Source organism: Mauremys reevesii, linkage group 5, assembly GCF_016161935.1.
Source record: "Mauremys reevesii isolate NIE-2019 linkage group 5, ASM1616193v1, whole genome shotgun sequence".
NCBI classification, from domain to species: Eukaryota; Metazoa; Chordata; order Testudines; family Geoemydidae; genus Mauremys; species Mauremys reevesii.
Window position 1 is genome coordinate 9,451,197 of NC_052627.1, and position 72,089 is coordinate 9,523,285.

The 72,089-nt window shown below is 46.0% G+C and overlaps 1 protein-coding gene across 1 annotated transcript; it reads right to left on the bottom strand.

Annotated features, from left to right (window-relative positions):
* Positions 1-16,556: 16,556 nt before the first annotated feature.
* LOC120405531 (transmembrane protease serine 11E-like) lies at positions 16,557-43,402 on the bottom strand. Its single transcript, XM_039539168.1, has 9 exons — positions 43,281-43,402; positions 42,044-42,162; positions 40,288-40,355; positions 38,350-38,513; positions 34,935-34,973; positions 23,014-23,191; positions 22,323-22,588; positions 21,041-21,183; positions 16,557-18,235 (listed from the first exon to the last, which is right to left on the bottom strand). Exons 1-9 carry the CDS (start codon positions 43,378-43,380, stop codon positions 18,074-18,076), a joined length of 1,239 nt encoding a protein of 412 aa, XP_039395102.1. The 5' UTR covers positions 43,381-43,402; the 3' UTR covers positions 16,557-18,073.
* Positions 43,403-72,089: the final 28,687 nt, after the last annotated feature.

A 72,089-nucleotide genomic window follows, 5' to 3' on the forward strand; every position in this document is an offset into this window, starting at 1 on the left:
CTGAGTCTAACCCGCTGCCAAGATGCAGGATTTGTTGGGTCTAAACCATCTGACACAAATGGCTGCCCAGCCTTCTTCTGAAACCTCCAGTGAAGGGGCTTCCATGACTTCCCTAGGCAGTTCGTTCCATTGTCCTCCTGTTCTTACAGTTAAGAAATTTTTGCTGAGATATAATCTAAATCTGCTACACTATAGTTTGAACCCATTGCCTCTTGTCCTGCCCTTTGTGGCAGGAGAGAGCAACTTTTCAAGTATTTGAAGACTGCTGTCATGTCCCCCCTTTATCTCCTCTTTTCCAAACTAAACATACCCAGTTCCGTCAGCTTTTGCTCATGTGGCTGCATTCCATCTCTGTGATCATCTTTGCCGCTCGCCTCTGAATCCTTTCCAGTTTCTCCACATCTTTTCTATACATTGGTGACCAGAACTGGACACAGTACTCCAGCTGAGGCCTAACCAGCGCCGCGTGCAGTGACTTGCATGCTGTCACCGCCCGTGACTTGCATGTTGTGCCTCTGTTAATACAGCCCAAAATTGCATTTGCTTTTTTTGCAGTAGCATGTTCATTTTCATCATCTGCCAGATGCCAACCAACAGAAGGCTGAATTTGTTTCAGGAACTTTTCAATTTAGAAATTTCATTTCAGCATTTATTTTATTTTATCGATTTTCTTCATTTTTATGTATTTTTTTTATTTTATTATGTTATTGTTATGAGCTGGGTAAAACTTTGTTATGAGTTGGGTTAAAACCCCATTGAGATTTATAGGTGTGACCTCCTGCTTCAGTTAATACAACTATAAACATAAGAACCACCTAAGACAAAAAATGGGTGTGAGCCCACCCAGGAGTTTTTGGGCTGAGTATTGTTTTGGGTGAAAGTGAGAGAAAACCAACAGATACTGAGTTCACAGATAAGAAGAGAGAGGAAGAGGCAGAGAGAAGGAGCTGGCTGTGAGCAGTGTATGACCCTAGAGCAAGCTAGCAAGAGCTTTTGGGTCTGATCTTGGCGAAAGGCACTTGGGGGGTAGGTAAGCTAAGCAAATGCTCCTTTTTGTTCTTGGTCCCTTCTGCATTCAGAATAGGGTGGCCGCTGACACATCCCCAGAATACTGGACATTGCAGTACTTCCAGAGCAGCATGGGTCCATCCCCACCAGTGACACCCCAAGGCGAGGTCATGCTGGCAGGGACAGAGCAACGCACTTTGCAAAACAGTGATCTGCATGATAATACCGGACAAAACCTTGTCCAGTACCAGCCAGGGACAACCTTTCCAAAAACAGGACTGTCTGGCTTATCCCTGGAGGAATGGCCTGCCTAGTTCAATGAACTAGGACATTGTATATTCCTTGTAAATAAACAAGATTGCATCAGAGAAATACCTGGCTACCACCAATGTCTACTCCATCTGGAACATCCACAGAACAGAGCCCTAAACTTTGACTAGCCACTCGGGTCAAAAGCGGAAACATGATTAACTATTTATTATAAGTATTATTTCCATTATTTTATAATATGTGCTAACATCATGCCATAATATAATAGCTGAAATATTCTTTTATTATATATAATTTTAAGTAATTAAGGGCAGCTGCTACTTCGATAAGATTTTCAATCCGTACTTCTTATCTAGATCAAAGAGTTTCCTGTTTGCGTTGTAATCAAAGGGCTGTGTCAGACTCTGTCGTATTAGTCACTCCTATTGACATGTCATGAAATAAGGTCAAAATAATACAAATACTCCGATGTGAAATAAAATTCTAAATGAAATTTAAAATTTTTCCAAAAACTGAAAATTTCCAGAAATTCCATTTCATGGGGAACTTCAAAAATATTTGGTTTTGTTCCGAATCAGAGCTAAATGAAATTTCAAAATGAGGAGATTTCACACAAACTGGACATGCCAAGTTTGGAGCAGCTCCTACCCATCTTATCTGTTCCAAGTCGACGGTCAAGATGTACAAAACCTGATCAAAGGGGCTGGCTCCCCTTCTGCAGAAGAACACTGTGTGTCAAAGGGAATCTTTACAAACTGGTGTGTGTACACACACACACACACACACACACACACACACACACACACACACACACACAGTGCCAGTCCCCAGCAGTCAAAAATCATGAATCTGGTCCCAAAAAAACATGATTACCGGTATTTTATTTTTAAAATTCAGTAAAATTCTGGATTTTTAAAATGTATTACATTCAGGTCACATTTTAAAGCTTTTCTCTGAAAAGATGAGGGCTAGTGAAAGATGAGCTTCTCACATCACAACACGATAACACCACCACATAATATCACAATCCCATCAGTGGGCGCTTTAAGAAAAACTCCAAATCTCTTGACCACAAGAAATGGCAACACTCCACAAGTGCACACTCACTTGGGCTATATGTACATTTAAAATGCTCCAGTGGCACACCTGTAGAATTCTTCCATCAACACACACATTTAGGTCATCTGACCTGTCACTTAGGGGTGAGGATTTTTCACACCCACAAGTGATGTAGCTGGTTTGATCTAATTTTCTAGTGTAATCCAGCTCTTAACTTTAAATGTAAAAAGGGCTAATTAAACTAGGCGTGTCAAGGATCATCTTACTATGACTGTCTACACCTAGGCTATGTCTACACTACAGCACTTACAGTGGCACAGCTGCACCAATGCAGCTGTAGCACTTCTGATGAAGATGCTCTAAACCAGGGGTAGGCAACCTATGGCACGTGTGCCGAAGGTGGCATGCGAGCTGATTTTCAGTGGCACTCACACTGCCTGGGTCCTGGCCACCAGTCCGGGGGGCTCTGCATTTTAATTTATTTTTAAATGAAGCTTCTTAAACATTTTTAAAACCTTATTTACTTTACATACAACAATAGTTTAGTTATATATTATAGACTTATAGAAAGAGACCTTCTAAAAATGTATTACTGGCATGCAAAACCTTAAATTAGAGTGAATAAATGAAGACTTGGCACAGCACTTCTGAAAGGTTGCCGACCCCTGCTCTAAACCGACTGGGGAGAGCTCTCCCATCAACTTAACTCCTGCCTCCATGAGAGGCGGTAGCTATATTAGTGGGAGAAACTCTGTCTACACCAGCACTGAGGTTGGTATAATTCACGTTGCTTATGGATGTGGATTATTCACACCCCAGAGCAAGATAAGTTATGAGTAATTTGTAGTGTAGACGTAGACTTGAAACGCTCCAGTGGCACAGCTGCAGCGCATCACATTTAGGGCTTGGCTACACTTACAAGTTAGAGCGCATTAAAGCAGCCCAGGTGCCCTAACTCATGACCCATCCACACTGTCAAGGCACTTAGAGAACCTGGATTCTGCAGCTGGAGGGCTCCTGGTAATCCACATCCTCGAGAAGCATAACGTGTGCAACACTTCGGCTGAAACACCCCAGCGTCAGTGTGAATGAGGTGTTGCATTACTGCGCTCTGATCAGCCTCCGGAAATGTCCCATAATCCTCTTAAGTCAAGTGGCCACTCTTGTCATTGTTTTGAACTCAGCTGCAGGAGTGCGGTTATGCCCTTTCAAAGCTCCGTTTCTGACAGCCGGCATGCTTATCTGCTCTGGGACAAAGCAAACCATTACTGTGGAATGCTGCTTGCTGTGAGTGTGTGTGAGAGAGAGATGTGGGGGGGGGTCTGCTGCTGTCTGAACTTACAAGACAGCATGCTGACATGCTCTCAGCCCCCCAAAAAACCATTCTCTCTCCCCCCACATAGACACAACACACTCCCTGTCACACCCCACCCCCATTTGAAAAGCACATTGCAGCCACTTGCATGCTGGGATAGCTTCCACAATGCACTGCTCTCTGTGGCATTGCAAAAGCTGCTAATGTGGCCACGCCAGTGCGCTTGAATCTGACAGTGTGGACACACTGCGGCGCTTTCCCTACTGTGCTCTCCGAGAGCTTGTTTAACTCACAGTGCTCTACATCTGCAAGTGTAGCCATGCCCTTAATACAGCAATGGGAGCGGTTCTCAGATACTGTGGTGCTAAGTACCTAAAAGAGAGAGATTATTGCCAATCCATTTTACATGGAAGGTGCCCAAATCCTGTGATAAGCACTAGCACAAACCTCTTAGGCATTTCTGAAAATAGTATCTCTGTCTCTCTACCTCAGTGACTGAGGCACTTTTGCAAATTGTATCTTATATTCACACCTAATTACAGTTTACAATCAGAAAAACCTCTCCTAATGTACCCAAATCAATCCTGTGGCCTGGCGCTTTACGTCTGTAGACCTTTAAATACCTAGATTGCATCAGTGAAGACACTGAGCAAATAGAATAACAGAGAAAATTGTCCTTGACATTTGCATTTGGTGGAGCAAGACCTTTTTGCTGCCCCCTCCCACCATCACCCCCTCCCCCTGTATGTTAGTGCAAACCTGGCCAATTTCCAAACACTTCATCTTTCCAAGATGTGGAATAATCTCTCTAAACAGCAACCGCTCTTCAACCAGCACTATGGTGCAGCCACCATGGCCCCCCTATAATATTAACAAAGCCCAAAGTCCGAGAAATCTTTTAAGTGAGAATCTTTGCCAGGAAATTCCAAGTCCAGGCATGGAAACAGATGGCCACAGCACACATCTCTGCACTATGCACCAGTGCTCCCTGTCCTGAGCTACCAACTGGTCCAGCGAAACAGGCCACGCAGCACTTACTTCTGGGTGCCGGCTGGCGAGGAGACGGAGGAGCCCTTCTGTCCAGCCTACACTCTGCTCTGACCTCTCAACCTGACGGGTGACATCTTCAGCATAGATGTAAAGCTTTGATGGGCTGGATTAGGATAACGAAGGTGTAACCCTTGTGTCCAGCGAGGTTGGCAGCAACAAGGGCTGGGTTCAGTGTCTAGGGGGGTTTCTCCAGTCAGCTGTACCTTTAAAAGATGCAGAGGGGCAGGTCAGATGGTATCTAGGGCTCTTTAGGCAGCGTCTATACCACCACGTACAAACACCTGGCCTCACCCAATCTCTTCTTTGCTGGGATTTGCCATCCCTTCCCCCTGCTTAGCAAATAAGCTTCAGTTTAGGGGGAGCCCCTCAATCAGGGCAGGCAAAGCACAGTTCTGCTCCCCATTACTCGTACACTAAGGATAACAACATTTCATTATCCCTTGTCACACTGTCTGGAGTGGCTCACAACCATGAGTGCCTATGGTCAAAAACAGGGCAGATGCCCCAAGCTGGCATAGGCGCCAACTTTCTCTGGTGCCGGTGGGTGCCCGCACCCCCACCCCCGCCCCTGGCCCTGCCCTGACTTCATCCCATCCCCGCTCCCGCTCCAATTCCAACCCCGTCCCCAAAGTCCCGGCCCTAACTCTGCCCCCTCCCTGCCCCTATTGGACCCCTTCGCCAAATCCCCACCCCGGCTCCACCTCTTCCCCCAGTGCACCGCGTTCCCCGTCCCTCCCTGCCCCGCGAATCAGCTGTGTCGTGGCGCAAGCACTGGGAGGGAGGGGGGAGAAGCAGGATGCAGCAGTGCGCTCACGGAGGAGGCAGAGGCGGAGGCGAGCTGGAGCAGGGAGCGGGGCCACAGGGGCCACCAATTTTTTTCCATGAGTGCTCCACCCCAGAACATCCATGGAGTCGGCACCTATGCAAGCTGGTGGTGTGATCTATAATTAGCTTTCACCAAGCCAGTAACAAATGTGAACTCCTGGATCACTAAACCAGTCTTACCATGGAGTCACAGACAGTCCCCTCAGACTTTCTACTCTATCTTGCCACCCAGACAAACTGGACTTCGTGATAAGTGGTCACTTGCACCAAAGATCACACCACATTCAGGTTGCTTCCAGTCCCAAGAGACCAGTCACTGACTCCAGATCAATTGGTACCCTAGATCTTACACCAAAGACAACACCTGTGGCCAATCCTGCAATAAACTGTAAAGATTTATTAACTAGGAAAAAGAAATGAGTTATTTACCGATTAAAGCAAGCGAACATATACACCCATGAGTTACCATCTGCATCCGAAGAGTGACAGAATTGTAGTGATTTGTCAGTTCAAAGGGACTTTCAGGGTGGACCCAGGAAACAGCCCCTGGGGATCTCTGGCTTCAGTTTAGAATCTCTGACCCTTCAGCGTTCAAAGCCAAAAAGATGGAAAGTTTTCCTGTGACTGTTTTATGTCCTTCATTCAGCTTCCAAGCCCACAGGACAAGCTTCCTTGCATGTAATATTTCCCAGGTGCGGATAGGCCATTAACCATTCCTGTGTATTGCCATGATCCTTGATGGCCCATCTGATTGTGATAGTCCTTCTGGATGGGCGGGGATGAATCCTGTGCCTGAATTCATAAATTCAGGGCAAACATTTTCGAAGTTATAATGCAAAACTTACATATTTTCTTATAGCACGGAATACAGACATTGCAAGTGCAATTAATGCAGGCAGCAACTTACAAGCATTTCATAGAGGCTAAACACTGAATACATTCTTACAAGACTAATATCTATTGTGAACAAAACTAACATACAGGTGACCTGCTCTCCAGCAACGAGGGTGTCAGTTCTTAGCTAATGCCTGCAGCCTGGGAATGAGCTGACATCTGGCCTGCCAGCACCATCTCCTGCTTTCAAACTCCAAAACAGCCAAAATCAATCACTTTGGCAAAGCAGCTCCATTTAGGGTGACCAGACGTCCCGATGTTAAAGGGACTGTCCCAATATTCATGGCTAAGGCTACGTTTTAGTCACAGGTATTTTTAGTAAAAGTCATGGACAGGTCATGGGCAGTAAACAAAAATTCACGGCTCCATGAACTTTGATCCCAGGCCCCACTGCAGGCCCTCATACTGACACTTTGGAATCAGACTTGAGACCATGTGGCAACATTAAAGGGTCCATGGCTTTTTCTTTTTTTTTGCCAGGGTAAAGAACATAAGAACATAACATAAGAACATAAGAAAGGCCGTACCGGGTCAGACCAAAGGTCCATCTAGCCCAGTATCTGTCTACCGACAGTGGCCAATGCCAGGTGCCCCTGAGGGAGTGAACCTAACAGGCAATGATCAAGTGATCTCTCTCCTGCCATCCATCTCCATCCTCTGACGAACAGAGGCTAGGGACACCATTCTTACCCATCCTGGCTAATAGCCATTTATGTACTTAGCCTCCATGAATTTATCCAGTCCCTTTTTTAAACATTGTTATAGTCCTAGCCTTCACAACCTCCTCAGGTAAGGAGTTCCACAAGTTGACTGTGCGCTGCGTGAAGAAGAACTTCCTTTTATTTGTTTTAAACCTGCTGCCTATTAATTTCATTTGGTGACCCCTAGTTCTTGTATTATGGGAATAAGTAAATAACTTTTCCTTATCCACTTTCTCAACATCACTCATGATTTTATATACCTCTATCATGTCCCCCCTTAGTCTTCTCTTTTCCAAGCTGAAGAGTCCTAGCCTCTTTAATCTTTCCTCCTATGGCACCCTCTCCAAACCCCTAATCATTTTAGTTGCCCTTTTCTGAACCTTTTCTAGTGCTAGAATATCTTTTTTGAGGTGAGGAGACCACATCTGTACACAGTATTCGAGATGTGGGTGTACCATGGATTTATATAAGGGCAATAATATATTCTCAGTCTTATTCTCTATCCCCTTTTTAATGATTCCTAACATCCTGTTTGCTTTTTTGACCGCCTCTGCACACTGTGTGGACATCTTTAGAGAACTATCCACGATGACGCCAAGATCTTTTTCCTGACTCGTTGTAGCTAAATTAGCCCCTATCATGTTGTATGTATAGTTTGGGGTTATTTTTTCCAATGTGCATTACTTTACATTTATCCACATTAAATTTCATTTGCCATTTTGTTGCCCAATCACTTAGTTTTGTGAGATCTTTTTGAAGTTCTTCACAATCTGCTTTGGTCTTAACTATCTTGAGTAGTTTAGTATCATCTGCAAACTTTGCCACTTCACTGTTTACCCCTTTCTCCAGATCATTTATGAATAAATTGAATAGGATTGGTCCTAGGACTGACCCTTGGGGAACACCACTAGTTGCCCCTCTCCATTCTGAGAATTTACCATTAATTCCTACCCTTTGTTCCCTGTCCTTTAACCAGTTCTCAATCCATGAAAGGACCTTCTCTTTTATCCCATGACAGCTTAATTTACGTAAGAGCCTTTGGTGAGGGACCTTGTCAAAGGCTTTCTGGAAATCTAAGTACACTATGTCCACCGATTCCCCCTTGTCCACATGTTTGTTGACCCCTTCAAAGAACTCTAATAGATTAGTAAGACACGATTTCCCTTTACAGAAACCATGTTGACTATTGCTCAAGAGTTTATGTTTTTCTATGTGTCTGACAATTTTATTCTTTAATATTGTTTCAACTAATTTGCCCGGTACCGACGTTAGACTTACCGGTCTGTAATTGCCGGGATCACCCCTAGAGCCCTTTTTAAATATTGGCGTTACATTAGCTAACTTCCAGTCATTGGGTACTGAAGCCGATTTCAAGGACAGGTTACAAACCTTAGTTAATAATTCCGCAACTTCACATTTGAGTTCTTTCAGAACTCTTGGGTGAATGCCATCTGGTCCCGGTGACTTGTTAATGTTGAATTTATCAATTAATTCCAAAACCTCCTCTAGTGACACTTCAATCTGTGACAGTTCCTCAGATTTGTCACCTACAAAAGCCAGCTCTGGTTTGGGAATCTCCCTAACATCCTCAGCTGTGAAGATGGAAGCAAAGAATCCATTTAGTTTCTCCGCAATGACTTTATCATCTTTAAGCGCTCCTTTTGTATTTTGATCATCAAGGGGCCCCACAGGTTGTTTAGCAGGCTTCCTGATTCTGATGTACTTAAAAAACATTTTGTTATTACCTTTGGAGTTTTTGGCTAGCCGTTCTTCAAACTCCTCTTTGGCTTTTCTTATTACACTCTTGCACTTAAGTTGGCAGTGTTTGTGCTCCTTTCTATTTGCCTCACTAGGATTTGACTTCCACTTTTTAAAGGAAGTCTTTTTATCTCTCACTGCTTCTTTTACATGGTTGTTAAGCCACGGTGGCTCTTTTTTAGTTCTTTTACTGTTTTTCTTAATTTGGGGTATACATTGAAGTTGGGCCTCTATTATGGTGTCTTTAAAAAGGACCCACGCAACTTGCAGAGATTTCACTTTAGTCACTGTACCTTTTAACTTTTGTCTAACTAACCCCCTCATTTTTGTATAGTTCCCCCTTTTGAAATTAAATGCCACAGTGTTGAGCAGTTGAGGTGTTCTTCCCACCACAGGGATGTTGAATGCTATTGTATTATGGTCACTATTTCCAAGCGGTCCTGCTATAGTTACCTCTTGGACCAGCTCCTGCGCTCCACTCAGGATTAAATCTAGAGTTGCCTCTCCCCTTGTGGGTTCCCGTACCAGCTGCTCCATGAAGCAGTCATTTAAAGTATCGAGAAATTTTATCTCTGCATTTCGTCCCGAAGTGAAATGTTCCAGTCGATATGGGGATAATTGAAATCCCCCACTATTATCGGGTTCTTAATTTTGATAGCCTCTCTAATTTCCCTTAGCATTTCATCATCACCATTACTGTCCTGGTCAGGTGGGTCGATAATAGATCCCTAATGTTATATTTTTACTAGAGCATGAAATTTCTATCCATAGAGACTCTATGGAACATGTGGATTCGCTTAAGATTTTTACTTCATTTGAATCTACACTTTCTTTCACATATAGTGCCACTCCTCCCCCCTCACGGCCTGTTCTGTCCTTCCGATATATTTTGTACCCCGGAATGATTGTGTCCCATTGATTGCTCTCAATCCACCAGGTTTCTGTGATGCCTATTATATCTATATCCTCCTTTATCACAAGGCACTCTAGTTCACCCATCTTATTATTTAAGATTATTAACAGATTTAACTCTCATGTCCTGTTGTTATTTATTTGTATGCTGGCAGCACATCCAAGATCAGGATCCCATTGTGCCAGGTGCTGTACATACAAAGAGCAAAGGCAGTCTTTGCTCTCTTCTACATTGTTGTGGGCCTTTAACCTGTGTTTCACCCCAGAAGTGGCGGCACAATCTCTGTGTATGGGAGCTTGTCAGAAACCAGAATCTCCATTCCAAGGCAAATTCCAACATTTTTTTAAAAATTGTTCTGAATTGGAATGAAAAGGTCGAGGTTTCTAAATTTCCCATGAGATGGAAAATCCCAAAACTTTAATTCAGGACCATCAAAACATTTTGTTTCAGTAAGATAAAACTGTCACTTTACTAAGGTAAGAAAGTGTCACATCAACGTTATGATGATTCATTTTGTTTTGATGGTCATATAAATATTATATTTTAATGTTTATATCCAAAGATATTAACATTAATATTTGGAGTCTAAAGGGAATTAATCAAAATGATAACATTGAAAAGAAATACTTTTACCTTATCGAATTGACAGATGTTGATGTTATTTAAATGAACCAAATTGGAATAACTCGTTTAGCCTTTTCCCACTGAAAATGGCCAAATTGATGCCTTCCTGCAAAACATTTCAATTTTGCCAAACTGTTCTGGTCCCATTTTTCCAACCAGCTCTCTGGTGCAGACCAGGCCAGATGCAGAAGTTGGCGCAAGATGATGCAAATTATACTGCTCCGTAACGCCAGGCCTCTGCCTCTCTGGTGAGGCAGGTGTTGTAATCATCACCCTCCGTTGGGGTTTCTGTCATTGAGGGGGCACAGAGGAGGAGTTAGGCTGCAGTCAGCGCTCCTGACCAGTCCAAGCAGCTGAGAAGGTGAGCTGAATCATATTGCCATGCACTTTGGGGAGGGTATTTTGCCCCTACAGGGCTGCCTGGGGAAGGGGAAGCTGAAGCTGTTTTCTGGTACTATCTACTGGCAGATCTGGTGCATTGCAAGCCTCATGCCTGGGTACTAGCCTGGATCTGGGTGTTGGTGTAAGTGTAGACACGCCACTAGCTTCAGCCCTTGTGAGAACCCAAACAGCAAAGAGATGAAAAATCTTCCAGTCAGCGATTTTTATTGCCCTCCTCCAGCATTCCAACCAATGGGACGAAGCCTCCTGCATGCACTTCTCCATGGGTGGATGGGGCAATCAACAAAGGTTTAGTCCTGCAATGGCCCACTTAATTTTAATAATCCTTCTGGATGGGCGGGGGAAGCTACTCTTCCTGTCTGAGTTCACAAGTCAGGGCAGGCATCCTTACCATTATAAAACAAACCTAAGTTTTACCTTGTCGCTTGGAATACAGAAATTCTATGAGAGATTAATTCAGGCAGCACCTCATACAAGCTAACTGCTAAAGACATTCTTATAAGACTAATACCTATTTTGAGCAAAGCTAACATGCAGGTTAGCTGGTCTGGTTTCCAGCTATGCATTTTTCAGTTCTTGGCTAACGCCTATGGCCTTGGCCAGCACTGGCCGTTGGGTTACCAAGGACGAGTCCCCAGAATGCTGAGAGCACAGATGTAGCCGGAATATATTACATACTAGGACAAGGTCGAACTTCTTGAAAGTCAGAGCCAGGCCTGTCAGTCTGGGTTACTGCACGAGGAGAGCAGATGCAGCCCATTTTTGAAATAACCAGCTCCTGAGAGGCCGATTTTCTTTGTCTGTATAGAAACAGCTTCTGAATTGATTAATAACACTTTGAAATCTTTACTCAGTGAGTTGCCCGACTGTATTTTTCAGATGGTTGTGTCTGGGGCAGTAATATTTAAGTCTGCTGGCAAGTTGAGGGGAGCCATCAACATTTCGGAAAAGCTACATTCAACTACCCAAGAGAGCAAGAGAATCTTTCCTGAGCTCAAGCATTCCAATTCAAACCAGTCAAAAGAAACTCCACCCTCAGAGCTGCCCCAGCAAGGTATAAAATTACAAGCACAAGAAAAGGAGAGCACTCTCGGTGGCTGATCATACCTTTAGATCATGACATAGTTACCTAACTACTGAGCCATAACAAGACATGAATTAAAACAATCAAACCAAGTGTTTCTGAAGCCGCCATGTCTCCGACTTATGGCTCTTCATTGCATGTGGTCAATGTGTAGGTACTGAGCTTTGGGAAAAGTGCTCTGTGCACTTTGCCTTTCCATACAGGAATTGGGGGCATTCCTAGAAAAAAATGCAAGATGGGGAATCGGGTGCTGCCTGCACTGTTTTTGCTGGATCTTGTCTTTGGTCTCTGCTGATGCTCTGGGACCTTCTCAAGTGGACATTGGCACTTCAAACTCAGACACCTCCTGTGCTTCCAAACGACTAGTTAGCATGTGATCCATTGGAGTCTTCATACATCCCACCTTTACTTCTAGTGAGAATACGGCCGGACCAGGCATGCTGTATTGTTCTTGCTCATGCTCTTTGAATAGGCCAGTTTTTCTCCACTACCGTTAGGTGCTACGGAGCAGATCTGATGAGCTCTAGAACTTTTCATTCACAAAGGGCCCTGTCTTCCCTGTGTGAGACTGGCTTGCGCAAGGGACTGGACACCCAGTAGTAATTTTTCCTTCTGCAGAAGTGAGCAGCAGGGTTTGCTCCCCTGCACAAGTGGCAACGGGTTCAGCCCTCCAAAATCAACAGATCTGAGAGGGATCTGCCAAAGGTGTAAACAACAAACTCTGCCCAGAGACGGTATGTCACTGCACTGCCTCCCAGCTGCTCCTCCAATGCTATCATGGTGCCTGCGGCTCCCCAAAGTGCTGCTTGCATTTGGACCCCACATCGTGGGGAAAGTGGGCCCAGAACACCGACACATGCTGGGCTGCCCCGCGGACCTGGGGGAAGAGAGAATCAAGCAGAGCACAAGCCTCATGGGTGTTGGCGCAAAGCGGTACCGATAGATGATGCATAGGCATAAGTGAACCTGCAGGCCTGTATCCTGTAAGACAGTGGTCCCCTACCTTTTCATCTGGCAGGCGCCAGACGAAGGACCGTGGCAGTGGTGGAGCATCTTCCGAAATGCCGCTGAATTTCTGCATTTCGGCGGCGACGCCTCTCGATGACGTTGCTTGTCAGCGGCAAGTGGCGTCATCGAGAGGCATCGCCGCTGAAATGCTGCATAAATTCGGCGGCATTTCAGCGGATGCTCCACCGCCGGCCAGGACGCGGGCGCATTTAGATGCCCCCGCGGGCGCCGCACCGCGTTGGGGACCCATGCTGTAAGATATTGGCTTAAGCAGTTAGCATAAGGCTTCGAGGCCTGTGAATTTTGGCACAGTTAAATGGCCTGCCGCTTCTGGGGAACTGGGAAACGTGTGTTGAAGGGGGAAGTGTATATCAGGTACCACAAGAATACTGAACTGATACCAGGTTTTGGCTATTCTAGGACAGGAACATGGACAGCTTTCTGACCACAAGAGTGCCATGGCAACGAATTAACATATATGGTAAACTGAGCTCATTAATATACTACCCTATGGGATAAGCGCACCCGAGCATTAGTAGGGTGAGGCAACACAAGTAAGGAAAGGGGATGAAACCCCTACTAAATAGGCATTAGACCTAATGGTGTCGTCAGCATAACACATCATAAAAGTTGTACCTCAGCCTGTGTGTTTGGGGGAAAGGCAGAGACGGAGATACTTGTCAGCCACGGGCGACGATGATGGCTAACATTCCAGGTTTTTCTGCCAAGGATGGTGAGAGTATATGGCTGTTCAAAGGTACCCGCTGCATTAGCTCCGTCTACCTTGCAGGGTTAGAGTGTTGGTGCAGGGTTTTCCTATGTGCGAGTGTTGCATCCGTGCATCTTGGGGTTCCCACCTGAACAGTAATTTTAATACTACTGGGCCTGATCTTGGGCCAAGACTTATTTTAGGTGGGGGGAGGATACACACACAAAAATGCAGATTTGGAGACACCAAAATGTTTCACAACTTTGTGTCAGTTTCACGGGGTCAGTTTAACCCTCCCCCCCACACACACACACCCCAAAATATTCCCCCCAAAAAACAATCTAAATGTTTCATTTTTCAAAAAGAAATATTTGGGGGGGTTTGGTCTGAAAGGACTTTGCTTCAAAATTTCTTTTAATTTTATTGTTAAAAAACATTTTAAAATGTAAAAAAGTTCAAAACCAAAGCAAACAATTTGGTTTGTCCCCAAACCACTTTTTCCAACTTGTTGCAGTTGCCAGAGAATGTACGGCCCTTGGCCAACCTTTCCAAACCTGGGTGCCTAAAGTGAGTCCCTGCATCCATATTTTGGCATCAGACCTTTGCAGGTCAGGTCATGTCCAAGTAGCTGGCTAGACCTAGGGTGACCAGATGTCCCGATTTTATAGGGACAGTCCCGATTTTTGGGTCTTTTTCTTATCTAGGATCCTATTACTCCCCATCCCCATCCCAATTGTTCACACTTGCTGTCTGGTCACCCTAGCTAGACCAGAGTTTAGGAGCCTTGCTCTGAACAGCCTCCTAAACAGCCAGGTTTGAGAAATTTGTGCATCGAAGTGAGGGAGTGATGTCGCCCTCTAGTGGCCATCAGGGTAGCTGCATAAGTTGTCTTTTACTCCTGCTGGTTTTGGAGCTGCTGTTTGTGCACAAAGCTATCAGCTACAGCCTGTCCCGAACAGCTGACTCTAACTAGGGTCTAGGGGCACTGTAGAGCTGGCTTTGGCTGGAATTATCAAAGGAGCCTAAGGAAGCTAGCCGCCCATCCTAATTTCCACTGGTGTCAGGGGGGTTGCCCACGTGAGTAAGGCTATCACAGCCTGTCCCCCTGCGAGTTAGACACTTTTGCAGTCAGAGAAAATTGAAAGACCTGATTGTCATTTAAATGAGCCTTAAAAGAGAGAGTAGCTGCAACTTACATCCACTCTAAGGCCTCCGTACGCTGCCAGAGCAGTGCAGAACAGCCTTTGCAGGACATTTATAAAGCACATAATGGACTTAGGAGCCTAATTTCCATTTTTGAAAGCGACTTAGGCACCCGGGAGCCCATGTCAATGGGAATGAGGCTCCTAGCTCACTTAGGTTCTTTTGAAAATGACATGTTACCTTTTGTGTCAGTGAGAGTCAGGCCCAAAGAGCGCAGGCCACAAGACTGGGGAAATAATGATACACAATTAGTATAAACTGTTCTGAAACGTATGACAGTCCCAGAATTCAGTTTCCTCTTATAAAACAGGAAAGACAATCGCGCTATGGCCATTTTAAAAAATCCATTTTAATAACATTACATATGAAATTTACATTGATTTTGACACCACTCCTCTTTTCCACCATGGATCATATCAAAAGATATTTGCCGTTCCATCTTTAGTTCTGACATGGATTCCCTTTTTCTGACAATCTGTTCTAGGACAGACACTGACCCTGGCTTCAAAAAACAGGCAAGAACTTATCAGCCAGAGAGACACAGGAGGCAAACAATCCAACTGTTAACCCAGCTAGTCAGTAAGTCCCTGAATTTTATGGACATGTTCCCTCCTTGGGCTACTTTGGTTTTCTGCACTTTCTCACAGGGCAAATTTCTGAAAAAAAATAAAATGCTTCCTTTCCTCCAAAAACCAGATTGCATACAAGGGCCCTGATCCTGGAAAGACTTACTCAGAGTTATGCTCTGTGACTAGTCCCATTGACGTCAATAGGGCTACTCACTGTGCACAGCGTTAAGCATGCACTTACGTTAGTCTTTCCAGGGTTGAGCTGATAGAATCCAATCCCGGTAACATTGCATCCGTGGGAGCAGGCTTAAACCCACCGCTCTCACTGTATGATAGGGACTGGTCATTAAGACTACCGATTTTGGGTACTTCAGTCTTTTGGTACCCATCTCGAGAGGACTTGACTTTCGCAGGCCCTACTGACTTCAACTGGAGTTGTGGGTGCTCAGCCCTAATGAAAATTAGGACCTAGTGGGTCTCAGCTTGAACACCCTAAGTTAGTGTCACCTTTTGCAAATGTTGGCTGTAACCTTTTCAGCCTCGTATCTGACCGTCTAGAATGGTTTCCAATTCAACCTTTTATTAAATATGAAATATAAAGGCCTGGTTTTTAAAGGGTCTCAACCCAGCCTCTGGTTTTGCACCAACAATCAACAGCAGGTGCAAAATTATGGAGGTAAATTAGCCCATTTAGCTAGCTGGTTACCTGATTTCTGGGCACAATCGGCACTAAGGCCTAAGAGAGACTAAGGTGTGTCATCGAAATTCAGTGGGATTTGGGTGCCCAACTCCTTTAGACCCCTTGAAAATCTCAGCCCAAAGTACTTTGCCAACTAGTTCACAATGACTTGCCTAGGGGGCCCTCTATACGTAGATTCACAAAGTAGATTGCCTTCCTAGAAAGATGACTGTTACCACCCGAAGAATCAGATTTGCCCTTTGTATCTCACAGTCAAGTACCCTGTATTCTGCAGTACGTTTGTGGAGCTAAGTTAAGCTAGTGGTGACTATTATGATCGCTGGGCTGAACATAATAAGTAGATGCTGGTTTTCATCTACTACATAAAACAGAGCCCTGAAAAACAGCAGAGCCTCTTATTGGGGCTCAAGGGCCCTGTGCTGCATGAGGGACACCAACCTAGAAATGCATTAAAGTGCCAATGGTAAGAGCAGGTAGGAGGTTTATTGGTGATGATTGTGCGCGGTGATGGGTTCATTGACCCCAGATCTTCTAAGGATTGGCATGAGGCTGAAGGTTGTGGTTTTTGTCTGGTGTATGAGGTAGCTGTGGCTCGTAGCAAGGGACTGGATGCAGCTGTCTGCAACCCGGCATTTCCTCTGTTGATTTCTCTCTTCTTTGGTGTGTATTGGTGACTGCTGGATGTGGGACCTCATTGATCTAGCAACTTGTTGGCAATCTAGCAAGTGACAGGGCTGCTCAGCTCCCCAGGAGGAAGAGTTAAGGTGAGGCACTGGGGAAGATATAGGGATTCACGGGATGCCCAGTGCAGAGCACGTGTGCTTGGTATAGGCTCTGCTCCATAGTAGTGAGAAGCAGAGTGCTGGGTTTTTTTTAAAAGGCACAGGAGAAATGGCTATTTGGAATGAGGTGTGGAAGGATTTTTCTGTATCCCGATTGGTGCCCAGCAAAGGGATACAGACTCTACTTTGCTTCCTGATGGGAGGGAGGGAGGAGAGACTAAGGGGTTATTTAGACTGTGACCGCTTTGGGGCACAGACTGTCTTCTATTCTTGGTTGGGTCTTAGGCACTACTATAATGTACATGATCAGTAAGTGCGGTCTCCTGGGTCAAAGCTCCTCCCCCAGGAAGTTCATCCACGTTGGAGGTGGGTGTTCCTCTCTTTTGGGGTTTCTCATTGCTGGAGGGTAGTTCTAAATGTTAATTACACACTGGCCAAGGATTTCTGTGTGTGGTGTAACCCAGTTCACAAGTGGCCTCCCTGGGACGTCGGTTGAGTACCACCATCGGTTGAGTTCCTCCAGTAGAAAGTGCTCAGTGACACGGCCCCATGTAGTGCTGCAGGAGAAGACAGCGCTACCTGCCTTTGGTTCTAACATGGTTCGGATGCCAGTAGTGATGGTACAGTTTCAAGTCAAGTGCTGTGGCCTACTGCTAATGCCCTGTGTTGCCATGGAGCAAACTTTGGTTGATTTCCACCACTGTGGTGGGGTAATGCAGGAGGCCAGGCACTCGGCAACTGGAGGGAAATGCTGTGGCTCAATCGCAGGTGATTGACGATTTGCGTGGATGGGTTCCAGCCAGGGGGACGTTCTGCCCAGCCTGGAAAACGGTGGCCAAGACATCTGATCCCAGCAGGAGGTGAGTAGCACAGAGGGTGGAAAGCAGAGTTATTCTCAGTCCTGGGCTGAGGATGCAGAATAACCTGCTTTTCCTGGAAGCAGTAGATGCACTTTCGTAAGTGGTAAATCAGTCAGTAATTTGTGCTCCTTGTGCAAGTTAGAATGAGTCTGTTCCTCTCCTCTGACAGGCCAGAGCAATTCAGTTCAGAGATGAGTCACTGAGCAGTAGGAATATCACCACAAGCTAAGCCGGCACTTGCTTTGGATAGTAAACAGAGTGGTAAAGACTGGTAAAGAGTGTTTTGAAGTTCCTGGCTTGTAGACCCAGCCTGTGCAGTTTAACCCACTTGTGACTCCTTCAGATGCCAGTTTTTGCGGTGATCCAATCTCGATAGTAAGTCACTCGAGTGTAGACACCTGGTTTATTTTTTTTAGCACATTCATCTCCCCAGCTCACTATTCCAACAAGGTACCAGATTCCTCTAGGATCTTCAGTGACCAGGGGGCCACCAGAGTCACCCTACAGGGGAGAGAAAGATGGAACTCAGCAGGAAGGAATTGAGAGCAAAGCAGGGGGATTTATTTAAATATTAAGGCAAATATTAAAGCTAATTGTTCAAATTCGTTTACTACATAAGTAACATCACACTTGAGAATAAGATCACAGGCTATTGGTTGGTGGTTAAGTTATTTCTGGTATTCCAGAAGGACTTTTTCTACCAACTTCGCTGATAGAAGCTGCATCTTGCCCTCTCAGTATATGCAAGATGGGCAGAGGGGCTATATATTCTTCCGTCCTCTGGCGGGAGACTTACTCTAATAGTGTTGTCTCATTTTATCTTTACACAACAATAAATGAAGAAACTACACAGGCATGCTGGGGCCCGAATAATTATGTATATTGAATTAGCGTGACCAGACGTCCCGATTTTATAGGGACAGTCACGATTTTTGGGTCTTTTTCTTATATAGGCTCCTATTACCCCCCACCCCCATCCTGATTTTTCACACTTGCTGTCTGGTCACCCTAATATTGAATACACACAACGTGCAAGCCTTGGCTACCTAGACATACGGCTGCTCTGGTCGGGCTCTGTGGCTTCTAAATCATGTAGTACAGTGAGCACCACTAGGGGGCTCTCAAACTATTTTAAGGGATATTACCCTATTTCTAGCCACTAACATGTGCCTTTCAGGAGTCAGTTAAAATCCCAGCTTTGAAATAGACTCCTTCATTCAATTAGACCAACATTTTCAAATCTAGAAACACAGAGTTAGTCTCCTACATTAGGCACCGAAATGGAAGGGACCCGTGTTTCAGAAGTGTTAAGCTCCCAGAGCTCCTTAGTGTAGCAAACTGGATGGTCTCATGCCCTCTGTGAATCCATCGACTTTTACTTAGATGCCTAAATAGAGATTTAGGGCCAATATTTTCAAAAATAGCAGCCTCATTTCAAGCTCCTGTATCCTTACTGAAGTAGTTAAATAGGTGACGTGATTTTCAGACGTTCCTAGCACGCAGCAGCTCCTCTTGAATTCAGTAGGGGCTGTTAGGTACTCAGCACTTTTGAACATCAAACCAATTACTTAGGTGTCTAAATAAGGCTTTAGGAACCTAAACACAGGCACAGAGGTTTGAAAATCCTGATCTTATGGCCCAGTCACTCCTCATTAGTTTCCCCGTCTGTAAAACGGGTGCAATAATTCATACAAACCTCACCTACAGGAGCACTGTGACGATTCAATGAATGTTTACAAGCCCTTTGATGATTAAACAGGGTAAATGTTTTTGTAATTATCATAATTATCCAAAGTGAATCCATTTAGGATAAATGAAATAAGTCATCTCAAACCAGTCAGCTAGCCTGAGGAAATTCACTGCTGCAGAAGACCTTAGAAGGTCAAACACTGTAGCTGGAATTATCAAAGGACTGGGGAATTCTATGCCCAGCAATAACATCTGTTGCCATGCATGCTTTAATAAAGGTAAACTACTCCCACACTCCAAATTGATCACCGGCGGGGGTGGGGGGGTGGAGGGGGGCAGGGAACAGGAATTAATTAATTGGTTCCCACTATAATAGTGGTCAGATTAGCCAATCTTATATCATGGGCTTGCCCCAGGGCCAGTATTTATTCATGTAATTACAAACGTAAAATACGTGTTTGAGATCACAAGCGCTTTATGGTTTGGCGCATATTGTTAAATGTGTTTCTCTAGCGCCTGGCAAAACGGGCCCCCGATCTTAACTGGGACCACTGCCAGCCCAGTACTAAAAATGGAGGGTGGGATTTTCAAATACACTCAGGCATGGCCTAGCTCTGCTCCTGCTGGAGCCAGTGATAATAGTCTCATTGACTACAGGGGCGCAGAACTAGGCCAGCACTAAATGCTTTTGAAAATCCCACTCTAAGCTGCATGCCAGGGCAGCCGGTGCTAACAGCTGCAGCCGGCACAGAGTGCACCGCACTGCAAACTGGAACGTGCAGGCAACGATGATCCGCAATGTTCCTGAGACTCCGTTGTCGATTGTGAGAAAGGCATTAAACAGCCTCAGTAGAAATCAACCTTCACTGCGTTTATTGAGAAGATGGTCAATGTCATTGTGTGCCCACCTCAAACATACGTTGGTGAAACCTTTATACCATACCACACCCTCATGTATATACTCTCTCTCCTACACACACACACACACACACACACACACACACACACACACACACAAAGCCTCACCTGCTGTAAATCAGCCTAGGTCTGCTGAAGTCAATGGAACTATGCTAATTTACACCATCCGAAAATCAGGTCCCTACAGTTCTGTCATTGCAGTTGTTCAGGGTACATGCCCCATGTTCACTATTGCAAACCTCCACCCAGGGGCGTGCACAGGAATTTAAATATGACCCCTTTTGGGGGGGTCACAGAAGCTCGCTGTCCCCCCAGCCCGATCTCCCTCCACTCTGCCCTAAGCCCTGGCCGGAGCTCAGTCTTCCCTGCCTCCACAGCCCCAGGGCTGGAGAAGTTCTATGCCCCCAATGATTACTGGAGGGGCAAGGGGCATTCCCCTTCTTGTCCCCTCTTGAGCCATCTGCAATCATGGGTGTCTTTGGCGCAGACATAACTAATCTGCTCTGAAGTTATGGATCGTAATAGACTACCCCTTCCCTCCCCGGCTCCCACTGGAGCTCAAGGCTCTGTAAATCAGAACCCTGAGCCGGGTGCAGGTGTAGCCTGTTAAATGTGTATGTTCAGAGACCACCAGGCGCGAGGAAGTATCCGTCAGCAGTTCTCATGCTGATCAGTTCTTGGCATTGCGATTAGGCCTACCTGGCAGGCATCTATTTTCCCCTCCAAGTATCCAGCACACACCATCCCAGGCGTGATGGCCCCGTTGTACACTTCTGCTCTGTTGCAAATGTTCGTGCCTATGATTTTCACTTCCGCTCGCCGAAGGTTATTAATGCTTGGACCTAAAAGAGAAAGAAAGGATTTAGAATTTACAAGGCCTGGGAGGAGCAGGAGGAACCAGACCATCACAGCTTCCATTTCAGCACCTAAAGGAAGTGGCCAGGTTGACGCTTTGGGAAGAGAACAGTTTATCCTCCTTCAGCCTCTCACTTGCTCCAAACCCCTTACCCAGCTGCCTTTCAGCCTCCGTCCCTCCCAAAGGGTGCCTTAATCCAAGTCCCCCACCCCATTCATTTTTCCACCTCACTCCTCTAACATAATGAGCACAGGGATTTCTGGTGCCGAGGTCCCAGCTGTGCACTGTGGGGAGTTAATACATGTCTGTGAGATCAGAAAGCCCCAATTGGAATATGGCTTTGGACAATCCACGATCACAGTGAGAGCCTAATATAGATCCAGGCTCCAATTCAACAATGCTCTTAAGCTTTAAGTCTCATTGATGTCAATGTGTCTTAAAGTTAAGCATGTGCTCATGTGCTTTGCTAAATTAGGACCAAATAGCGCTTAGGTGAAGAGAACTTCTAGAGCAAGTTTAAAGGTTCTGGAAGCTAGATTACACCAGGCTGATGCCTGTTGTAAAAACAAAGGCAATGGCACAGAAAGGAAGCTGGTGACTGAATGCATGAATGAAATCTGCTTAGCCTTGGTAATGGCAGAAACAGCAACGAGTGACTCTTTTCTCGTCCTGCCACTAGTGGCTTGCAGCTCTGCCATGTCCCAGACCACCACTGGAAAGCCAGAAAATGCCGAATACAATGAACTGAGCCAACTTGTATATAACACGCAGATGCTCAGCCTGGTAATAGGTTTGAAGATCGGAAGGGACCGTTCTGATCACCTGGCCTGACCTCCTGTAAAACTTCACGCAGTGACTCGTGCAGTGGAAGGAATTATTCTTCGCCGCTACATAAGCAAACCCAACAGCTGCTGTCTCGAGCTGGGACGTCTCATTTAGAAAAATAGCCAATCCCGATTTAGAACCTTTGTGTCAGAATCAATGTCCCGCTTCCTTTGGTAAGATGTGCCAATGACTCATTAGCCCCCAGATTAATCAGATAAGAAACCACGTTCAACAGCATAATGAACTGAAAATGAACTAAATATGTAACGTCATGGGAGGGCTCTTTGAGGAGACACTCACCTTCATTCTGTAAAGCGCCCCATCCCGTGACGAAGCAGGTAGTGTTATGTGGGAAGACGTAAAATTCTTCGGGGAGACAGACCATGCGTATGTCATTTGTAAATTCCACGGGGGAGGAGAGCTGCACAACAGCAATGTCATAATCGTGGTTTAGAATGGTATTAGTGTATTTTTCATGAATGATTATGTTGCGGACAGATCTTCTGCTTTTCGGAGGCCTTATGACAGTCCCAAAACTAGCCGTCCACCTAAGGGGACTCGGTTGTCTGAAAGAGATACAAGGTTAGATCACAGGCATACACAGACAATTTTTCAAAGAGCTCAGCTCCCAGTTAGGCACCCAAATGCAGGGTTACATGTGTTGGGAAGCACAGAGCATGGCCAGAACATTGCTGTGCTCCAGCAATCCCCAGCTGGTATAAGTTAGAACAGCCCCAAGGTTGCTCTAACTTTCACTGGTGGCTGAACTGACACCCAGCAGCCCGAGGGTTGGGCGGAATTGAAAGGTAGAGTACAGCCATCTTTGACTTCCACCACCTCTCAGGTCTCTCCCCAAGTACAGCTCAGCCAAACTGGAGGATCAGAACCTGGGTATATTTAGGGGTTCTGTTTTGCTTCCAAATGTCACAGAATTCCAGGGTGCTGTCTGTACGGTCTTTTACAGCATCCTCTCCCCAAGCTAGAATCTTACCCTCTAAAGCAGTGAGCTGCAGTTACAAGCCACGTGTCACTGATCAGCGTTGCGCCGCAGCGATGGATACCGCTCAGCTGAAGACTAGCCTGCCATGGCCACTCGCCATCCTGGGCAGACACGCCTCCGGTTATTCTGTCCGTGTAGGAAGGTGATTTACTTGTTCGTATCCCACAACCTATCAAAGAAAGGACCGACTTAGCTGGACTGCTCCCCAGGAAAGAAAGACAGGCTTTTGTTTGGTGTATGTTCCCAGCATGCTGAACACAAATGGCTGCTTGCATTTTGCTATAACATGGCTGTCATCAAATGAACAGCATTCAGATAAACAGATGTGATACCACAGCTGCATTGATATTCAACCACAGTCACACAAGGTGAGACTTCACACACACACACACACACACACACACACACACACACACACACACAGAGTACACAGAAGACATACATAGCCAAGTATAATGATAACAAAAACCAGACGGTCTTAAAATAAGAATGAACCAAAATATATTATATTTATAATTATGCCATTTAAATAACGACCCCTTGTATTTAAACATATTCATCCTTCCATCTAGCTGCATAAAGAAAAACACAGTTATTATTATAAATAATGAGACGATCTCTTAAAGAATAGTAAAAACATTTAAAAACTAAATACATATCTAAATCATAACCCAGAAGTAAAACACAATTGCAGGTAGGACTAAGCTAAACTCCATCTATTATTGCCCATTACCTGTAAGGTCAACATTTGTCTGGAGGATGTCATAAATATGGATTTTTCTAGAGATCTATTAAAGTATATTTTATACAACAGATTGTGTTGGGTCTAGAACTGAGCAAATAATCAATTTTTAGGTTTAAAGAAAACCAAATTTTGTTCAAAATTTTTCATCAACTCAAAAGACGTGTTTGAATTGATAACAGACCTGAACTGTTTTGGCCGATTCAAATTTTTTTTATTATTATTTTTTGTTTCAATTTAAGCAGGTTGGGTTTTTATTTTTGTTGGTGGTGGTTTTGGGTTTTTTTGTGGGGGGTTGGGGAGGAAGGGGTCTGACAAAAGTGGGAATTTTCTGAAATATTTTTATGATTCCTATGCATGCCTGTTTCTCTCTGTACTTTTTACTGCTACCGAATGGCTACACAAGAGTGCTCTTGGGGCAAAGCAGGAGACAAAGTGTTGTGTCATGTAACAATCTGGGGTGGAATGAGTGGGTTGGTAAAAGATTGGCTGAAACCGATCCATATCAATGGCGGGTTCACAAAGATAACAGAAGCCCCAAGAACTGAGCAATTAACACTTATCCAAGGGCAGATACCTGACAAGCGGAATGTGTGAACTCAGCATAGGCCTGCAGGAACTGGACAGAAAAGCGTCAGGGGGCTGAGATAAGGGTTGGCAGCTCTCACTCGGGACTGACAGAGAGATGACAAGCCAGAAGGACTCCTTGGCAGCTTTGCTGGGTGGAAAGCTGGCTTGGTCAAAATGGACTATGTCTATTTCTCCGTGCTAACTTAAGGACTTCCCACTGCTGTGTTCCAGGTGACTAATAAATCCTACTCTGTTTTGAAAAGGTGGCGTGGGGTCACTGCAAATGTTTGCTGAAGTGCACTGGTCCCTGAAGAGTGTGAAAGTCTCAGACCAGGCATCTATCTCAGCTGGTCTTGCTAGGCAGAGATCTCGGTGTGAGGCACGAGGGGTGGAGCCCAGAGGTTCAGTCTCTGAGGTGTTGAAGCCATGTGGCCAACCCATGTGGGTCTGGCACACTGACAGGTTTCCTCCAAAGGGCTATTTAAAAGCTAGGCCGCAGCACAGACAGGGGCGGTTCTAGACATTTCACCGCCCCAAGCATGGCGGCATGCCACGGGGGGGGCGCTCTGCCGGTCGCCAGTCCCGCGGCTCCCGTGGACCTCCCGCAGGCGTGCCTGCGGAGGGTCCACTGGTCCCATGGCTCCACCGAAGCCACGGGACCAGTGGACCCTCCGCAGGCATGCCGCCGAAGGCAACCTGCCTGCCACCCTCCCGGCGACTGGCAGAGCGCCCCCAGGGGCATGCCGCCCCAAGCACGTGCTTGGTGTGCTGGGGCCTGGAGCCGCCCCGAGCACAGATCCTATGGACCGGAGTTCACTCTTTTTGAATATTTTCTTAATTGCCCAAATTTGAAATGCCATTTCAAGATGAAAAGTCAGAACAAAACAACATTCTGAAATGAAACATTTCTTTGAATTTTTTCCATTGTTTTCTCAGCCACAACTATTTGTTGACCCAAATTCACAAATAATTTGGGAGCACAGGAAAAAAATAAAAAAGACTTTTTTTTATCAAAAAGATCTATCAGTCAAAAAACTTTTGCCCAGCTCTAGTCAGGTCACGTTATCTTAAAATTCAGGTGTTATAAGAGCACGCCTTTGTAAAATGAACAGGAATGTTTCCATTATGGTTTTTTAAACAGAAATAGTTTAATAGGAGTTCTTTTGCAGTGTCTGCAACCTCAATACTGCAGCATTGTGCTAGTGCAGGATAGCCAGATGGTGGAATTGACTAGAACCCAATTCTAAAAAAGAGTGAAACTGACTAGTCTATCTTCATTGCCTAAGCTTAGCAAAATGCAAAACACAACGTAAATTAGATGCTTATTATTCTTTGGGTTTAAAACCTACCAGGAGTCCTGAATAACTGATGTAAAGATTACGTCTAAGTGCCTGACTCAGCCTTCTGTACTCCTGAAGTACTAGCCAACTCTGCAAGTGTTTCACTAGTGAGCTCTATGCCAACTGCAGAGTCACATAGTGCTCAGCGGGAATGAAGTCAGGCCCCAGAATAAACCACTGCTGACAGGTACTGTCCCTTTAAACTTATGCCTGTAGAAACTCCTGCCTGAGGCAACAGAAGGCTCTTACACCATATTGTGCAGCCCGAGGCAACGCTAGGCAGAGATGCCTTCAACCACCTCAGCAACAGTCTCAGTACAGTATGAGGATGGTGGAACAGCTCCAAAGGCCAGTGGTTCAGACCTGAACCCCCCATCGCTAAGTACCACAATAGGTCTGCCTTGCCGAGAGGCACCGGGGTCCAAAGAAGGGGGCACTGAACTAGACAAGCATTCAGGTAACCTGGGTTCTAGTCCCATCTCTGTCACTTACCTATTGTGTGACCTAAGTCACTTTACCTGTTTCCTCTCTCTCCTTGTGTCGATGGTAAGCTCTTTGGGACAAAGACCTGTCTCTTACTCTGTGCTTGTACAGCACCCCACACAATGGGGCCCTGATCTCAGCTAGAGCCGTTAGCCACTGCTGCAATACACACAACAACAGGGGTCTGGGTGATCCCCAAATAAAAGCTATGACCTCAGCCTTGTCTCTGTGACCTGTGTAAAGGCCTGGGAGATGGTCATTGGCTTTCTCTTCCTCCCCAGTGAAGCTATATTTGGTCTCAATGTCGAAGTATCCCCCCTGAACATCATCTTCCACATGGTCCCCCAGACTGCAGTCAGGTACGGTATGCTGCGGGTCAATGCCCGGGGTGGAGCACTGACATAGCCAGAGCACGCATCAGCACCGGTTATGGAAAAGCTGCCAGCTCAGGCTGAACTGGGACAGCTGGTCACTCCGTCCTCAGAGTCACAGCACAAGGCTTGACTGCGCGTACACGCGGCACTAGCAGCAGGACGGTGCATTGTCAGTCCAGGGTGAGCACAAAACCCTTCACGAGACCAGAGAGCTCTGACTGAAAGACGACATTGAGGCCTATCGCTGTCCCCGGCTGTCGCTGGGGGTCCCCGTCTATCACTGTGAGCAGGAATGGGTCTGGAGCAATCGGAGGCTTCCGTCAGTTGCTTCTGGACGCTGGCTGCATATCAGGTGAGAAGTGGGATGCTCAGCGCTTTGCTGGCAGTAATTACACAACCAGGGAGGAGCTGTGTCAAGCACCAACAGGGTATGCACTGCGGCAAGCAAGACTTTAAAGCCTTGGGCCCAATGCATAAGGTCTAGCTGATACCTTGGGATGTGCCAGCGCGAGCAGTGTAGATCCAGCAAGCAGCCTATATACAGACACCCATGGCTGGATCTGTAGAAGTGCTCAGTACCCAGCAGCTCTCACTGGGAGCAGAGCTCTTCCCAGCATCCACCTGGGACTCAGAACTGTGGGCAACTCCTCCTACAGGGTGGAGACCAGCAGGGACTCTAGGCTCTCACTCCATCCATGATGACATTTGTGAACAAATCTCAGAGCTGCCTGGTCCTTTTGGAGGCAGCCGTATCCACCAGGAGAGGTGCAGTCCAGTCTGCATTTGGAACTAGAGCAGGCCGGGGATTTTTCAGTGAAACTTCTTTTCCTTTGGAAAATCAGGATTTGTCAAAACCAGAACGTTCATCAGGATGTCGTCTCAGGTCCAGGATGGAATTTCTATGGGTGAGTGTGAGACATGAACCCCATCACCATCCCAGAATAGCCAAGGGTGTGGTGTTTAGAGCCAGGAATGGCGGCAGCTCCCTAAAAGTGTGTGTGTGTGTGTGGGGGGGGGCACTGGCATCCAAACTGCGGCCCTGCCCTGCCCCTCCCCTGAGGCCCCGCCCCCATGCTGCGGCTTCCCCCAAGGCTCTGCCCCCATGCTGCCCCACCCCCCACTCACTCCTCTCTGCCTCCTCCCACCCATTGCTCTCCCTTACGACTGGTGAAAGGTGGGAGCACTATGTCCTCTCACTTTTAAAAGTGATGAGGCCATGGCCCCCTGGCTGCCCCAGTTCCAGCGCCTCAGGCTGTGGGGTTGTTGTGTATTTGGTTGTCATAGTTTTTGTTGTTATGGCAACTGAGTTAGATTATTAGGGGATAGCCCAGCCTGTTTCGGCTGGTTGGGTGAGCTCTGTGTTTGTAAATAAAATGGTAGTTTTGTTAGCTGTCTGCTGTCTGGCCTCAAGTGATTTCTTCCTAAACCGGCTGCCCCCAAGGGTATAACAAGTGGCGACGAGGGTGGGATTCCGGTGCTGCTCCAGTAACAGAAGGAAGTAGAAGTCAAGGTAAAGAACAAACAAACAAAAAAACCTGCTTGTTTGCACTGACTGTGAAAGTGAAACTAAAAATCATGGCTACTCTGACCAGGCCACTGGAACCTTTTGATGAGAATATAGAGCAATGGCATGTGTATACTGAGCGTTTTGAGCTTTTTGTTATTGCTAATGACATTACAGAAGCGAAGAAGATGCCAATATTCTTAAGTGTTGTAGGGGCTAAAACCTACTCCCTGCTACGCAGCTTACTGCACCCTGTTAAGCCTGAGACTAAATCTTATAGTGACATTGTGGAAATCCTGGGGTCCCATTTTTCCCCAAAACCACTGGTAATTGCTGAAAGATATAGGTTCCACAAAAGAGACCAAAAGGAAGATGAAACAGTTGTACAATTTGTAGCAATTTTAAAAAAGCTAGCAGAACACTGTGAATTTAAGGAGATGTTAAATGATGCCCTGCGTGACAGGTTAGTGTGTGGCCTCTACAGTGAAGCTATACGGAAGCGCCTACTGACAGAGGCTCAGCTTACCTTACAGAAGGCTGTTGATATTGCTGTCTCCATGGAACTGGCTACAAGGGAGGTGCAATACATCGGCGCATTCCCTAGGGTGCAAAAAGTGTCACAAGAACTGACCCACAAAACTATGCAGAGTCCAGAATGTTACCGCTGTGGTAAGCCGGGTCACCAGGCATCAGAATGCTGGTGTAAGGACCTGGTGTGTCGACACTGTGGCAAAAAGGGACACATTGAGTGTGCCTGTAAACAAAAGAAAAAGAGGCTTGTGGTCTGGCCGACAAAAAGAGGAACCCTGCATACCCTAGAGCAGACCCAGGATGATCAAGGTGACACCTCATCGCAAGAGGAAGTGCCACTGCATGTTTTGTCTTTGGCAGCGGGCTCACATGAATACTGGGTAACCCCGTTGTTGGATGGCAAACCTATATGCATGGAACTGGACACCGGTGCAGCCATCTCGCTGGTCTCCGAGACTGTGTATAAAGAAAAGCTACAGCATCTTCCGCTTAAGGCAACAAAAACTGTTCTGAAGACGTATACGGGAGAAGCTGTGCCCATGTTGACACTATTGATGTTAAGGTGGAGCTCAATGGACAGGCTGATAAATTGCCACTGTTTGTGGTGAGAGGTAACTACCCAGCCTTAATGAGTAGGTCTTGGCTTGGGAAGATTCAACTGAACTGGGCAGAAGTGCACCGGATGACTAAAGAAGAAACCAGTCTAACCCCTATACTAAGGAAACATGCTGCTGTTTTTGGAGATGATTTGGGAAGTATGAAGGGAATCACTGTGACATTGAACATTAAACCTGACAGTCCACCAAAATATCTGAAAGCTCGAACTGTGCCATATGCCATCAGGCCAAAAGTCGAAGCAGACCTGGAGCGCCTGGTCACCAATGGAGTCCTAATACCAGTTACCCATAGCTCATGGGCCACTTCTATCGTTCCAATAGTGAAGAAAGATGGCTCTCTCCGGATTTGTGGTGATTTTAAAGTCACTGTCAACCCAGTCTTGTGTGCAGAGCAATACCCGCTTCCCCGCATCGATGACCTCTTCGCAGGCCTGGCTGGGGGACAAAAGTTCAGTAAGATTGATCTGAGTCAAGCATATTTACAGATGCACGTCGATGAAAAGTCCCAAGAGATGTTGACTATTGTGACTCATAAGGGGCTTTATCAATACTGTCGCCTACCCTTCGGAATAACGTCTGCTCCCGCCCTGTTCCAGAGGGCTATGAACCAGATCTTGTGTGGCTTGTCAGGAGTTCAGTGCTATCTGGATGATATCCTGGTCACTGGAAGAAATGAAGAGGATCACTTAAAGAATTTAGAGGCTACCCTACAAAGACTGGAAGAGTATGGCCTACGAGTTCACAAAGACAAGTGTGAATTCTTCAAGCCCTCGGTTGAATATTTGGGACACATCATTGATTCTGCAAGTCTTCATAAGGCCCCTGCAAAAGTTAAAGCTATTGTGGAGGCTCCCCCACCTCGAAATGTAAGCTAGCTGCGCTCATTTCTAGGACTACTGAACTATTATGGAAAGTTCATCTCACAGTTAGCCACGCTGCTAAAACCACTTCATGAGCTCCTTGGGCAGAACAAGGCCTGGAAGTGGACTGAAGCCTGTGATGTTGCATTTAACAAAGCTAAGGATGCATTGTTAAATTCTGAAGTTCTAACGCACTTTGATCCATCCTTACCCCTACAATTGGCCTGCGATGCCTCCCCTTATGGAGTGGGAACAGTCGTGTCACACATTATGCCTTCAGGAGAAGAGAGACCTATTTCTTTTGCTTCACGCACTCTAAGCAAAGCAGAAACTAACTACGCCCAAATCGAACATGAGGCATTAGGAATTGTTTTTGGAATTCGGAAGTTTCATCAGTACCTGTTTGGGTGAAAGTTTACTCTTCTCACAGACCATCAACCTCTGACGTCAATTTTTGGACCCTACACAGGCATTCCCCCATTAGCTGCTAGTCGTATGCAACGTTGGGCATTGTTACTTTCAGCACACACATATGAAATCAAATATCGGAAATCCACTCTGCACGGCAATGCAGATGGCCTCTCAAGGTTGCCTTTGCCCATCAAACATCAAGATAGTGCCCAAAAGGAAATCTTCTACTTTGAACAGATAGAGAATACACCCATCACTGCTACTCAGATAAAGAAGGCAACTCGCATTGACCCAGTATTGTCCCAAGTTATGGACCTGGTGATGCATGGAAAATCTTGACAAACCTCTCTGGTCTCACCCGACCTTGTTACCTACATGTCCAGGAGGACGGAGTTATCGGTCCAATCTGGTTGTTTGTTGTGGGGGAGATGTGTCATTATTCCACCACCATTGAGATCACAGATGTTAGAACAGCTACATTCTGGTCACTGTGGAATAGTGCGCATGAAGGAAATTGCACGAAGCTATTTTTGGTGGCCTGGATTGGACAGTGCTATTGAAGAGAAGGCAAAAGCTTGTATGTCATGTCAGGGTGTGAGGAATGCACCCCAGTGGGCACCCCTACACCCATGGGACTGGCCTGAAAACCCATGGCAATGTATACATGTTGACTTCGCTGGTCCCCTTGGAGGAAGCATGTTCTTGGTGGCAGTAGATGCCCATTCTAAATGGCCAGAAGTCTCTATAATGCAGTCCACTACTGCAAAGAGTACTATCCAAAAACTACAAGGACTCTTTAGTCGTTTTGGTCTGCCAGAACAACTTGTGAGTGACAACGGACCGCAGTTCGTCTCTCAGGAGTTTCAAAATTTTATGAAGGCAAATGGGATACACCACATCTGCAGTTGAGGGGTCTGACTTCACCTCTTCTGGTGAGACACCGAATCACGAATCACCTGTTCCTGACTGTTCTCCTCCATTACTGCCGGCAGCTGAGATACCCCTTTGCCCAGCACAAGCTGATACCACCTCCTCACCTGTTCGTGCTGCGGACCCTGAGCCCATGGTACTTTCGGGTGCAACAACACCAGAAGTTCGCTGTAATCCACTAGAGACAGAAGGCCTCCTCATCGGCTGGATCTTTAGCTAGGGCGAACCCATGGTTATGGGGCAAAATAATCCCCAGGGTTTAGCCGGGAATGGAGGCAGTCTACCCTCCTTCTCTAGTCTAGTGTGTGTTTTATTTAGGGGATGCTCTTATTGGGGGGGAGGAATATGTTGTGTATTTGGTGGTCATGGTTTTTGTTGCCATGGCAACTGAGTTAGATTATTAGGGGATAGCCCAGCCTGTTTCGGCCGGTTGGGTGAGCTCTGTGTCTGTAAATAAAATGGTAGTTTTGTTAGCTGTCTGGCCTCAAGTGATTTCTTCCTAAACCGGCTGCCCCCAAGGATATAACATGGGGGACTCATTTTCTAGCCTGTGCTCTGCCAGCTATAGATCAGGGTCTTGAACCCACATCACAAGTGAGTGCCTGGACCCCCAGGCTGTTGGCTCTCCTTGGGGGCTGCCCCTCTCATTTGTTTCTGAAAAGGTTCAAGGGGCCTTGGCTTCATCCCAGTGCAAAACAGGAAGTCCCACACCATTTTCATGGGATGGGAAAACCGTTTCTCACTCAGCTCTACATGGGACAGCTCTCGAAGTCAGAATATACAACCTGTCCATGCAGCACAGAGCCACACACAGCCGGGCGGACGCCAAGACGCAGCGAGGAGCTGAACATTCTCAGCATATCTGTGGCGCTGCTGTCATCAGTCTCAGTCAGCGCTAACATGCAAGTCCCAAGGGCTGGGAATGCCCATTTGGTGGACTGACACAGCTGGCACCTATTGTCAAACCACTAAACAAGGCAGAGTTGTTGTGGGGAGCAAGGTGGACATACATCTACTGCAGCCAGTTGTAGCTACTCAGTGGAGCTCCTTCACGACCAGAGTTGGAGAGAAACCAGCAGCTGGAGAAATAGGGGACTCCTTCATTCCACTTCAGGGATGGTGATGGATCCAGCAGTGGTAGGATTGCCACCTTGAAAGCGCTCACCTTGGTCACACACAGCAGCACAGTATGGCAGCTAGATAGCCGGACAGAGGCATGTTCTCCAAAGGCTAACCTCTGCAAAAGATAGATCCCGATGGGGACAGATAGCTCCAGGCAGGTAGGTCCATGCCTCTCAGGTATGACTGTGGGTGTCATTTCTGCAACTCAGTGTTCATGGTGGCACCTCACCAGCAGGTGGCCTATGCCTCCACATATTTGTATGAGCTAAATGAAAATACCTTCCCCCCCACCCCCAACAAAGTTTTAGGAACAAACAAGTTGAGTGGCAGGCTTCCAGCACAAAGGAACGTTTCCCCAGGCAGCAGCAGGGAGGAGGGATGAATCAAGCAATCAAAGCAGCAGAACAAGGGACTCTCCCACCTGTCAGCGGGATGGGTGGGGAGATACGAGCCATCACAGCTCGTACATACCATATCTGTTAGGTAGCTTAACAGCTCAGGGCCAGGACCTGCATCCCAGCACGTACATGAGACACGGTGCTGCGAATGGGATCTGTCTGCAGACACTGTGTCCTGAAAACCTGTAGGACAGGTACGTCCATTCCTTTCCATTACTGCAGAGTCCCTGAGCTAGTAACAATGCACAATGGTGAATAAAAACTGGTATAAAACTGCAAAAAAGTGACACTGTCAAGTCCATGAATCATGAACAGCTGGGAACTACTTCAACCATCGTTACTGAAATTGCAACACCCCACCTAACTACCCTGTTCCAAAGAGATGCACCAATAGCCTAACTACAATGCTGAATAATAATATGGCAAAAAGCCCAAAGACTATGGGCTTGATGCAAAGTCAGTGGAAGTCTTTCTGTTGACTTCAGTGAGTTTTAGACCAGCCTCTACTGATGCAATGTACATTGCCTACTAGGGATTCCTGAAAATAAATCTTTCACTTCTTGAGTCACCAGGTACAAATAATATCAGTTACATCTGTTGCCAGAAGAAAATCAATCTCTCTGTCCCTCACGTGATCATTAATGGCTAGAATGTGCGTGGATCCTGTTTTTAAACACTACAGATTTAGGGCTGGGAGGCACTGAAAATATATGCTAGGGAATAATTTTGGCTTCTGTTTAGAGGGGCCAGCAGAGATCAGGGCCCCATTGTGCTAGGCCAGGGGTAGGCGACCTGCGGCACGCGAGCTGATTTTCAGTGGCACTCACACTGCCTGGGTCCTGGCCACTGGTCCAGGGGGCTCTACATTTTAATTTAATTTTAAATGAAGCTTCTTAAACATTTTAATAACCTTATTCACTTTACATACAACAATAGTTTAGTTATATATTATAGACTCATAGAAAGAGACCGTCTAAAAACGTTAAAATGTATGACTGGCATGCGAGACCTTGAATTAGAGTGAATAAATGAAGCCTCGGCACACCGCTTCTGAAAGGTTGCCGACCCCTGCGCTAGGCCCTGTACAAACACAGATAGAGTTCCTGCGCCACAGACCTTAGGGTCTAACTAGACAAGGCAGACACAGACTGGGAGACAAGGGGTATTATTATAATACACTTTTTGTAGGGAACCGAGGTCCAGCTAGATTAAGGGATAGACTTACAGACTTACTCTCACACGTAACGTTAAGCATGGGGTTGGCCCGTTGAGCGGATGCTGTGGAAGCCCTACAATCAGAGGTTGGGAGGAGCAAAGGGGCATCTCTCCAGCACCCTCTTTAAGGCCCACGGGAAGGGGAAAGGAGCTAGCCAGTACTCTGGCATGAAGGCCACCCCCTAACACTTCTAAACGACCAGGAGAAAGAGCAGCAGCGGCAGCCGGGAGGAGCAGCAAGGACCGAAAAAGCCTCCTCACTCTTCCATGTGTCCAAGAGGCAAGAAGCAGGACACTTGCTCTCTTTCATCAGCACAAAAGTCACCTCCTCCCCTCTTAGAGAGACCTCTCTGGAGCCCACGGCCACCAGGAGATGCAAGCTAGTCACCAGCGGAGCGCGGGGGGTGGGGGAAGCTTGTCCCTACTTCTTCCTAAACATCACACATCACCTCCGTTTCAGCCACAGGGGATAAGTCCCCATGTAGACAATGCCTAGGTACGTATATGGCCCCCACATCACCCCACTGTCCAAACACCTAGTCTTATGAGCCCTGCAGCGCCAACCCAGCTACAAGAAAGTGAGCAGATTTCTCTTCTGCCTCATGCATCCTCAACAGAATTGTTACCTGCATTTCAGCTGGGTAATCCCCTTTCTGGGTGCCAGGCTGACCTGCAGATTTTATAGCACGGTCAGTCAGAAGAATCACCTTTCTGCATATAGACTGAGCGCACCTCATGTAGAAGTCACTGACACCCGGAAAGCATGGAACCCCACAATGGCATGTCCCTAAGGCCCAACAACTGCTTGTACTTACAGTTGTTGAAAAGGTGTTCTCCATTTTCCTTCTTCATCCCTGAAATGAACACACAGCAGACAGTCAGAACAGCTCACACTTCCTGTCTCAGTTGGTCAGGGTGGATTTCCTTAAAGTCCTTGTGGGATGATTGTTTTGGGGTGGTGCCAGGGGTATTGTAATAGGAGACAGATGAACATGCCTTACTATTTGAGGGGGGATTTCACAGTTAGTAAGTCTATTTGGGACTTGATTAGGCTACTGTGGGGTCCCCCAAGTACGAGCCCTCAGATAGTCACTTGGCTTCAAGACTGGTCTTGGATGGAGTGTCTGTAAGCTCTGGTCTAAAGTAACCCTGTAAATGCAACCAACTGCTAACATGCTGTGCGGATGAGCATGGTATAAAACCCTAAATAGATTAGTTCAGATAAGATAAGGCTGGAAGTCACGGACATCACCATTTCTGGATCCAAGTTGTAATCAACCACTGCTCTTTCTTATAGAAAGTTTACATGACAATCTAATGAATGGACATCCCTATTTGCTCTCCCTCATAATACTAGAGAGCAACAGGGCAATCAATTACATTACAGGTGGCAAATTTAAAACTGATACAAGGATTCCCCCACCACACACACACAAAAATAATGCACAATTAATCTATGGAACTCATTGCCACGTGATACCACTGAATCCAGGAGTTTAGCAGGATTCCAAAGAGGGCTAGAGCCATTGATATGGATAATGAGATCATGCACAGGGTTTATTAGATAGGAAAGATACATAATGGACATAATCTCCTCTGATTCAAGGGATTAACTAACCACTAACTGCCTGGCATAAGAGGAAATTTCCCATAAAGGCAGATTATTCCATAATGCTCTGTTACAGTAATTCTTCCTCTGGAGCACCTGGTATTAGACACTGTTGGAAACACGATACTGGGCAAGATGGACCCCTGACCTGATCCAGTGCAGCAATTCCTGTGTTCCTACAAGTTACACAATATGGCTAGCATAATTATCCTGACATCGTTGCTTATGTTGAGGCCATGATAACCAAGAAAAGCAACTGAAAGATAGCCACTGTACTTCACAGCTAGAAAGCTGATCAGATTATGTCTCGGTGTTGCAATTTAAAAAGTAACCATTGCCTGTAATTGGATCATTAAAAAACTATCTGGTTGCATGCAACATAGCAGCACAATTAGTTATTTAAGCACCTTTGCCAACGCCTCGCCAGCTCAGCATAATTCTCACTGTAAGCAATCAGACACCCACATGGGAGAGTTACTGTCCAGGGAGATGGAGAACTACACTCCAACTCATTGCGGGGCAAATCTCACATGCTGGTGAGAGGCACCAGCTTCTCTGCTCCACACACAAAAGTTTCTTCTCTTCCAAGGAGGGCCATGAGGAAACCATGTTAACTGGGTCAGACTCTATTCCTTGGAGGCATTCCATCCATTACAACGGAACGGCGGCTGGCTATTAGCTCAGCCTGGGAAGACCCCAAGATCCAGCAAGCATGGAGTCTGACCCAGTGCTCCTGCACTGTCATGGTTACTCCTGATGCTTCCACATACCCATATGGCCTGTACCTAGCTGCAAGTGATAGTCTAAAATAGTATGGTGATGAAGTGGGGTCGGTGTCTCCAGCCCATTAGAGATTCAAATGGTCTTCTACAACCCTGGATTCCTGTTACCAGGAGACATGCTTAGATGTGTATTGCATTATCACAGGATGGAGGGATTGGGTGGCTCCATGCATGGGGCTGGGAGTACATAGAAAGGCGGCACTTCATGATGGCGCAGGTGTTTACCTCTTCTTTCCGCCCAGGTACTCACCCTGAACAGGGGGCGGTTCCTTCCCCAAAGGAAGAGAGACTAAATAAAGCTCAGCCCTATTCACACGCCAAGACAAGAGCCTAATGTATTGCATGGAAGTGCCTCAGTCTACAGCAACACAAGAGAGGGAGCAAGACAAGTGGGAAACGGAGATCCTTAAAGTGACAGATCTGTAACATTTGAGCTGTCAAAATTATAACACTGTTACTTCTAAAACCAATGGAAAAGCTTGCTTTACAATATGTATTTGCCTTAAGAATATACCCTGCAAAGTATTTAAAAAAACACTTCTCCGATTAATTCTATTTTACAGCTTTTGCCCAAAATAACGGAATCTCCTTAGAGTGTATAAAATGACTGCAACAGGCTGATGAGCAGAATGGGTCAATTGCATCATTTGCTGCATTCTGATGCTAAGTGATCAATCCGACGTCCATTGGGGAATATTACAGTCCCTTGAGATCAAGAGCTAGGCTACAAAACTCACTGAGTAGGGGACTGTCAATGAAGCAGGCGGGGAATTTTTTGATGAAATATTTATAGATGAAAAATGCCACTTCGTCAAAAACAAAACTTTGTGGAACAGGGTCGGTTCTGACGACTCTCTCAATGTGAACATTTTTTTAAAAAAAGTTTCAAAATTGTCAAAAGGTTTGTTTCAACATTTTCTAAAATGAAAAAATTCTGGTTTTGGGGTTCAAAATAAGTGTTTCAAAAAGTAAACTAATTAGACAAAAAAAGGGGGGAGGGCGGGAGCTCAAAACTGAAACCAAATATTTCAATAGACCCAAGTCCAACCCTTTTTGTTTGTTTGCAAAAATCTGAGATGGACTCTTCATCCTGATTCAAGATAGGAAAATGTTTTGAACTCTCAAAATTATCAATGAGATAAGAAAAGTGTCCTGCCCAGTTCTGTCGTATGATAACAGCGAGGACAGAAAACCAGGGACCCTTTTGTGGAATGCTGCCAATTTTGCATATTTTTAATAGTGTGACGGCTTTATATTTGGGCACCTGATCATAGAGTGGAGAAGTGACCTTTTATTCATTTGCATCCACACCAAAATCCATTTTTCTCTGTGGCAGGCTGGGAAGGGAGATGACGGAAGGACACAAAAGCAATCTTCATTCAATATGGATTCTGGGGCTAACTGTGGGAAGAAACAAGTCCAGAAGGGAGGCTGCAAAACAGGAGACATAAGGTGAACCAACAGGAAGGCTCTTTGCGCCATTGGTTTAGAAAATTTGAAAGCAGAAGCAAAATGCTGTGAAAACAAAGGAACTTGGAGACAGAGCTTTTGCTGGTGTAAATCAGTGTAGACGGGGTCACACTGATTTATGTCTGCTTAGAATCTGGCCCACTGACTTCAGTGGCACTAGGTAAAGTTGCATCAGCTGTATCCTTGTCATAGTTGTATAGTACCCTCCCAGGCTCTCAGCTGATGAGGGTGGCAGGGCTGTTTGGGAAGAGGGAAGAAGGAAACAGCAGGGACTCATATCAGGGCTATAAAACAAAATCACATTGCACAGAGGAAAGGGAGGCCTGAGCAGCAATATCAAGGAGAAAAGGGAAAGCTCAAGAAACTTGCCTGAAAATTTAAAAGTTGAGGGGTCAATTTCCAAGTGCCCTGTGTTTGTCTGCAGCCGCCTAAGCAAAATGCTCTTGATTCTTTCCGAGAGAGCCTCTCTGTTATCGTTTGAGGCAAATTCAAACATCAGCACAAGCTTTACCAACACTCCGCTGGCATCTGGGCTGCAAACCAACATGACATTAAAGACAGGTGAGTGAGCGTGTTTGCTACTTGTCCTCTCTTTCTACATGGCTTGAGTTTTCATTAGGTCCTCTGGGCCTTACCTGGGACTGACACACAATAGAAGAAGACAGGGGGATGGGAAGCATCTAAGCAGCTAGCAGGGGATTTTGACTGAGCTCATCCTGTCAGAGTGATTGGGAATGTCAGTGGGAATCTCGCCGAGAGCAAAGAAAAGGACGGGGGCAAAGGATGATGTTAAGGAGAGCAACATCCCAACTCCAGCCTGACGATAGTGGTGAGGGTGAGCTCAGTGCACAACCATGTGCGTCATGGTCACAAGATGAGATATGGCCATTGGAACCATGTCGCAGTAACCAGAAGAGCTTCATCCCCAACAGCTCTCATTTAGGCACCTGAATTAAGTGTGTTGAAGGATGGAGCATCCACCACTTCCCTTGCAGCCTAAATTCACCCTTTCCTAATTTCACCCGCTGCTCCACAGCACTCAGTGGTTCCTCTCCTTCTTTAGTGATCATGCCCTGGATATGGTCCCCAGCCTTTAGTCGTCACTGAGTGAAGCCCCATGTATTTAATGATTTCTTTCTCGCCTTGAAAGCCAATCCCCCTCCAGCAACTTCACGACTTCTCTAGCTCAGCACTGAACCCCCTCTCAATTGTCAGTATCTTTCTGGTAACAAAGCACCTGGACCTGAACACGCTATTCCCCCGGCATTCACACCAGCACCATATAGTGTAGTCCGTGCCATACAGCAGCCGTAGTCTGCAGCCTGCCTATCCCATGATGCTGCCTCTGGGTAGGTTATTCAAAACTGCATGGGCCTTTCTTATTTTTGCACTGCTCTATCACATTGCGTGCACCACTCCACTTATGAGCATCTGATACAAGGTTCACTGAATCCACTCCGGGGACATCGAGACGAGAAAGATCCTGTTACACTGAGCCACTTTGCAGAGCAATCTGGAGACCTTGAACTGGGTCAGGTCCCGCTAGAGTTCTCTGCTCCTCTTGGGTCAAGCGGATACCTTAAGTCAGTGGTCCCCAACCTTTTTCGTCTGACAGGCGCCAGATGACAAGCCACAGAGGACCCTGGCGGCAGATGAGCATCCACCAAAATTCCACCAACAAGCGGCAACGTCAATAGGTGTCGCCGCTGGAATGCTGCCAACAAGTAGCGTCATCCAGAGGCGTTGCCACTGAAATGCCACCGAAAATCGGCAGCATTTCGGTGGCGACGCCTCTGGATGATGCAGCTTGTCGGCGGCATTTCGGCAGATGCTCATCCACCGGACAGTACACGGACGCACTTAGATGCCACGGCGCCCGCGGGCACCGCATTGGGGACCCCTGCCTTAAGTGCTCAATCTTGGCTTCTTGGGGGTCAATGACCATAAAGACACTGTTGTGGGAAGACAGAGGCACTGGGCCTTCCTCTGACTCCCCCTGCCCTGCATCCTGTGCAGACACTTATACCAGCTCAGCACGGCAGCCTTTTATACCCATTTTGCACAGGTGTAAGTGACTGCAGAACGGGCAAGGGGCAGCCATACTCCCCGCAACTGCAAGCCGTGCAGGTGGAATAGCCTCCAGGCCAGCATCTTGATACTGAAAAGATCTGGTTGATGGCGACAGTGTGTGTTCCCCCTGCCCTCACGCTGCCTGGCTGCCCCAGACTGGGAGAAAGGTTCACCCGAGCTAACCTCCAGCAGGAAACAGACCTGCTGAGGAAGAAAGTGGCATTTCATTTTACATACCTCAGATTGACAACGTGGGACCTCATGTACTTCTTATTTAAAATGGAGGCTCGAAATGTATTGGTCACCTGTTAAAAGGATAGAAAATGTTTGTGAAACAACACAATCGGGTGTAAGAGCAGTGCACTCTCAGCTAAGGCATTCTGTTCGGAGAGCATCCAGAATGCAAGACTACAGTGCTCAGGCTCCTAACCCTGTCAAAGCCCATAGATTAATGTCCTTCATCCAACCCACGTCTTGCCTTCAAAGAGCCATCCAACTGGCATGGCGCAGTCACGGCCCATTTGTAAGGTTGAAGCTGTTCACTGTACTCAGTTTGACCTTGTACTAACACATCACAGAGTACAAGGGAGAGCGAATGCATTTTCCCCATTAATCAGGGTCCCCCACCCAAGCGTGTTAGTGAGTCAGGGGACAGCTGCCCTGAGCTATGAATTATGTGCTTTGTGCTCAACAGGAGAGCTTCCACTTGTTGCTTCTGTTCCCATATTCTCAACCGTGTGCCCACCTCAGCAGCTGCGGAGAACTGCAGCCTGTGCCGTGTTTGGCTAATTGGCTAGCATTGCATGCCGCCCTGGCTTCTGGCTCTGCGACTCAATAGTGAGACACTGACTGGGACTGCACTGTCTAAGTATTCACACAGCACCAACGTCGGGCTTGAGCCAAAACTCAGTGAAGCCAGTGGAAAGAGTCACATTGATTTCAATGGGCTTTGGATCAGGCCCTCGGTTCCCAAAGTGCTATTCCAGCATGGCCCTAGGGTGACCAGGTGTCCCGATTTTATAGGGACAGTCCCGATTTTTGGGTCTTTTTCTTATATAGGCTCCTATTACCCCCCACCCCATCCCGATTTTTCACACTTGCTGTCTGGTCATCCTACATGGCCCAGACTTGCTGTAAATGAAGTGGTAGTAGCTGTTGTGAGAATACACACATTAAATACTACTGAGATGGGGTCAGAGAAAGGCCACAGACGGAGTGCAGTCCTTTCTATTGGATTATCTCAGCCTGCTTTCAGAGTCGTAGCCGTGTTAGTCTGTATCAGCAAAAACAACGAGGAGTCGTTGTGGCGCCTTAGTGATTAAATTTATTTGGGCATAAACTTTTGTGGGCTAAAACCCACTTCATCAGATGCATGGAGTGAAAAATACAGTAACCGGTATATATATGAAAAGATGGGAGTTGCCTTACCAAGTGTGTGTGGGGGGGGGTCAGTGCTAACGAGGCCAATTAAATTAAGGTGGTAGTGGCCTATTCTCAACAGTTGGTTACTTTTGTAGTGCTAACCAGGCCAATGACCCCCCCCCACTTGGTAAGGCAACTCCCCTCTTTTCATATATATACCGCTTACTGTATTTTTCACTCCATGCATCTGATGAAGTGGATTATAGCCCACGAAAACTTATGCTCAAATAAATGTGTTAGTCTCGAAGGTGCCACAAGACTCCTCGTTGTTTTAGCCTGCTTTATAAGCCTTACGAGGGAGGAATTATCATTCTCATTTCTTCCACTGGGAAACTAAGGCATGGAGGGATTGGGTGACTCAGGTCACACACCAGGTGAATGGCAGAGCTGGGAACTAAATGCAAATTTCCTGACTCTTAGCCCTCTTCTTTACCCCAAGACTATCCTTCCCTTTGGGTGGAGCCCGAACACTACGGCCTGGAGTAGAACAGCATCTCATTCTGGTTTCCAGTCATGTAGCCCAGGACGTTCAGGGACACCCTTGGAGGGGGAAAGAAAAGTTCTGATTTACCAGCATCTCGATGCTTGTGCTCAGGTCTCTGAACTCTTTTGAGGTGTGCTTGTCAAACTCACGGCTGTACTGGACATTAGTGATTTTAAAGGTCGCATTGTAAAAGTACATATCCTGATCTATAGAGGGAGAGAGAAGGAAAGGTCAATGCCTAGGTTACCATTTGGAGATGGGTAGCATGGCAGAACTAGGTAGCAGATGTCATGGCTCCCAGAACAGGAATCTGGGTTCCTGGTTCCACATCAGTGGAGTTACATGGACTAGATCTGCAGCTGAGCTCTGCTCAGTGCTGTGGGCAAAGATGGCTTCCTCTGATCCTTGGGCAGCCAGAGGCTCACTTTTGTCTTCAGTGTTAACCTGAAGGAGCCTTTAAGATGCTCTAAGGGAGGCCAGCTGCAATAGAGAGCTCAGGGGACCACTCTGTTAGCCAGGGATGGCAGCATACAAGGCACACCAGCCACATGCCCATTCCGTCCCGGCACAAGCCTTCCCCTCTGCTCCATGCCTTGCCCTGGCATGTCCCCATCCCCAAGAGGGAGCAGTAGAGGCAGCACAGTGGACATGGACTTCCCTGTGCAAGGATTGGTCCACACAGGGGTAAAGTGGAGGATTAAACCCAGGATATTGCATCCAAGCCTACATTTTTTTACAACTCTGAAGCAGAGACAGCAGAAGGCACCGTGCATCACAGAACCAGAGCTACAGAACGACTTGAGGCTTTCCGAGCCCGCTCTATCCGCCACCCCTCTACAGGATGGACCATGTACGAAGTTTATGAATTTGCAATCTCCTTACAACTAAGAGTGGCTTCTTCAGCTGAAGCAGTAGGGGCTTGTGCTTTTGGATCCAGACATCCTAGGTTCAGTCCCTGAAGACAACCCAGCCAGGGATATCATTACATAGAGCACTAAAACGGGAACATAATCCTCCAGTGGCTGGATGTTAGTAGACCTCGGACTTACTGTGATAACTGTCCATCAACTGCTCTACCTGGACCCCAGCACAGGAGACAGAAATAGAATGGACAGAAACTTTAAATCCCTGCCTTAGACAAATGGCTGGTTTTTAAAAGGTGTTTTTAGGAAACTGTTAATTACACCCTTAACACGAGACTAAAAGGTCCTAAATGGGTTCACGCCCTGGGGTGAATTCCATCCGTTGTACATCACATAAAGATCACAATAGTAAACTCCCAGCACGTACAATTCACCCATGATAGCAAGACTGTCGCACTTACCAAAGAGCAAAAAATATACAAGCAGACCAATGACTAGTGCCATAAAGAGCACAACGGCCAGAATAATAAGGGCTAACTTCCATGGTTCCAGAAGCTTCATTCTTGTGTCCAGCTGGGTCAGCCTAAGAAGGGGGGGGAAAAATCAGACTTTGTAATAACGATAATAATGATCCCCTGAGCCAGACTGTCTGCACAGGTAAATTGACTTCAATGGAGTTATGCTGCTTTACCTGAGCCGGAGATCTGGACAGTTACCTTCATAAACACCCCCTGCTGATGGAACAGCAACGACATTATGCTTAGCTAGGAGGACGGCTACATGGGTGCATTGAGCATTTCTGCACTCAGAGGAGGAATAAAGGAGGCTCCAGGTACACATACTGCACCTCAACTTTCAGGAGCTTTCTAGCTGACACGCACTCTGTAAGGCATTTACTCTGAACCCAAAGGGCAGGCAGGAAATGCTCATTTCCTAAATCGCGTCTCTAGTTTAGTAAAAAAAATTTAAAAATAAACATGTTTTTGGATGGTTTCCCAGCATTTGTCACATTCACCATGTTTTTCAATCAATCACTCTCTGTTTATGTCCAATCCAGTGCTGTGGACACACCATCATCCACGCTGAAATGAATATCGGGAAGTCCTGGATGCAGCAGAATATTTTCAGCTAAACTCAGCTAAAGCAGAGAGCTCATTCCCATCGCGGGAACTTGCTGGTCTCGCTGTTAGACATTGCAGGAGGTGCACAGAGAGCAAAATAATTCCCTTCTATACCCTAGGGCTTGGGGAGAATCCAGGCTCTGGAGGTGTGATCCATGGAGAATGCTGAACGCTCAGTCTGTCTGCACCCAACTCATTCTGTCTCTACAGAGACGCCAGCCACGGACACTGCTAAAGTACGGGCCAGATTGTAACTGGTACACAAGAGATAAGGAAGGTCACTTCCCTTGCTCAGGGGCCAAACCAAACTGCCTTCCCTTCTAGTTCCCTCAGGGGCGCAAATCAGTCTAAAAGGGGGCACGGAGCCTATAGGGCCACCCGTCAATCAGCAGACATGGCCTGCTGCAGCGCAAGGAGCACCCTGGAAGGAGTGTAGCCATGGACATGCACTCCCTCTCTGAGTACAGCACACGTCGTCACACTCTGAACCGCTCCGCAAGCTGCTGTGAATGGCATCTCACTCGGGTATCTCAAGTGCGTGGACCTTGAGCTGCGGGGAGAGCTGATAAAAGTGCCACCAATACTATTTTATTTCCCACTTTATCCCTCTTTTCCCTTGTGGGGGAAGAGTCAAAATGCTTGGGAGGAGGGGGGGGGGGGAAATTCTAGAAAAACCCAGAGAAAGAACTAAAATATCCAATAAAATCAGTCACCCCAGAGATGTTTGGTTAAACAACAAAATATGTCTGCATATATTATTATTGAATATTTGGACTGCAGTAGTGCCTATGATCCCCAATCATAGATGAGGATCCCATTGTGCTAGGCACAAACACTGAAGAAATATGATCCTCACCCCCAAAGAACTTACAATCTAAGTAAAAGGCAACTTTCCTCACACATCCCCCATCTCTAGAGACAGAAGTCGACTGTCATTCAGCGAGAGGTTCGACAGCTGCAGATTCCCACTCCACACTGTCAAAGGCTTTCTCTGCATCCAAAGACTTCCATAGACAAAGAGACCATTGCACAGAGCAATCATCTATTATTTATTACTTAGCGCCTGCCCATGTCAAACTCAGTTTGATCAGGTGACAAAAGAGGTTTCAAGAGTGAAGCTCTGACCGTGGAAAATATTTGGACATCTAGATTAAGAAATAAAATCTGGGATAATAGGACCCACACACTGTATTTGAAATTCTTATCAGGTTTTAAAATGAGGGTGATATTGGCCAGATTGGAAAATAATAGGAGGGTCCCAGTGTCAAAATATTGCAAATATACAATGAACCCATCCCTCAATCCTGCAATTATGTGGGTGAATTGCTGTGCGCATATGGAACCCCATTGACTTCAATGGTGCAGCAGGTGACAGTCTGCCTGCATGCTGTCAGTTGCAGGGTTAAATTCACTAAGGCCTGTGAAATTTCATCCCCCTGCAAGCTCATCAAGTCCAGGAGGATAACTCATCCTACCTTAAGGGGAAAATAGTAGAAATCTTACACTGAACTGGCCATCTATCTGGTCCCCATCACTGTAATATCTGAGCCCCTCACAATGTTTAATATATTTATCCTCAGTACCCTGTGAAGTAGGGCAGTGCTTTTATCTCTGTTGTACAGATGGGGAACTGAGGGACAGAGAGTCTAAGAGACTGGCCAACGTTACATGGAAGTTTGTGGCAGAGCAGACAACTGAACCTGTCTTCTAAGTCCCAACCACCATTCTAACTCCTGGGCCTTCCTTGCTCCCCACTCCCTTCCTCTACTTTGCCATTCTTCAGGAACCTGACTTGCAATTCCTTCAAAAAGCTTTACACCTGACTCCCTTTACTGGCTCAGGAATCTGACTGGCTACCTCTGTGGCTGTTTTCTTCTAAGAGAACTACATTACTATCCTTTATGGGATTCATTTTCTCAGAGAATCTAAACGGATGCTCTGGGTACGCTGAATGCTGAAACAGAGAATAACCCGCTATTGGCTTCTCTCTCATCCCCTGCCGAGTGACTTGGTCCATCATTACTTTAATAACAGTCTGGCCTAAGATCAGAGTATTACTGATGGTAGCTGAGGAGACATATTCTACTAAGGAGCTAGTTTGGAAAGTGAACCAGGGAAACTGAACCAAGAAAATGAAGTGAAGTTGGATTCCTCAGTGTGTAATAACCTCCACATATCAATCAGCAAAAGGTCTGCAACCAAACCTCTCAGCAAACTCTAGCATAGCCTTTTGTGTGGGGGTATTTGCAGTAGATGAGATTCTGGGCTACAATTAAAATCGCCACCCACCAGAACGTGTTTTCTTACATGAACAAAGGAAGGGAGAGGACTCTGCTAAAAATAAAACCTGAGATCAGGATTGCTGGGTGCATACATATTATAGAAGATTAATTCTTCTCCTTATATCATTGTCCAGATTATTATTATTCTACCTCCCTTATCATTGAAAGTTGGCTTATCTGTTAAGATATAGGTCCAGATCCTGTACTGCAAAGAGATGTGCTTGGTGTGGTGCGGGGATGAAGAAAATAACCTGGTCTCTATAGGACCATATGCCAGGTATGAACTGGTATAATGCAGGCACATTCCACTCCCTTCTCACAATGTGCAAGAGCCAGCTATACCATCTTACATCAGCTCAGAGCACTCCTACGCTACGGGAATTCACAGCTAGCCAGTTAAGACCAAATTCCAGCTATTTTGCACCATCTGAGTAAGGAGAGAATCTGGACAACCTGCTCCTCTGCTCTTTGTGCTGAAGGTGGACGCCTAGACCAGCTCCACTCAGTCCCTGCCCAAGAGTGTTCAGATAGCTGAGGGATAGCTACAGGCACATCTTGCCTCTTAAGCATGACTAGGATGTGCTTTCTTTTACATTCTGTGACAGTGAGTTTAATCCCAAGACACTCATTTAATTACAGGAGCAAGTACTCATTTAACAATCTGAAGTAATGAACCTGTCCCAAAGCCAAATAACAAGGCTGAAGAGGAGTCAGTTGTGTAAAAGGGCAAGGTAAGGAATTAGGCAAACTTCCTAGGGTAACAGGAATTGTTCCTTGAAATACCACAGCCCAAGCTATTGAAACGTATGCTGCAATACAAATCAATCAGTAAAGCAAAGTCTGGGGTCCGTCAGATGCCCTATACAATATGCTGGGCATACATTTAAATTTACCACCAAATCAGAAACCAGGCCAGAATTAGCCATGGACACCAGGCAGCGGGAGGGGGACATTGGAGTAGGATAAACCTGACCTGAAAAATCTCTCTGTGGCCCCCGTCATAGTAGTACCTGACCTCTTCGCAACCTTTAATGCATTTATTCTCACAACACGGTTGTGAGGCATGGCAGTGCTATTACCTCATTGTACAGATGGGGAACTGAGGCACAAAGAGACTAAGTGACTTGACTAAGGTCATACAGAAAAATTTGTGGCGGAACTAGGAATCAAACCCGGTTCCCATGCTAGTCCCCAAACCACTGGAGGTGCTCAGCACTTGTGAAAATAAGGTCACTTGCTTAGAAGTCTAGAGATGGGTGAAGGAACATAACTGTAGGCCCCTGCTTTTGAAAGTTGTAGTCCATGTCCTCATCACCTCAATGCTGGTCTTCTCCATACTGCTCTGCCACACAACACTTCATGATAGCTCAACCCATGACTGACTGCCTGTTGGGTAGGGTAGATGACAGAGAACATAATGCTTGCATTGCCAATTTCACAGCCTGCCAGCTCACTCCCAGATACAAAGCCCTCGTTGGGGTAGGACCTAGATATTTCAGAGACTACTTCTTGGCCTATTCCCCTGCCACCTTCAGCAGGAATCCTTCTGTCCCCAGGGACAAACTTGCAGGAGATGCCAACGGTAGCAGGCCCTCATCCAGGACCTTTCCTCCCTGCAGAAATCTACCTTATCCTAAACTGCTCCTGGCTGCTTTTGCAGTTTGATTTAAAGTCCATTGAAGCCAAAGAGGAAATCTCCCATTCATTGGTCTCTTGGGACACAGCACAAAACACCGGTCTTGGCTCAAGCTTTTCGCAAAAAAATAAGTGATGGAATCTCTCCAGCAATTACTATTCTAATTTTACAACAACATTTTGTTCCCATATAAAGCAAAGTCAATGTGTCTGGATATCTTCATCTGGCAATTTCAAACACAACCATGCATGTCCTGAGAGGCAATTATCAGATTATTCAAAAGCACGCACAATTAGTCTCCTGCCTGGTAATCCCCTGACTCCGATCCATGCTGGGAAAGTAGTTTGGTCACTGATGGGAGAGTATGCTCCCTGATTGGGGGGGAGAGTGTTGCAGTCCCTTGATCTAAGTGAGGTGAAGGGAGCCCAGTTACCAAGATTAGGAGCAATATATAAATGCATGAAGTAATTCTCTCTGTTTAGATTTTATTTTTTCATTCCAGTTTAAAGCAGCTGTTGCCACTGGATTTTCTTACGCAGTGAGTATTGTGCAGTCAGACGTACCAGTAAGATGTGTAATGTGCTTGATTTCATAAAGTAATTTGAATGCAAGTGTAACACAGCATGGATAATTAAATCCAATTTCTGCATGCTTTGTTTCAGCTCTGTGCAAAAACACCCAACCCATGAGCCAATCTCCTTGACTCTTCTCTGCAGCAGCTATATCACAGTAGCACCCACAAGCCCCCCAAACTGGCATCAGGGCCCCATTGTGTTAGGCACTGTGTAAGTACATAGCAAGAGACAGTCCCAGCCCCAAAGTCCTTACCATCGAAATAAGTGAAAAACTAATATAGCGTAGGAGAAATGTTGCCATCCCCCGTTCACAGATGGAGGAACTGATGCAGAGGTAGTGGCTGGCCAAAGCCACAGAGGGATTTGTGGCACAGCCAGGAACTGAACCAGTGTGGGAGGAGAATCCACAAGGAGCCTCCATCACTTAGGTCCCACCACGCAAGGGTTGGCCAATCACAAGCCAGGCACCCCTTGGAGCACAGGGTCTGCTCCCACTTAGCAAACCCCGGGGCTGCAGCCTCCTCCAAAGGGACTGGGAAGGGATGAGAAGATGGGATATTGGCTATATCCCACTGCACCTGCCAGCCAAGCTGGCCAGCCATAAAGAATGTCACAGGCTGCACTGTCCTAAGGGGAGGAGTTCTGGAATAGGGCGTGGTGGGTCCGTACGGCTCCCTGGTGCCCATCAGCTAGAATGCAGCCTACAGCTTTACAGCCTGCAATCACAAGGGTTGAAAATTCACTAGCAACTGATATGCCAAAAAGTTATGACAATAGCACACAGAACTCCAGTCAAAATTGGGGCCCTGTCGTGCTAGGTACGGTACAAACGTAGGAGACAAAGTCCCTGCCCAAAGACACTTACAGTCTAAGATGAATGACAGCAGAAGGTTGCGGGATGGAGGGACTTAGGCCAATAGCTACACCATAGTTTTATATCTGTACACACACACACACACATTTGCATTCATTGGACACAGCAGAGTAGGTGCTAACTCTCCCCAGCGCTCCTCAGTGTAACCATCACCGACTGACTGATGTCTTAAAAGCTCCCCAGCTGAGGTGGGCCGTGTGAGGAGGAGCATAGAGGGGTCCAGACCTTGCAGATGCATTCCGGCAGGCTGTCCCTCACATGCGGGGCGGCGAGGCAGGCGGCATGGAGGGTGCCTGTGTGAGAGGCTGACAAACAGGCGGACGAGGCTAGCAGCGCGGCACCATACGAAAGCAGAAGGAGGGGCTGAGTGGTGAAGGTGAAGACAAGCATCTCAAACCGGAGGCGGCCAAACAGGGAGAGCCAGAAGAGGGATTGGGAGCGGTGTGATCATCAGAACAGCCAGAAAGGAGGATGAATCTAGCAGCAGGGTTTGAATGGACCAGAGAGGGGCAAGGTGGGTGCTTGAGGCCCGCAGTGAGGGAGGTGATGGGAACTGGATGAGAGAGAGAGAGCACGCTCGGGGAAAAGCCAGGTCTGAGAAAGGTGACAGAGGAGGAAGCGAGATTTGGACACAGCCTGAACATGTGCGACAAGAGAGAGAGGAGTTGGGAGATGACTCACATTTTAATCCTTCTATAGAAAGGCTTGTCTGAAGCTATTGCAGGCCCCTGGCAGATGTCCCCACCCTTTCCTCTGGAAGCCTGGAACAGCCAGGTCAATGGTGTGCTGCTGGCGCAAAGCGATCATACTCTGCGGGACAGATGGGTGAAGATAACTCCAGACCAAAATCACCACCCACGCAAGGGAACAATCACTGCACATGGGGTAAAATATTGCAGCTAGCCTACATAGGACACCAACGTATTATGCTCTTGGAGGCACTGCACTGGTGGGCCAAGCATTTCTGCCAGGCAGGAGCGGTTATCCCCACGACATAGATGTATACTGGTGACAAGGGCCATGCAGATTCTCTGCCTGAGACAGCAATTCTGCTCTGGCACTGGGCAGTTCCAGCTTTATCAAGCCTCACCAACTCCCTATCAGATTAGCTCTGCTTACCAAGCACCAGTCCTGCTTCCAAATGTCAACCTGGGTCTTTCCCTCTCTGGCATCATCACTTGGAATGAAGATTCCGCCAGCTAGATTATTTTTTTCTCAGTGACTCTTGCACAATCCCTTTGTTTCGCATAATTTCCTCAGCAACACTGGCTCAACCTCATTAGTCTTGCTGGGATTGCGCGGGTGTTGATGAGTACATAATATGAAGGCAATGGGCAGGACAGGTTTAGTTGAGGGCATGATCTGAGGACACCACAAGGCCACATGGCCCTTCACCCCATGCAAACCCCATTTATATCCTGTGGGATGTCTTCTTCAGGGAAGAACCAGTGGTCTGCTACCTCCCTCCAACCTGCTGGACACAAGGACCTCTCTTCCATCCCATGTCTTTCAGGAGGTCAAGGCCCTCAGCACTGAAAGCCTGTGCAAGCCTTTTGCATGTGCCGTTCCCCAATCCACCCATGCAATCATGGTAACTGCATGCACAAATGAAGTGCACAACAGCATATGCATTTTTGCTTGAGCAAATGCACGTGTGAGTTTTAAAGAGAGAGGTGCACTATCTTCAGGAGAAGATTTTTTTCGGAAAGTCTCATCTGAGTGGGATCACGAGGTTTAAACAAGGACCAGGTTGAGAATTCAAGACCACCAAACCCCTAGAGTCAACAGCGGCTGCAGTTCTTGAGTTTTACAGCTACACTGAGATTTGCCCTTCACATATTTGCAGATGTGGGGACAGAGGGCTCTCCTGCTTGCTTTCCAAATGGCAAACTTCCTTCCCCACCAGAGAAAGTCCACCCACTTCATTGAGATGCAGCCTCACACCAACCTGGGGAAACTTGAGCTCTCGGCCCCTTGAAAACGAGAAGGCAGCTCTCTGGTGGACTTAATGCTCTGGCAGTGCAAGAGCTCCTCTCATCCCTGCCCATTTTGCATAATGTGCAAACTCATCATTATGTAATAAGTTTTAGCTGCTGCTCAAAATAAGTGCAGGAGAAGCATGTGCTATAGCACCCCTCCCCCATTCTCTCCTCTTCCCCTCCTAGTGCAAGTTTAACAGATTTGCAAGGGGAAGTTGATGCTTGGGGGAGTAGGGAAATGAAGTAGATTGAAGGGGATTCAGAAGTAGAGGTGAGAAATACTCCTCCCATCTACTCCCCTTTCACAATGAAAATCTCGGCTGCATTACAGTAAAGTGTGTGGTGAGAGAACCCCAAGACTTATCCTCCTGCAACTAGACTGGGTTGGGAATTTTTCAATTGATTTTTTGTCAAACTGGATTGATTTGCCAAAACAAAACTTTTCACAGGAAAGAGTCAATTTCACCAAATGTCTCAACTCCAACTTTTTGAAAAAAGCTTTTCTCGTTTTTAGAATGAACTTCTAGTTTAAAATGACTTTAAGTTTAGAAATTTAAGCTAATTAGAATAACTTTTTTTAAGTGGTTGAAAACAAAAAAAAAATTATTGACCCGAACTGCATTTTTTTTATTTGATTTTTGGTTCAAACACATTTTCAAAGTTTCAACTTTTTGTCCTGATCCAGAATGGGGAAAAGCTTTTGAAGCCTTGAAAATTCATAAGATGGGAAACAGTTTCCCACCTCGCTCTAATCTGCAAACTACCTGAAGTCATCCAGTGAGAAGACACTCATGAAAAAGGACTCAAAAAACAATGCCTTATGCTTCTCTGGGTACATCCAGACTACCTGCCGGACTGGCGGGTAGCGATTGATTTATCAGGGATCAATATATCGTGTCTCATCTAGACGCAATATATCAATCCCCGAACGTGCTCCCATCGACTCCGGAACGCCACCAGGGCGAGCGGCAGTAGGGGAGTTGACGGGGGGAGCGCTGCTGTCGATCCCGCGCCGTGAGGATGGGAGGTAAGTCGAAATAAGATACGCCAACTTCAGCTACGCTATCCCCATAGCTGAAGTTGCGTATCTTACATCGATACCCCACCCCCCACCCCAGTGTAGACCAGGCCTCTGAGAGAAACTTCTCTCCGACAGCCCAGGTATTTCTCACCTCTCCCTGAGAGGCCTCGTGCTAAGGGGAGTGGAAAGTCAAAACTGAAATACACCAATGCCTCGGAGCTATTCATAGTTTTGCTTTTGCTTCTTCAAAAGTTTCATTTGCTCCCATGGGCCCACCCCACTTGACAATTTTTTCTTGAGACTGGGCCGGTTGACATTGATAGAGTTGACGTTAACGTTGTGTAATCGTACATAGGCTTGGTTGAAAGTGACCCAATGGAATGCTTTTCTGTTGGGCAATACCAGTTTGTCCCAATCTGCACATTCTCCAGGAGTGCGTCAATTGCAACGAAAGCCATTTGAAAAAAATGTGACGTTTCGAAGTGCTATATTATTAGTTATCATTTAATATAAAAAGTCAGAATGGAAACCAAACATTTCTATTGAACCAAAATCAATATTTTCCAAAGTTGTTTTTTAGGATGTTAGTTCGTCGGGCTTTGCTCCAAATCAGAACCAGAGCAAATTTTGAAACAGAGAATCTGCCTCACAACAAAAATCCCAGTTGCCGTACAGCTGTATAATTTAACATCACCAAAGAAATACCTCAGCTCTGAAACATTTTTGTGCAGATCAGTGGTCTGTGTTTTGAAGGAACGAATCCCCTCTGCAGGGATGCCAGTTCCCAAATAAGCGACTTGATCTGGAGAGGAGACAGTCATTCCTTTCTTTAGCTCCAAAACCATATTTTTTGCATGGTGTCTGCACCCTTTGAGGATTCCACCCTGCTCCACTGTCATCTTCCCAGCTGTTAATATGAACGCAACCCAAAGGGGAAACTATTTAATCCCCACGACAACCTACTCCATTGCTCTCTGAAAGGGGCAACGAGAAAGCTGCTGGTCAGCAGGAAGCAGGGGAAGAAATAAGGAGGAAAGGCCTATCTGGATTAAGACTGGAAACAAGGGTGAACTGTCTCCAATTAGTTTTTAGCTGAAGTCAGTAATTGGCAAGGACATCACTGGTTTGTTATAGGGCATACAAAGTAAACTCTTAAAGGGTTCATTGCTAATGTCGGAGCCAACCAATATGGGTCTGAGCATCCCTGGGTTTAGTCCATTTGTAAGTATCTTGATCAAATGCTTATAAGTGTTTTATTACTGTTTGGCTATACAGTATACCCTCACTATAGCACCCTTCATAATAACGAACCTTCAGATATAGCAAAGCAGGTCCCTGGATCCCACCTCAAGCCCTGCCAGACCTGTGGCTCCAGCGGGGGCAGGAGGAGCTGTCACGCCTCCTGACCCCCCCAAAACCCCTCACTATAATGAACAAATGGCTTGGATTCTGAGAGGTTTGGTATAGCAAGGGTGTATTGTAGTAAATTGCTTATTAGTTAGTCTTTAGGCATCTTTACAGTAACTGTATAAATACTATTTGGCCTTTGGATTTAACAAAGGAATTTATGGTTAAATTAGTATTTGGTGCTTTCCCATATTAATAATTTCAAATAATAATTCCAACATTTTGGCAACCCACGTGGGACCCCAGACATTAATTTCAGTTGCTCTGAACCCCCAGGGTGAAGGGGGAGTGACTGTCCTCTGGGGCCAGGATAGAATTCTCTCCTAAAGAGAAATTCAGTAACATAAGGGGACTAGAGGGAGGTACTCTGGATACCCATGTAAAAGAATGCTTGGCAGAGGACGGCAGAGATCCACTGAATACCATAAATGAATTCCTGGCAGAGCATCGCAAAGATCGGTTGAATGATGTAAATGGATACATTATTAGCAGAACTCAGCCACTGAAATTTTAAAAGCAAATGCCCCGTGGGCACCCACGGAGACAAATACCAATACTGCCTTCTTAAACAATCCCAAGGTAAAGAAAACACAGAAGGTTACTGCAGTACAGGGATTGTACTTGGTGGTTAAGTCTTTCCAGGCGAAGTGCACCATCTTGAAGAATGAGTGCCAAAAAGCACAAAAATAAGCTCAGTGCCTCCGAGAGAAATCAGCAGATGAAGGGGTTGCTTTGGGAGAGAAATGATTGAAGGAAAGAGTGCGGAGTTAAAAGGAGCGTTGTGCACATTACCACTGCAGAGTGCAGAGGGAATTAAACAGAAGACGGTTATGGAAATGTTAAAGAGTGAACGTGTTGTAAGAAGAGAATGCTTGGTTTGATAATAGCAGCAAAGAGTCTATTACAATCTATAAGGTGTCACAGGACTCTGCTGCTTTTACAGATCCAGACTAACACGGCTCCCCTCTGGTTTGATAATAAAACCCAGTTATGGCAGTACAATTTGGTACAGTCACACCAGGTGGAACCCTGGTAGTGAAACAACGGGGGCTGGTTGTGGCTACCACCACCCAGGGTTGTTGGAACTCAGGGTGCAGCAGCAACCCCTGGCTTGAAGTGGTTTCCATCGTGTACAGGGTTTACAGTTTTGTTCAGTGGCTTTCAGCATCCCCCCCTATAAAAATTGTTCCAACACCATTGCTACCACTACTGTTTTTGTCCCCAGGTGCCTTTACGGCCTCTCTGAGGGAAAATGGGCCCTTTTCCCAAAGGAATGGTCTGTAAATAATCAATTGTAAAGAACTGCTGCAGGCAGAGAGACAATCTGATTTGAATCATTTGGCTACAGACGATTTAGTGAGAATCACTAACTGGAAATAAGGGGTTTCCACTGGAACTTGACTGCCTCTGAATGTACAAGAAGGGACTGTAATCCGGGTACAGTTCTGTACAAATAATCAGAGCAATGCAAGGGATGTTAAGCAAAAAATGTTTTTTGGGAAATGTAAATATGTTTGTGTAATTGTGTAACATTTTTAAGGACCTAAACCAACACAGTCCTGGTTTGTAAAACCCTTATTTTAAAATGAATTGGCTTTTTACAAATGGCACTAAAAATCTATTTGAATCTTTCATTCAAAGGTGCAAAACCGAAAGCCGCTTTTTGCCCGACCCGGGAAGCTTTGCTATTTACCGTTGAACTCTTTGGGTCCCTCCGTGCTTTTATAAAGGTCAATCTCTTGTTAAAGAAGCACCAAAGGAGGTAGGCGTGGCTGTAGCAGGGCAGGAGAATGGGGAGAAACTCTGGATCCTTTTTCAGTAATAAAATAGCAGCTATAAGCCGCAGGAGAAGAATGAAAACATTAAAAAGACAGGGCATCTCTGGGGCAACCGCTGGGAGGAGGTGCACAAGAGGAGCAGTGTTAGGAACACTGAGCTTTGAGGTGGCTCTGAGTAATCAGACGGTCACTTTAATGAGGGTACAGGCAAACGCTGTAAGCACCAAACAAACAGTTACACTTCAAATGAAAACTGACACCGTGAATACAATGCTATAGCAAATCTGAAGTGGAAGTTCAACTATGGAAGGAATGTGCATTTCCCCATGTAATATGCAGCAAAAGAAATGTAAACAAAACACGCTACTTAATTAAAACCCTATAAAGGCTCCAGAGAGGAGCCACAATAGGGTGTGTTTTCTTCTCCAGATTGCTGTGTGCTTTGGAAGCTGAAACCAACCCAGCACCAAGAAAGATCAGTATATATATATGTATTAATCCCTACGAATGAGGAATTTGGGAATGTATCAGCTTTTGAACGGCTACGTGATCTCATTCATTTGTTGAAGGAAGTACAGCGTAGAGTGAATGCAATAGTTAACCAAACCGATAAAGATGATCAAAGCAGGGGAGTAGCCAGGGCCGTAGCAGGTTCTGTGTCTGGAGAGGATGCACTAGACACAGGGGCGGCTCTAGGCACCAGCAAAACAAGCTGGTGCCTAGGGCGGCGAAATCTAGGGGGCGGCAGGCTGGGCCGGCGGACCTGCCCCAGTTATGCCTGCGGGAGGTCCACCGGAGCCCCGGGACGACTGGACCTGCTGCAGGCATGACTGCGGAGGGGGCGCTCGTCCCGCGGCTCGGCTGGACCTCCCGCAGGCATGACTGCGGCAGCTCAAGCGGAGCCGCGGGATCCGCGAACCGTCCGCAGCCGCGGGGGGTCCAGCCGAGCCACGCGACACCAGCGGACCCTCTGCAGTCATGCCCGCGGGAGGTCCGCTGCTCCCGCGGCTCCGGGGCGCCTCCCGCGCATGACTGCTTGGGGCGGCCAAAACGGTAGAGCCGCCCCTGACTAGACAGAATCTAAGCCACGCTCACAGATACAGAATAAGGTAAATTTCTCTTTTATCACTGCAAAGAAACTAAAAATTTGGTATGGCAAAGATCATATTAATTAGTGTAAAACAAAAAAAATCTCACAGGGGGTTAACTGTGAAAAGGATACCGGACTCCTAATCCCACTCGCACAATCCATCCCAGTAATTGCAAAACACCCAGTCATTCAAACAATGGTAAAAGTACAACCCGTACTCCGGAGCACTGGAAGACACTGCAACACATAAGGTTTGAAAAAAGTTTGTTTCTCCTCCTGTTGCAAAATAATGAAAAGGTATAGAAAAGCCCTAAACTTGTCCTGTTGTTTGCACCTGGGAGACACCCACACGTGTGACAGTAATATCTTGCCGCCAGAGCTGCTGGCATGTGGGTTCACTTTGGGGGAGCAATCTCCGAGCTGCACAGTACGGTTGAGATAGTGGGGAGCTGGTGGAGTAAAAGCCGCTCACGCTAGAAATGGTAAATATTGTGTGATGGCTGGAAATAATCATTTTCGGTGTGGATCCAAAGACGGTTATTTTGAGTGGCCAATATTTTGTTTCACACCAAAGTTCGCTGCGGTGATAAATGGAAAAACTTTGCATCCCACACCCATTTTTCGTACTGTAACTGAATTACAGGCTGAATTCAGATGACAGGAGAACGCCTTAAAAGCAGCACCCAAGTCTGGGCATTCTGTTCCTCCCTTGAGCCTAGATCTTAAAAGCTTAATAGCCAGGAACAGGGAATTTAGGAGTTAACTAGCCCCTCCTGGTGGGAACAAGTGTACAAAGTGGGATAACATCCATGGTGCGGATTGTCATTCAAAGCTTTGGTAGTTATCAATGTCATTGTGGTAATAGACAGGTTTCAGAGTAGCAGCCGTCTTAGTCTGTATCCGCAAAAAGAACAGGAGTACTTGTGGAACCTTAAAGACTAACAAATTTATTTTAGCATGAGCTTTCGTGAGCTACAGCTCACTTCTTCGGATGTAGCTCACGAAAGCTCATGCTAAAATAAATTTGTTAGTCTTTAAGGTACCACAAGTACTCCTGTTCTTATTGTGGTAATGATCATTTTAATTGTGTACTGTCAAGTTAATTAACTGTACAAGATATTGCAAAATCATAGATGTTTGAAATGCTTAATATAGTAAAACCCTCACAGTATGTAGGGTTTTAAGGTGAGGAATCCAGGATAAGTATAAAATGAAAGAATGAGGGCTTGTCTACACGGGCACATTAAAACCTGCACCACTGCAATGGATACAGCGGTGTCAATTTAGCAGGTCTGGTGAAGTCATGATAAATTGATGGCAGAGCGCTCTCCCATTGACTTCAGTACTCCGCCTTGCTGAGAGGCGGAAGGTAGGTCAGGGGGAGAGTATCTCCTGTCGACATTGCACAATACAGACACCACATTAGGTCGATGTAAGCTACATCGAAGGAGTCCCTGGGTCACAGCCACTCAAAGGTTTTGGGGGGCCCAGGGCAAAAATCTGAAACGGAGCCGCCCCCCTGCCCATTCTTTCAAAAAAATTATTACAGAGATTAAAGTGTTTAGGAAGAATAAAATATACATAGAGACCTGATCAAGGAACAGCCACAATATAAATCAATACACTTTTGATATTATATTCATTGTAAAGCTCCACTTTCTAAAGACAGGACAAAGGAGATGAAGTGGCTTGCTGATTTACAATATGAACCAAGAATAAATCACCAAGTTGGACAGGCTAATTTGAAAAGAAAAAACCCAGCACTTCTTCTCAAAGAAAGTTAGGCATGATTAGACGTGGTTGAGAAATTATTTCTCGAGAAATTTTTTTGCAGGTTTTTGACAACCCCCCTCCAAAAAATTTACTGAAAGTTTCCATTTTATCCAGAAAAGCGAGTCACTTGCTGTCCAAAAAAAAAGTTTCCATGGAAAGTTTCCAATCAGCCCTACTGCTAATACTGGTCCTGGGGCCGTACCCTGCAAACACTTGTGCGCTGAGTAATTTTGGGTTCATGTGGCCTACTTGTGTGAGTAAAGTTACTCACAAGCATGTTTACGGGCCCTCAAGTCAGTTAACAGTGATTTACAGCTCTTCTTCTTTTCTATTGAACTGGGACCTTTCCGTACGGAGACATTTCACTTTGTCATTTTATCTTTTTCTTTCCGCTTTTAAACCAGGACACTTCCTAAGTGCTGCTTTGATATCAATAGAAGCAGCAAAGAGTCCTGTGGCACCTTATAGACTAACAGACGTTTTGCAGCATGAGCTTTCGTGGGTGAATACCCACTTCTTCGGATGCAAGCAGTGGGAATTTTCCAGGGGCAGGTGTGTATATATAAGCAAGCAAGAAGCAAGCTAGAGATAACGAGGTTAGATCAATCAGGGAGGATGGGGCCCTGTTCCAGCAGCTGAGGTGTGAAAACCAAGGGAGGAGAAACTGGTTCTGTAATTGGCAAGCCATTCACAGTCTTTGTTTAGTCCTAAACTGATGGTGTTAAATTTGCAGATGAACTGGAGCTCAGCAGTTTCTCTCTGGACTCCAGAGGGGCATTGCTGGCACATGATGGCATATATCACAAACCTTGAGCAACAAAATTTGCAAGCATAAGTGGTAGCGTGCTTCTACAGAACCAGACTAACACGGCTACCCCTCTGATATTTGATATCAATGTTGTTTTTAAATTCCCATCCTCATCGTGAGGTTTCTTTCTTGCATTTTCCATGCACAACAAGCAAAACAAATACTTTCAGTCTGGGTAACTTATTTGAAGTGAAGGAAAACAAGCAAAGAACAAATGTAATCTCAGATGGAGAGTACACACTCTTCCAGTATCTACATCAGCCTCTCTTCTCTCCCCTCACATGCCGTTCAAGATTCCCAATTGTTGCTGCAACCAAAGCAGATCCATTCCAATGGTGGCAGCACTAGTTAACCCCACAACAGTATGGTGATTAAAATACTGGCCCTTTCACTGGCCTTTGCTCCACTGCTGGTTCTGGTGGAACTTCCCTGAGCAGTGCTAGTACCAATGGGGTATCATATAGTCCAGGCCACATGTGTCACTCTAACAATCATTGTGAATAGACTCACAACACTTCCCTCAGCAAGAATGCTGGTCAGGAACTGGATTTGCCATTTCATGGGAAACTCCACTGTCTCAAAGTTTTGGTTTCGTTCCAAATCTCAGAACAAAACATCAAATTTCAAAAACACTGTTTGGGAAAAAAATTAATTTGGAGTCAATCAAAATGTTTCATTTTGATAAAAACCAATATGTTGGTTTAATTTCTCTTCTTTATTTCATTTGGGGTTTATTATTTTAGGTTTGCAATATAAAAATGTAATAGAAAATAAAATAGAAATATCAATAAGGTCAACGTTATTGAAAATTGTTTCATTTTGTTCAAATGAAATTTCATTGAAACAGACACATTCTTGTGGATTTTGACATGTTTGTATTTGCCAGTGGGAAAAATGTTCTGATGGAAACTTTTTGACCAGCCCTAGATGCAGGGAGTCTCCTTAAATTTAAAAAGTGTAGCGCACAATCATTGTACCTCCCCTTCTTTCACACAGATACCACCCGGCCACTTAGCGTAGTCCTACCATGGATTTACACACACACACACACACACACACACTTCACTATGCAAGCAGAACCAGACAGACAGAGCTGTGCTGCAGAGATCCTCATGGAAGACAATGAGGTTTTGTTTGTGTGCAGGAAGTTGCTCACGCAGTTCTCCTGGCAGGATGGGAATCTGATTATGGAGCTGTGTAACAGTCTGTGTTTAAACACACACAGAGTACACACACATGCACAGTACACACACCGTGTGTTCCTACAAAACGCACATTTACTCTTCATATCTCATATGAATTTGCTGCCCTGGGTGGTGCACTGTGTAATCTGCAGCATATGTCCTGTGCAGTTTAGCAGTACAGGTCAATGGACCACTGGCTCTGTAAGCTTAGAAGCTGGAGCAGCAAAGCCAGCAGACCTTGACCGTTTCATCACATCCACCTTATAAATTCTGTTAGTGCCATGACCCGGCTTAAAGCCCAGGCTCTGGTGTGCTGCCCCGGCTTTGCTGGCCCCACAGTGTCCGTTCAGGACACTTGGGTGATACACCAGTAGAGGTGGCATGTCTGGCAAACCCCAGACCGGTCTGGCTGCTAAACAAAGAGTGAGACAGCAGGGCATGGGGGGCGGGAAGGTCTGTTCCTAGCTTTGCCGTAACCTCCTTGTGTGACCCTGGCAACCCCTTGAGTGACTGGGAAATCCTTAGTTAAAAGGTGCTACAGAAAGGGTTGCTTAGCGACCATAGAAATAATTATCTTAGAGTTCAAGGTGTCACAGGGCTGTTCTTAGAGAATGGAAGAGACAATTACACACAAAGCAAACAGTGCGTGTGTGCTTTTCTGTGCTCCGTTCTGATACAACGTGTCTCCCCACACCTTCTATGTCCCACAACGACAGCAGACACCACACCCCAGCACTCTGCTGTGAAATACTCAACACACAGGACCGAGGCACCAAGCCCCAATGGACACGACCTCACATTTTCCTCTGGTTTCCTCCCTTGACAAGCCAGTTGCAACAATATCTTGCCTCTTCCCAGCTGACTCTCATGCACTCCATACTGAGAACACAAGATTTACATCTGTCTACTGATGTTCTACAAACATTGCCTTCCCTTAAACAACTATTCCCCGCTCCACCCCTCTAACAATGCTTCAAGTGCTGTTAGATCAATTTAGATGCAATAAAGGTGTTAACATAACCCAGTCACTGTCCAACTTTAAACAGGGTTAAACAAGGTTCAGGACTGGGCATACAGAGACCTCACCCTGCTCAACACTATGGGCAAACCCAACAGTAAACGTCCTTTTAACCTTTTGTTCAGGATAAAGGAAAGAAGGGAAAACAGTTACAGCACTGGACATGTAAAGTATTAAGTCGGGCTTTCATTTTAACAACATCTCTTGTTCCCTTGCCCTTTAGGTGGAGACCGTTTTAGAAGGAAAATCCCCTTGTCTGACCATCTCTAGACGGAGTCAAAAGATGGTAATAATTGTCCTTTGGGAGAGAAGAGAAGTTAGTTGAGCTGGACTGGAGCTGCTGCGGCTGTTAAAGTCCCATCCCGTTTTATCCCAGGTCGTATCTGGGATTCAGCTGAAGCCAGGAGCGTAGGAATTGGCATCTGGGTCCTGCTCTCTGGCCTGGCCAGGACATCTCTCAGGACCAGGATGAGAAAGTCCCGGGGTCCCGGGATATGATGGGGGCGGCAGCCGTGATGATGAAGTTCTCCCCAGTAGCCATTTTTTCTCCCCAAAGTCTCTTTCTTTAAGAGCCCACTGATCTGGGCTTTCCCCTGCCCTTCTCCTTCTTGCCTGGTTCCCCTGCTGGCCTCTGCAGCGACGGGGACAGCAGGGACTAGGAGGGCAGGGCAGTACTGAGTCCTCTCCCAAGGTCCCCCCCACCCCCAAACATACACAGAAGCACCTCAAGAGGAAGAGGAAACTCTGCATTTGCACCAGGGCAGTACTGCCCCGGCGTGCTGAGGACAGGTCAGCGAGGGCGGGGAGGTAGGGTCCTGTGGAGCCAGCAACATAGCGAAATGGTTGGTCTCCCCGCCTCTATCACCCTCCAAACATCGCTTCTCAGGGATGTGCAAGAGGTGGAGGAACTGGCACGAACCACCAGTTCTCAACCCTGGAAGCCAGCGAAATCTCAGGAAACACCTAGCCAGCACGACCCCCTGGACCACGGCATGGCTGCAGATCTCTGCGCTATGGACCTGCACCTGCCCTGAGCTACCAGCCACCAACGGTCAGAGAGGGAACGCTGCACGTACCTCTGGGTGCTGGCTGAGGAGCCCTTCTGTTCTGTCCAGGCTACGTGCCACTCGGAGCTTCACCATCCGATGTGCAGCACCGCCGCACAGATTTGAGGTTTTATGGGCTGGATTAGGATTTTTGAACAGGGAGTCACAGGCAAGTTAGAGAAAACAAGTCCAACGAGTCTGGGTGACAGAGGCTTTACCCAGTAATTCAGTTTCAAAGGAGTAATCATAACAATAACAGTACACTTAGTGCACTGTCTTTCATCCAGGAATCCCAGTGCCTTTTGCAAGTAATTAATTGCTCCTTACAACACCCTTCAATCACAAAAGCCGTAATAATTTTGCAAGGAAGGAAGATGGCAGAAGAAGATTAATTTAAGTAAAGACAAGTGAGACAATAATGGGCAGTACCTAGGCAGGAGATCTACAAAAAGCTGCAGGGCGCTGCAGAAATACTGTTGGAGATTCTCAGCCAGATCGTTAGCAGTGTTATCCCATTAACTCAGCTATGCCAGTTCACACCAGGTGAGGATCTGGCCCATTGACTTCAGAGAAACTATGTTGATTTACACTAACAGAGGGCCTGTCTCTAAAGGTATGGCTAGACTAGGCCATGTCTACACTACCACTTATTTCAGAGTAGCAGCCGCGTAAGTCTGTATCCGTAAAAAGAACAGGAGGACTTGTGGCACCTTAGAGACTAACACATTTATTTGAGCATAAGCTTTCATAGGCTGCAGCCCACTTCATCGGATGCATAGAATGGACCATATAATAAGAGTATATATATACACATACAGAGAAGATGCCATACCAGCTCTAAGAGGCTAATTAATTAAGATGACCTATTATCAGCAGGAAAAAAACTTTTGTAGTGATAATCAAGATGGTCAATTACAGACAGTTGACAAAAAGTTAAGGATAGTTATAGTAGTGTAATGACTCAGCCATTCCTAGTCTCTATTCAAGGCAGAGTTAATGGTACCTAATTTGCAAATCAATTCAAGCTCAGCAGTTTCTCTTTGGAGTCTGTTTTTGAAGTTTTTCTGTTGCAAAATTGCCGTCTTCCGGTCTGTTACTGAGTGGCCAGAGAGGTTGAAATGTTCTCCTACTGCAGTGGTCCCCAACACGGTGCCCGTGGGCACCCACTGGGGCATTTATGTGCGCCCACCTAGTGCTCAGCAGGGGAGAGAAGCCGCGGCCCCGCCCCCGCCGGGGACAGAGAACTCCGGGGCTCAGGCTTCATTCTATGTTAAAGTAAGAATAATAAATATATTTGGACCAGCAGTTCAACAATGTTTTACTTTTTTAAAATAAATAAGATGAAAACTGTTTATGATATTTATTTTGTATAAACTCCTTAATTTTTCTTACAGGTAGATAAAAGAGAGCAAATTCACATGGTAAGGTGAAAGAGTAATTGCCAAATAATTTAATTAATACCTTTTACATGTAAAATTACCCTTTTTATCTTATGGATTCATATATTATGTAATATTAAATATGATGTTTTTTGTATTATTTAATGTACAAATACAAAATAAGCCTTGAAAAATTGTTGGCGCCCGCCACGCTCTTCTGAAAACATGAATGTGCTACTGGCCACAAAAAGGTTGAGGACCACTGTCCTACTGGTTTTTTAATGTTATGATTCCTGATGTCAGATTTGTGTCCGTTTATTCTTTTGCATAGAGACTGTCCGGTTTGGCCAATGTACGTGGCAGAGGGGCATTGCTGGCACATGATGGCATATATCACACACCTTGAGCAACAAAATTTGCAAGCATAAGTGGTAGCGTGCACAATGCTGTCGGTGGGGGAGCTTTTCCTACCAACACAGCTACTAGTGCTGGTTGGGGTGGTTTAATTTGTCTCGATGGGAGAACTCTTTCCCACCGGCGCATGAGAGAACTGACAGTCACGCAGCTGCATCAGTACAGCTGTGCCACTGTATGCTCTATAGCTGGAAATTCATGGTCCTCTTTGAAACTTGAGTTAATTGATTGCCAATTAACTCAACTTAACTAATATGATGGCAAATTCTGAATTAGAACTGCCACAAATGTAGGTGTCCTGAAAAAATGTATTCTAGTAAGTCAGTCACTTGTGTGATGGAACAAACATTTGTAAAGTGTCTAGACTAGCATAGTGGTGTTAGTTCTGTCGAGTGAACTGCCTGTCAATTAAGTAAAGTTAAAACAAAAGCACAAAAATGAATCTTAGCCAGTTTCTCTCAGCCTTTTCAGGTTGGGGACTCCTTACTCAAAACCAAAAAATGTTCACAAACTCTTTACATTTTTTACTCTTCTATAAAGAAAGTATCCCTGATCATGCTCAGCTATATAATTAACAAATGTGTGTTTTGAGAGGCTGACAGAATACTTGACCTGGAGAGGCAAAGATGTGTGCAGAGCAGGGGAGCAAGATTTTCTTTGCTTTAGACTGTAACAAAGTTTTCAATGCCTTGTGACCCGCCCCAGCCCAATTGCCTTGTGATCCCCCGGTCTAGACAAACGAAGCGTAGGAAGAGCTCTGCCCTTTGGGTGAATACTGACTCAGTACCTAACTGTGCTGTTAGGGGGCGCTGTGGTGCCAGAATGACAATGTGAAGCACACTTTGGGTAACTGAATTCAGTCTAAAATTCCCCCTGTGGTTTCAGCTGGACCCCGTTTTCTTCATGTTATATCAAACTTCTGTACACTGCTCAACAGTCACCACACTCCGCTCCAGCAGAGGCTTCACTTTGGCAATGGTAAAGCGACACCTGTTATATATCAGGGTCTGATTCTCCTCTTGCTACCATCGTTTGTCCATTGCTGTTATTCCTGTGTCATCAGTGGAGTTACCCCTGCAGGGAGACTCAGGTCTGCCACGTGTAAATGAGTTTGTGAACCGCTGAGAGATTTTTCTGGATGAGTTTTGGCTGGCTATGCCGTATGTAAATCATGATTGTTAACCTGGAAAGCAAGGGCCTCTCGGGTACATCAGTGGTTGCTGAACAGAGACTAAGGACGCATAGTGAGGAAGCAGGGAAAGAATTAATAAGGATTTGAAGGGGATCTTAATGCATGTCAGTCAGTTAGCAAGAGTTAGCCCAGCTGTAACCCTAATGACATGAGACTTCTAGAAGCAAGGATAGTGTGAGGCAGAGGGAAAGAACTGTGTAAAAAGTTATTACGACCTTGTAACTGATAAACCAAATATGCAGCCTGGTGTCTTCTAGGAGTGAGACAAATAAGATAGCAGGATGGCTTATGTATAAACAAAATGCAGTTGTTGCTCTCTATCGTCTGTATTATTGCTAGTTATTGTTTGTAACAAAGGTATAAATGCTTGCTGTAATTGTTTACCAGTTGAGAGACCTGTCCGGGACTGGGGCGACCCTGTGTCCTAGGGCACTCTCTCCCTCCATTGTAATTACTGGAGAAATAATAAAGTATTTGATTTTGCTGCACCCAAACGAAAAAGCGAGAACTGAGTTTTTCTCCGACAATAGTTATAGTTATAGCTGTGTAATTAAACTTTAGAATCCTGGGGTTAGAGACAGTGCTTAATTTGTAATGGAAGAGTTACCGGGGCTCAAGCAATTAGGTCCTAGAGCTCAAGTAATATTTTTTTTACATTCATAACTGATGCAGCAAGCCCAGAGGTGCTGGGGCTATGAACTGCCAAGTCTAGAGGTGCAGTGGGATGCAGCCCAGGTAAGCCCTGGAATAACTTAAGCACCAGTTAGAAGGGACCACCAGGGTCAACTCGTCTAACCACCCGCCAAGATGCAGGATTTGTTGTGCCTAAACCATCCGAGACAGATGGCTGCCCAGCCTCCTTTTGAAAACCTCCAGTGAAGGAGCTTCCACAACCTCCATAGGCATCTGTCCCATTGTCCTCCTGCTCTTACAGTTAGGAAGTTTTTCCTGAGATTTAATCTAAAGCTGCTGCACTGTAGTTTTAACCTATTGCCCCTTGTCCTGCCCTCTGTGGCAAGAGAGAGCAACTTTTCTCTATCTTTTTTATGGCAGCCTTTCAAGTATTTGAAGACAGCTGTCATGTCCGCCCCTTAATCTCCTCTTTTCCAAACTAAACATACCCAGTTCCATCTGCCTTTGCTCATATGGCTCCATTCCATCTCTGTGATCTTCTTTGTCACTTGCCTCTGGATCCTTTCCTTTCTGAAAGACAATGGATCACCTAACACCAGTTGATTGGAGCACCGTGGAAGGGAAAAGAGAGCTTGCCACATGTGGTATATTGAAAACTGTTACAATTGTGAACAGTCACTTTAAATTCCATGGGGTTTTCCTGGTCCTGCTTGCAGTTGAGGGAGCTCTGTAGGGAAGCACGTGATCTGGGTATTTTGGAGCTAGAACTGTCTAGGGATTTGTACAAATACTAGTACAGTCGAGCCCTGACCTTGGCCGGATGCTGCTCTCATACAAATCAGGAGGCCTTGACTCAGGTTTTCTTGACTTAATTTCCACCCAAATTAAGTCAATGGGAGTTTGCTTGAGTAAAAAGTACCTGAGAACCTCAGGATCTGGAACAATAAATACATACCTATTCTCCCTCTGGGCCAGGTCCCCGGCAGGTGCCAGCTAGCATGGCTCCATTGACACCAGCTATCAGTTTGTATTACAATAGCACCCATTGCATGTAGTCTGTAGAATGGAGGTAAAGATCAATTATACCACTGGTGTCGCAGTAGATTCCAGTTAGGATTCATCTACACAGGGACACGGCCCAACCAAGTCTCCTTGTGTTATTAAATTACATGGTGCCCTGAGGGTGCCACTGTTTGTGTTCCAAGTTCTCTCATATAAGACCAAAGGACAATGAAGCCAAACTGAATGGTCCAGTCTGGGATGAGATGGAAATGAAACTCTTTGTCATATATATTGAGGAGGGCTCTTCTTTCTGGGGTGATACTGAGCAAGCCGTACCAAGCACCACCAAGCAGGAGAACTTGGATGCGAATACTGCACTCGAATCTCCTCTCATTTAGACCAGCATTAACCCCAATGGCCCTGATTCTCCTGATTTACCCCAGCGTAAGTGAGGAGAGAGACTGGCGGGCGAGGTGGCTATATATCCTGATTCTCATCTGCCCTGCACCTCAGGAGGTCCGACGGCAGGGCAGAGCGAGGATATGACTCCACCATTCTGATTGGGCAGCTTTCCACCCCTACATCACATCCTGTGTGCACCCCTTTACACCTGTAAGGCAGGGAGCCATCTTGTGCTGATAGAGTAAGTGTAGCTCGTGGTGTTGTCCAGGTCGCTATTAGCTTAGCAGTATTTGCCTATCAGACTGTGTGGTTGTTGGCACAGCAGATGGGCGGGTGGAAAGCTAGTAGGCACTTGTTACACTCAGAGCCGGGGTGGTGCCAGTTCCCACACACTTCATTAGTACCTGGGCAAAAAGCAGGAGAAGCAGCTGCTGGAGGAATTATGACAAATTCACACCACCACCCCCATCTCCCAGCCCGCTGGCAAAGCACCGGATTTGCAGCTCCCCAGAGCTAAGCTGAGCTGGAAGCCTACATTCCTCCAGGGTGTGCACAGCCTGGCTCCACACACCCTTCCTCCACCCCTGAGTGGGGCCGGCAGTGTGGCGGCAGGGAGCTGCATCCCTCAGAGGGGTGTAGCAAGGGGCATGCTCCTTTTGTGTGCCAGGCAGCTCCAAGAGGGACTCCCCAAGGCAGAATTCCTCTCTGAGCTCCCCTGGCGGTGGGCAGAGGGGGGAGCTTGTGGGCTGCTCCACACCCCATCCAGCACAGAGAGAAAACAGATAACAATAAATCAAAGCACTGAGCAGCAACTGAAGACTCAGAGATTTGTAAGCTACAGGCTACAGAGCATCAAACCCAGAAGTCTTTCCCCAAAAGAAAGTTTCCACTGGCTTCCCTGGGAGTTCTTCCCCAGAAAGGACTGCATGACTGGGCCCCAGAAGAACAGCCGGAGTAAGGCAGTCCTAGGTGGCAGAAACTGAGCTAAGCTGGGAAAAAGAGAAAGGAAACCAGGTATGTCCATGACTACGGTCAAGCAGAGAAAGCTTTGTTAGGGTTCTCCAACAAACAGGCAGCGTCTCCTGCAGACTGCCTGCCTCCCAAGCAGCAATGGATCCTAATTGTAGCTCTTAAAGGACTTCCTCCACCGGCTCTGAACTTATCCAGAATTAGAAACCTAGGACAGCTTATTCCTGCTGCAGTGCAGATCTCTACTCTGACAAACCCCACATTACATGTGCCTCTGTCATTGATAGACAGAACTAGCTATGCGTCACACACGCTTTACATGGACAGGACATGGACTTGGAAACCACACCATTACCCTGACACAGAAATCCCCATCGGCACCAGGGCTGAAATAACAGCCATGAAATGGATAATATATGAAAGAATGCATATTGCTCACCTTACAGTGGCCTAAATTAACTGTATCTACTCTAGGAAGCAGAGGCGGCTCCAGGCCCCAGCACACCAAGCGCATGCTTGGGGTGGCATGCCACGGGGGGTGCTCTGCCGGTCACCGGGAGGGCAGCAGGCAGGGTGCCTTCGGCAGCATGCCTGCGGAGGGTCCTCTGGTCCTGCGGCTCCTGCAGGAGGTCCACCGGAGCTGCAGGACCAGAGGACCCTCCACAGGAACGCCTGAGGGAGGTCCACCAGAGCCATGGGACCGGCGAGCGGCAGAGCGCCCCCCGCGGCATGACGCCGTGCTTGGGGCGGCGAAATGTCTAGAGCCGCCCCTGCTAGGAAGGGTCCTAGGCATCACTGTAGACAGGTCAGTGAAAACCTCTGGTTATCATGCAGCTGTGGTTAAAAAAAAAAAAGCTAAAAAGAGGTTTGAATGAGATGGTGAATCAGACAAAGGATAGTGTATTGTCTTTCTACCATTTAGTTGGGAGGTCTCCTCTGGAATACTGTGTGCAGTTCTGGTCATCCCATCTTTAAAGGAACATTGCAGAAACTAGAGGCGGCCCAGGGCATAACTCCATGGGGACACTCAGGAAAGTAAATTCACACCTTTAGCTAATGTGGATTAAAAATGGATTAGTTAAACTGCTTTAAACAACTGTGTGGACACACTCATTCAGAATTAAGGTAGCCTTAAATCGGTTTAGTTTAATTCATTTGGAAGTGAATTAAACGAAGCTGAATTAAAGCCACTTTAATTCTGAATGAAAGTGTCCATACGGACATTTAATGCAGTTTAATCCATTTTAAATTAATACCTTGAATTAATTTAGATTAATTTTCCTAAGCATCCTCATGTAGACGAGCTCTCAGAGATGAGCCACGAGAAAGATCAAGAGCCTGGAAAAGCTCTCATCTGAAGAGAGATTGGATTGTTTACCTTAAAGAAACTAATCAGAAGAAACATAAAGGTATATTGGATAATGAAGGGAACAGAAAAGGTTGATCAGTACTTTCCTTTTCCTTCTCATAGCACAAGAACAAGGACACATCAGAATATTCAAAACCAATCAAAGGAAATACTTTTTCGCACAACATGTAATTAGACTCTGGAACTCTCAGCTACAGGAAGTCGTTGAGGTCAAGAATTGAAGATTTGGTTTGCATGGACATCAAGAACATCCAAAGTTCTCATAATTAAGGAAAATAAAACTTTTGGAAGGTATTTCGAACTTCAGAGATCAATTTAAGCCCTGAAAAGTGACTATTTCAGACCAGGATGATACCTTTAGTGAGGGGCAGATTAGCCTACATCTGCCTACTGCAGGGCTCTTACACCTTCTTCTGAAGCATCTGGTTCTAGTCAACATCAGAGACAGGACACTGAACTAGATGGACATTGCGTCTCATCCAGTCTGACAATTCCTATGTTCCCGAAACGTGCTATAAGACAAGACACTATGGCTTCTGTGTAGAGCTGCTCAACATTTAGATACCCAGACTAAGGGCTAGAAGGCTGTGAGGGCAAGAGTGTCTCTTGATCTACACGCGTACAAAAAGGATTAAGGAGTTGAGGCATTCCCTTCTCCCTCACACGTTGCAATGTATAACGTCACGGTAGCTAAATTTGAGAGCTACATGCCCCCACAAGGTAAACGTTGCCCTGAAACTTCTGTCAGCACAATGAACCATTTACAGCCAACCCTCATTACAAACAGTAGCTCACAGATTCCATAAATGTCCTAAGAATTATTTTAGTGCATCTTTCTTCTGTGATGTCCTTGGGTCTTTGCTGCGAAGATCTACATATTCCTCCAAATCAAGATTAAAAAAAACCCCAGGACTTTAAAATTAGGCCTATAGGCTAGGATTTAAAAAAGGGTTCCTAAAGTGAGGTTCCTAAAAAAGGAGGCTGATTTTCAAAAGTGCATGCAATGGGAGCTACTGTGTGTGTATCACGTTGGAAAATCAACCCAGCAAGGACCAGATCTGCACAGGTATTTGGGTTCTCAAAAGTGTCTAAGCAGGTTCACTCCATGGGAGTTGGGTGCCTAACCCACTTAGGTGCTTTTCAAAGGCACCTCTCTCTGCATCTTTGGGTGTCTAAATACCCTTGAAAATCTGACCCTGAATGTGTGTAGCACCAGGAGCTTGCTTGTAAATCCCTGGAAGTTCAGCATTATGCACCGTTCATGATCACTTACTCCTGGCAATTATCCTTCCAACTTTAATGGAGCAGATGGGTCAATTTTCCAAAGATAAAATTAGTATCTCATACTGGTCCAGTATAATCCGCTCATAGAAAGGAATGTGTACATGCCCTGTATTTCAGCTCTTCTCTCTATTCTCTTGAGGCTATGTCCTGTTGCGGATTGCCAGGGGATTAGCAGCTCGGGTTATTTTCCTAATCATTTGTCTAACTCAAGGAAAAGGTGCCTGGAATCTGAGACAGAAACGAACCCCCTCAAAAGGCACCTACGTTGAAATACATCAATGTTACCAGCTTAACCTCACTGTTTGAACATTAGAATATACCTGTCAAATTCACTAATAAGAAAACTACTGGCAAATAGAAGATGACAACAAATGACAGTATACAATTAACTCCGTTCACAGTCAGCTCTAACCCTAATTACCCAAGTCGTACTTTAATATTATTGCAACCACATAATCCCTGGAGAAAATGCAGGCTGAAGCATGGAAGCAAAGATCTGGCAAAGAATTTCAAAAAGTCTCCAGGTACTCGGGGCCACTTCCTCAGCCCCTTTGCACCATTCAATGGGGATTTAAAGTCACCCCCTCACAGCTTCTTCTTTCTCTCACCCACTTGGGGTCTTGCCTACATGGGAAACGGGTATAATGCAAGCAGTCTCATTTCAGCTTAACCTAACCCTGTTCCCACGCGACTTAAGCTAAACCAACCAACCAACCAGACAAGCCATTTTAAACTCGAAGAAAAGTGTCAACACAAGAGTTTGTGCCATTTGGCTGTATCAGTTTAAATTCACACCTTAAGTTATACTCGTGCAATTTCCCATGTCAACAAGGCATGTTTGATCAGCTACCTCCACCTAATTACTGTCTTCTAAGACTCCAGTCAAGAAGCAACAATTGTACTTTAGCGCTTGCTAAGCTAGTTGAGTTAAAGCCTTAACAAATTAAATAAACTCCACGCAATCATGGTCTCATGAGGTCAAAAGGTACTTTGTAGGATATAGTGCCAGCATGCACCCAAGGCAGCAGAGCATT

Bases quoted from the DNA above. Each gene is read 5' to 3' on its own strand.
- LOC120405531 (XM_039539168.1), bottom strand. From the start codon at position 43,380: ATGAAGCTTCTGGAACCATGGAAGTTAGCCCTTATTATTCTGGCCGTT. The intron at 38,514-40,287 runs GTATGTAAAATG...GTTGGTTTGCAG, and splicing joins TCCCACGTTGTCAATCTGAG to CCCAGATGCCAGCGGAGTGT. The intron at 18,236-21,040 runs GTAGGCCTAATC...TCTCCCCTGTAG, and splicing joins GGAAAATAGATGCCTGCCAG to GGTGACTCTGGTGGCCCCCT.